The sequence below is a fragment of the Pongo abelii genome, chromosome 19 (genome assembly GCF_028885655.2).
Source record: "Pongo abelii isolate AG06213 chromosome 19, NHGRI_mPonAbe1-v2.0_pri, whole genome shotgun sequence".
Lineage (NCBI taxonomy): Eukaryota > Metazoa > Chordata > Mammalia > Primates > Hominidae > Pongo > Pongo abelii.
Window position 1 is genome coordinate 17,165,898 of NC_072004.2, and position 72,089 is coordinate 17,237,986.

The window sequence follows — 72,089 nt, forward strand, 5'->3', positions numbered from 1 at the left end:
CTCCGCTTTGCCCCGTCTCACTCCACGTGAGTACAACCCTAATGGCACCTCAGGAGAACACCTGTCTGCCTTGAAGGAGGCTCAGCCTGAATCTGAGCCTGTCTGCTCTCTGAGCCCAAACTAATGTTTAACCAGGAAGTACATTTCAGTTAGGAAGACTCTTCACTTCACTAAAGATGTGGACATCCAAGTTCAGGGAGGGCAGAGAGATTTGCCAGACTTGACTGTCCTGCCATCTAGTGGTAGGATAAGAGGATTAGCTAGCATCCCCTCCAGCTGTGGCTGCCCTGGAGAGAACAGCAATTTTTTTGGAAGATAAGAGAGGGAAGAGTGGTTTGGTAAATGCACCGTCATTACTTTAAGGCATAATCCACGGCAGTACGCTCTTAGTTGCTTGAGATATCTAACCAACTGTTGGGCAAAAAGCAGCATATATTTTGGCACCTGCGAGAACACTGTAAGTTTTCTCTAAGGGGTCACCTACAAATGCCATCAGAGGCGGGACTTTGGAAATGTTGACATTTGGAACTCATATACTCATAAGTCACTGGTTCTTGCTAACTTATGTTGACACATCACAGTAGAGGTGGATTCTAAAGATTCACTCTAGGCCAGGCAGGGTAGTTCACACCTGTAATCCTAGCAGTCTGGGAGGCCAAAGTGGGAGGATAACGTGAGCCCAGGAGTTTGAGACCAGCCTGAGCAACACAGTGAGACCTCCTCTGTACTATTAAATAAAATTAACTTGATGTGGTGGCATGCACCTGTAGTCCCAGCTACTTAGAAGCCTGGGTGCTTGAGCCCAGGAGTTCAAGGTTTCAGTGAGCAGTGATTGTGCCACTGCACTCCAGCTGGGGTGACAGTGAGAGACCCTGTCTTAAAAAAAAAAAATTAATTATAGAGATGTGCTTTCTCTGATTTGATTTATTTTGGGAAACAAGTAGCTCTGAAACTAAAAAATAGTTGCGGTGAGGACTCTAGAAATTCTGAAAATGATTACTGAAATTGTCCTACTGTTTCCATTTATTGGGAGCTGTATTCCTGAAATTGTTGCAATAATGGAGATGTAGTGGAGAAGGGAAGCTGGGAGAGGGGGAAAGAGAAAGAGCTCAGGCTCCTCCAGAAATCATCACTTCGGCAATAATAATAAAAACAGTAAGAATGACAGCTAACTGTCAGTCAGGAGAGGATAGGTTTTGTTATGACACTATCCAAGATAAACAATGCCAACTGACACTGGTCAAGATGGAGAACACAGGTTTTATTCAGCAATACTATGGCAGCAAAGAAGAGAGACCAGTGTGGATTGAACTCAACTTCTCCAAAACGAAAGGCTGGAGACTTTTAAAGGTGAGGTGTGCTCAGGGAAAGGCACTAAAGGTGTGAATGGGGTTAGGCCATGTCAGGCCACCTGGGTTTGTTGACTGCTGTCTATCTGAAGGACACACACGCTTCTCATGTCTTTGTGACTGGGGCAGTGGTGCAGGTTGGAGCAAGGTGCCCACAGTTAGGCCCTCAGCCTCCCCTAGAGACTAGCAGAGGCAGAATTATCTCCCTGAAGCCTTGCATTTTAAAGAGAAGACTCTCAGGTCCTGGAGGAAACAGTTTTGGATGGTAGTTTTACATCCCAAAGAGCAGAGAAAGGCTTTATAATTGCAAGCTTTCTAAAGTGACGGCTCTACAGGCAGTTGAGGGGTAGTGGTGCAGAGCTTTATCTGCCTATCTCTTGGTATTGGCTGGAACAAACAGTCAATTCTCCTGGCAGCCTTGAGCTTTCTCAGGAAGGCCTTTATTTTAATTTTAAAAAATTTTTTTGGACAAGATCTCACTCTGTTACCCAGCCTGAAGTGCAGTGGCATGATCATAGCTCACTGAAGCCTCGACCTCCTGGGTTCAAGTGATCCTCCCACCTCAGTCTCCCAAGTAGCTGAGACTAAAGTTGTGCTGTGCATCACCACATCCATCTAATTAATTATTATTATTATTATTTTTTGTAGAGATAGGCTCTCCCTATGTTGCCCAGGCTGGTCTTGAACTCCCGGGCTCAATGGCTCCTCCCACCTCAGCCTCACAAAGTGTTCGGATTAGAGGTGTGAGCCACCACGCCTGGCCATACGCAGGCCTTTAGCTGGGGTTAGGGTCATCCTAGAGACAGGGCCTTATGCTTCTAGAAGCCATGCTAGAGTTCAGTTGTCTATTAGTGCAGAAGTTAGGATGAGCCATTATATCCTGGGAGTTCTGCAGTTTTTGTTTGTTTCTGGGAAAACTTTAAAAAGTTGTTGAAAACATACATATCATAAGATTTATCATTTTAACAATTTTTAAATGTACAGTTCAGTGGCATTAAGTGCATTAACATTGTTGGGCAACCAACACCACCCTCCACCTTCAGAATATTTTCATCTTCTCCAGCTGAAACTCTACCCCTCAAATAATAACTCCCCATTCCTCTCTCCTGCCAGCCCGTGGTAAACAACATTTTACTTTCTGTTTTTATAAATTTGATTCCTCTACCTACCTTGTGTAAGTGGAATTATACAATATTTGTCCTTTTGCAACTGGTTTATTGAACTCAGCATTACGTCCTCAAGTTTCATTCTTGTAGCACTTTCTTCAGTAGGCTAAGATTCCACTATATGGGCTGGGCTCACACCTGTAATCCCAGCGCTTTGGGAGGCTGAGGTGGGCGAATTGGCTGTGGTCAGGAGTTTGAGGCCAGCCTGGCCAACGTGGTGAAACCCCAACTCTATTAAAAATACAAAAATTAGCCAGGTGTGGTGGCAGGCGCCTGTAGTCCCAGCTACTCAGGAGACAGAGGCAGGAGAATTGCTTGAACCCGGGAGGCAGAGGTTGTGATGAGCCGAGATTGTGCCACTGCAAGGAGATATGACAGTTTCAGATTTGACCATGTTGGGATGATTGGGCACCAAAGTGGCTGGTTGTAGAGAACCGATCTCAAGAACGCAGGGAACCCACACAGGACGATTAGATGATAAAAATGACCAACAAGGTAATGATCACAGGGACAGTGTTATAAGGAAATACAGACTAGGTAGAATAACAGAGAAGGAAAAGGTACGGAATTAGGCCAGAGAACAAGCTCTCATCACTCTAAGCTTTGATTAATGGGTCAAAACCCTAATGAGCATCTTGCCTTTCAGTTGCTTTCCCGATTGTTTTGTGCATTGCACACTGCTATAAAACCATTCTTTCTAGAGAACCAATTTCATTCCCAGGCGCAGGGGATCATGCTTGTAATCCCAGCTACTTGGGAGGCCAAGGCAGGAGTATCGTTTGAGGCCAGGGGTTAGAGACCAGTGTTGGTAACTTAGTGAGACTCTGTATCTTAAAAAAAAAAAAAAAGAAAAGAAAGTGAAAAAAAAGGTCGCCATGTCTTTAGCTAAAACTTAAAGATTTTTAGGACAAAGAGTACTATATGTTGCATAAAGAAACAGTCATGGCCGGGTGCGGTGGCTCACACCTGTAATCCCAGCATTTTGGGAGGCCAAGGCGAGTGGATCGCTTGAGGTTGGGAATTTGAGACCATCCTGGCCAACAAGGTGAAACCCCATCTCTACTAAAAAATACAAAAATTAGCCAGGCGTGGTGGCACGCGCCTAGTCCCAGCTACTTGGGAGGCTGAGGCAGGAGAATCGCTTGAACCCGAGAGGTGGGGTTGCAGTGAGCCGAGATTACACCACTGCATTCCAGCCTGGGCGACAGAGTGAGACTCTGTCTCAAAAAAAAAAAAAAAAAAGAAAAAGAAAAACAGTCATACTACTTGAATAGACATCTCTCCAAGGCATACAAATGGCCAAGAAACACATGAAAAGATGCCCAACATTATTAGTCATTAGAGAAAATGCAAATCAAAACCACAATGAGAAACCACTTCACGCCCACGAGGATGGCTATAATAATTTTTTTAAAACAGTGCAAAATAAGTGTTGGCAAGATTGTTGAGAAATTGGAACTCTCATGCATTGCTGGTGAGAATGTAAAATGGTGCAGCCACTGTGGAAAGCAGTTTGGCATTTCCCCAGTAAGTTAAGCATAGTTATATGTCCCAGCAATTCTACTTGTAGGTATGTACCCAAAAGAATTGAAAACAGGTATCTAAAATAATTTTTTTTTTTTGAGATAGAGTCTCTTCTGTCCACCAGGCTGGAGTACAGTGGCAAGATCATTGTTCACTGCAGCCTCGAACTCCTAGTCTTCTTCTTCTTTTTTTTTTTTTGAGACAGAGTTTTGTTCTTGTTGCCCAAGCTGGAGTGCAATGGCGCGATCTCAGCTCGCTACAACCTCTGCCTCCCAGGTTCAAGTGATATTCCTGCCTCAGCCCCCCAAGTAGCTTGGGATTACAGGCATGCACCACCACGCCCGGCTAATTTTGTATTTTTAGTAGAGACGAGGTTTCTCCATGTTGGTCAGGCTGGTCTCCAACTCCCAACCTCAGGCGATCCACCCACCTTGGCCTCCCAAAGTGCTGGGATTACAGGCGAAACCTCTAAGTCTTAAGCTATCCTTCCATCTCAGTCCCCCAAGTACTTGGGACTACACGCAGGTGGCACCATGCCTGGCTAATTAATTTTTTTTTTTTTTTTTTTTTGTAGATACAAGATCTTGCTATATTGCTAGGACTGGTCTCAAACTTCTGGGCTCAAGCAATCCTCCTGCCTCAGCCTCCCAAAGTACTGAGATTACAGACATGAGCCACCATGCCCGGCCTGAACAAAAATTTGAATGTGAATTTTCATAGCAACATTATTCATGATAGCCAAAAGGTGGAAAAACCCAAATGCTCATGAACTGATGAATAGATAAGTAAAACATGGTGTATTCATACAATGGAATATTATTCAGCAATAAAAAGGAATGAAGTGCTGATACATGTCACAACATGGATGAAGCTAAAAAATGTGCTAAGAGAATTAAGCTGGTCACAAAAAGCCACGTATTAGATGATTCCCTTTATATGAGATTCCCAGAATAGGTAAATCCATAGCGACAGAAAGCAGATTAATGGTTGCCAAGGTCTGGGGGAGGGGAGAGTAGGGAGTGATTCTGTAGTGTGTACGAGGCTTCTTTATGGGTAATGAAAATGCTGTGGAACTAAGTAGTGGCAATAGTTGCTCAATATTATGAATACACCAAAAACCACTTCATGGTATACCATTAAAATAGTTAAAGTGGTGCATTTTATGCTATATGTATGTAAACACACACACACACCCACACACACACAAAGAAACAGTCATAATAGGTTTTTTTGGGCAGTTGTCACCTGATAGATGATATCAGAAGAAATTAACATCACAGTATGATGGAAACTGGGACATTTTCCTATTCTGGTTGATTGATTTCTGAGCACAGTTTTGATTACAAAACATTTCAAACATACTGAAATCTATAGAAAGTAAGACACCCACAATCTGTCACATAGATGTAGCAGAGGTTAACATTTTGTCAGATTTGTTTTTGGTTAAAAAAATCAAACATTACAAATACAAGTTTAATCTGACACAGATACACACACATATAATAGACGCTAACATCAGGATTATTTATCATAGTAAACTAAACAGTTGGGGACAAGCTAAGCATCCATGGGTAGGAGACGGGAGTCTGTGTTCCAAGTTGTTAAATAGGTTTCCTTAAGTGGGGGTGACAAGAAGCTGTGATGGTGAAATCACCAAGGGACTTTTATCTCTGTTTTTTTTCTTTTTCTTTCTTTCTTTTTCTTTTTCTTTTTTTTTTTGTTTTTGAGATGGAGTCTCACTCTGTCACCCAGGCTAGAGTGCAGTGGTGCGATCTTGTCTCACTGCAACCTCCGCCTCCAGGTTTCAAGCGATTCTCCTGCCTCAGCCTCCCGAGTAGCTGGGATTACAGGTGCCTGCCACCACTCCTGGCTAATTTTTTGTATTTTTAGTAAAGACGGGGTTTCTCCATGCTGTCCAGGCTGGTCTCGAACTCCTGACCTCAGGTAATCTGCCTGCCTCAGCTTCCCAAAGTGCTGGGATTATAGTCGTGAGCCACCGTGCCCGGCCTGTCACTGTTTTGCTTTAAAAATTTCAATGATCATCCTTGACTATAAACTCCCACTTGCATTGGTTTTCTAGGGCTGCAGCAACAAAGTGCCATAAACTGGGTGACTTAAAACAATAGAAATTCTTCTCTCACTGTTTGGAAGCCGGAAGTCTGAAATCAAGGCATCAGCAGGGTTGGTTTTTCTGGAGGCTCCGAGGAAGAGGCTGCTCCATATCTCCCTTCCAGCTTCTGGGGCTGCCAGCAACCCTTGGTGTGCCCCGGGCTTGCTCCCCAGTCTTTGATCTCTGCTTCCATCCTTGCCGGGCCTTCTTCCTGCATGTCTTCATAGGGTGTTCTCATCTCTGTGTGTCTCTGTCCAAGTTCTCCTCATCTTACAAGGACACTAGCCATTGGATTAGAGCCCACCCTAATTCAGCAAGACCTCATCTTAACTGGATTACATCTCAAAGACCTGATTTCCAAGTAAGATCTGATTCACAGGTATGGGGATCAGGACTGCAACATTGTGTATCTTTTTGGGAGGACACAATTCAACCCACAACAATCAGGTACAAACAAAAACAATGAAGACACTTCCACTGATTAAATGGTAAAAAAAATTATTAGAAAATAAAGAGAAAAGAGAACGTAAGCAAAGCCAATTCAAAGGAAGAAATAAAAATGGAGAGGAGATGAAATGGGGAGATGTCGGTCACAGGGTGCAAACTGAGTTACAAAAGGAACCAGCTCTGTATCTCAGGTGCAGCAAGGGCAGTGAGGGGTGTGTTCATTAATTGGATCCTGGTAATCATGACACAATGTATACCAATCATCACGTTGTACATCTTGAATATATGCAATCTTCATTTGACAATTAAATATTTTAAAATTAAAAAATTAAAAAAAACAAGGCACATTCTGGACACTAAAATCCTGCTCCAGTGGGTACCATTCTTCCTGAATCCAGCTCCTTGATTATCCAGGAATGCCATGATTACAAGGTAGATTTTCCCGCAAATTTTTTTTGTTAAACTGATATGTGCCATTTAAAGTTTCTCAAACTAGTCCTTCCTTGCTCGAAAATCTCTTGTACTTAAAACACTGGGAGGAGAGGGGCTATGGGTAATGAGAAAGGAGAAGGGAAAATATATTAAAGGTGAGACAGTTCTTTGTACATTAGGTGGACTATCAGGTGATGTCATCCCATAGGCAGGTGGGAAAGACAGGAGTAGAGCCTAGAAGAGGCCACAAGACCAACACTGGGAGCTGCCGCAGAGAATTGAGGACTGAAGTGGCCATAAACGCCAAGCTCTGCAAGGGAGCGACCACAGAGAGAAAAGAGCAGAGGGGGGACCACGAAATCCTCGGGAGAACCTTGGAAAGGGTAACAGGGAGGAACTGATGTGAAGATGCCAGACAGGGGGTGGGGACCTGAACTGGGCAAGTCTCCAAGGTGAGTGGAGGCAGGAGTGTCAGGGGAAGGGAAGTCCACACCGCATCCTACACACGCGATGTCAACAAAGTCAGAGAACAGGTGAGGAGGAAAAGACCCTACAATGTCACTGGGTTCATCTGGGAAGTTGGTGTTGATTAGAAGAGAGTACTTTGGCGGACTGAGGGAATTAGTGTTGACAAGTAGAAAGAACTCCTATAATTTGATAAAGACTCTCTGCTTGACCAAACTTTAGTCAGGCTCCTGAACCTTGTCCTGGGCTCATCTGTGCGCTTACTTGTAAATCTAGTTTTAGCAAAGAACCCAGCCAAGTCAGTTTAGCCAGTACCGCCAGCCTCTATGCTCTGATCACCTGGGTATCTGGTCAGATTCCTCACTCTCCACCATCTCCCAGGTAATGTTGGGTCACCCTGGCCTGTCTTCAGCCAGAGTCCCGTTAGGTGCGTTTAGCCTGAATACTCCTTACCTGTAATGTTTCCTTTTAATAATTTTCCACCCACTGACTGCCACCCTGCTCCTCGGTTATAAACTCCCGCTTGCCCAGGCAGTATTCGGAGTTGAGCCCAATCTCTCTCTCTCACCCACTCCAAGACCGCGTTGAGTGGTCCCTATGCCCATCCAGATGGTCCTGAATAAAGTCTTCCTTACTGTGCTTTAACAAGTGTTGTTGAATTATTTTTTCCTTAACAAATTCAATATGAAAAAGACGACTCAATAGAAAGATGGGCAAAGTATATAAAACGACACCTACAATACACTTCTTTACAGAAGTTACAGTGAATAAACAGGAGCTATAGGAATCTACACGGATAAATCTGAAAAAGATGAGATAAGACAATGTGCAGAAAGAAATGCACAATCTGGTACATAAAGTTTTTTAATTTTCATTTTTTACTTAACAGGTGAAATTTCACATATTATTTGTATACACATACACATGTAGTAAAAGTGTAAAGACATTTAAAAAGTGGTTACACATACAGAAAAAGACAAGGGAATGAGATTCAGGCAGGAGAGGTTCACAGGGGATTTTAATTGTATCTATCATGTTTTAAAAACATTTTACATTTTATTAAGGATATTAGACATCATAAAATAAGCCAGCCTGCTATTTTTGGTATCTAATGAAAATCTCTTTCTTGGTCAGGCACTTTGGGAGGCCAAGGCGGGAGGATCACTTGAGGCCAGGAGTTTGAGACTAGCCTGGCCAACACGGCAAAACCCCATCTCTACTAAAAATGTAAAAATTAGCCGGGCAGCCAGGCATGGTGGTGCATGCCTGTAAATCCCAGCTACTTGGAAGGCTGAGGGACAAGAATTGCTTGAACCTGGGAGGTGGAGGTTGCAGTGAGCTGATATCGCACCACTGCACTTCAGCCTGGGCAGCAGAGCGAGACTCCGTCTCAAAAAGAAAAAATTCCCTTTCTTAGAGATGTAAAACGTAAAGCAGGGCTGGTGGCAGACTACCTCCCAGCTCCGCCAGGAAATCCAAATACTTGCAATCCCGTTTTTTGGTGTTTCTTAGAGTCAGTCCAAGGTCATCACATGTGCTTCACCACCCCACCCCCTGCCATATACATTGAAATTAACAAAACATGTTTTCATTTTGTTAATAAAGCCAAGATTTTGAGTTTAAAAGTGAAAATTAGGCCAGGCGCAGTGGCTCGCACCTGTAATCCTAGCACTTTGGGAGACCAAGGCAGGAGAATCACTTGAGCCCAGGAGTTCGAGACCAGTTTGGGCAACATGGTAAGACTCGGTATCTACAAAAAATACCAAAATTAACCAGGCATGGTGGTGTGTGCTTGTAGTCTCAGCTACTTGGGAGGCTGAGGTGGGAGGATCATTTGAGCCTGGGGAGTTTGAGGCTGCAGTGAGCTGTGATTGTGCCACTGAACTCCAGCCTGGGCGAAAGAGTGAGACCCTGTCTCAAAAGAAAAAAGTGAAAATTGTATTTTTTCTCTTCTTGGGCAACTTCAGCTGTAACAGAAGAGAGAAGAGGTGACTTCTGGAATTAACCAAATGTGAGAGGTCCAGGTTTAGATGCATCTGGGAAGGTGGGGGGCTGTGCAGAGGGACACTGTGTTTAAATTTGTCTTGTTACATCTGGCTGACAGCCTGGCCAAAGCTACAACATTCTTGATCACAGGGGTCCATTGTGACTGCATTATGGTCTCATTGCAATTTCCACAGCCCTGAGGGCCGGCTGGAATTGCCACCAGGGAAGTTAGAGAAACTAGAAGGTGCTTTGTTCCTGGGGCTGGACTTTTCTACTGGAGTTAATATTCACAAACTCTGGAAATGAGACTGAATCAAATTTCCAAATCCAAATCAAGTTAATTGTACTCCCTATTCTCTTTTACAATTTATCAGCAGCAAGCATTAGAGCTGTCAAATCTTTATCCACTTAATGGAAAAGACCAACAAAGCTGCTCTTTTTGAACATTGCTGATTTTTATTTGCTTTTACTTTTTCTAGCCATAACAAGACATTTTCTCCGAATGCCTTATACTTGGTAAAAAGATTTTTACAGACTTACAGATGTGCTTTTCTCTTAGATGAAGTGTGATTGGATAAACAGTGAACTATTCCATTTTATTTCAATTCTCCAGCATGAAGCCATTGAAAAATACGAAAATTGCATTTTTTTTTTTTTTTTGAGACAGACTCTTGCTCTGTTGCCCAGGCTGGAGTGGAGTGGCACGATCTCGGCTCACTGCAAACTCTGCCTCCCGGGTTCACACCATTCTCCTGCCTCAGCCTCCTGAGTAGCTGGGACTACAGGCGCCTGCCACCACGCTCAGCTAATTTTTTGTATTTTTAGTAGAGACAGGATTTCACTGTGTTAGCCAGGATGGTCTTGATCTCCTGACCTCGTGATCCGCCAGCCTTGCCTTCCCAAAGTGCCGGGATTACAGGCGTGAGCCACCGCGCCCAGCCGAAAATTTCATTTTAAACATTGCCTTAATTTTCTTACGAGTTTAAATATCTGAAACATGAAAAGCTGCAAATATCTACATTCATTGTACATCATAAATATTTTATTACTCTTTTGAGCTGCCATTTCTGTGATGTTCATAAGAGGAATTCCCAGAGGATAGAAAATTATTAGAAAGTTTAAGCCAAGTTCAACATGAAAATGATTGGCTTATTTTCCTTTAATCCTCATGGCACCCAGGATACAGCTTCATGCTCACCTTGTTATTGTTCCTCACAAACCCACCGGTCACTCTGCTTCCCGCTCATTTTCTAGAGACTTTTGTTCACAAACCCCAAGCCTTAGCTTCATGCTCCATGAAGTCAATGCCCACAGGATGATCAGTTCCACTTGCCCTGCTGTTCTTTGAACCTCTCATCTCCACCCCCAACCCCCCACCCACACACACACACTGGCATCCCCATGCCTCACCAGCACCAGGACCTCTACCTCTGGAACATTCACCCCAGACATCTCCTCTCACCACCACCAGTACATCAGCTACTTGCTCGAGAACTCAGAATGTTCAAATCCTTTTACCCCTGGGAGAGCTCTGTCCTGAGTGCACATGTTCCTGTTGCCAGAAAAGAGGGTCCCGAGCCAGACCCCAAGAGCAGGTTCTTAGATTTCATGTAGGAAAGAATTCAGAGTGAGTCACAGAGCACGGTGAAGGAAGCAAGTTTATTGGAAACTACCCTGTTACAGAGTAGGGCATCCTCAGAAAGCAGGAGGAGGAATGCATCGTCCTTTGTTAGTGCTTCTATTTGTAAGAAACTTAAAGGAAGCCAGGCGCAGTGGCTCAAGCCTATAATCCCAGCACTTTGGGAGACCAAGGCGGGTGGATCACCTGAGGTCAGGAGTTCGAGACCAGGCTGGGCAACATGGTGAAACTCTGTCTCTACTAAAAACACAACAATTTAGCCGGGTGTGGTGGTGCGAGCCTGTAGTCCCAGCTATTCCAGAGGTTGAGGCAGTTGAATCGCTTGAACCTGGGAGGTGGAGGTTGCAGTGAGCTGAGATCGTGCCACTGCATTCCAACCTGGGCAACAGAGCAAGACTGTCTCAAAAATAAAAAGAAACTACAAGGAGCTATGACGAAACTTGGGACATGCCTATGTACTCACTAAAGGTAGGGGCTATAGGCGTTATCGATTTTACAGGACTGTTATAATCCTTCAACCTAAGCCTGTTCATTGGCATTATCTCCCAGTAAAGAGTGCTGCATTCTGGCTGGGCGCGGTGGCTCACGCCTGTAATCACAGCACTTTGGGAGGCTGAGGTGGGCGGATCACGAGGTCAGGAGATCGAAACATGGTGAAACCCCGTCTCTACTAAAAATACAAAAAATAGGCGGGCGTGGTGGTGTGCACCTGTAGTCCCAGCTACTGGGGAGGCTGAGGCAGCAGAATCGCTTGAATCGGGGAGGTGGAGGTTGCAGTCAGCTGAGATTGCGCCACTGCACTCCAGCCTGGGTGACAGAGCAAGACTCCATCTCAAAAAACAAACAAAAAAGAGTGCTGCATTCTGATTACATCTGGCAAGCTTGTCCAACCCATTTGATTTTGTTGTTGTGTTGTTCTGTTTTGTTTTGTTTTAGGCTTTTAGCAGCCTGAAGCCATGGTTTTTAGTTTCTGTCTCTAGTGATAGGCGGAAAAGAATGAGGAAGGGGCTTTACTGGCCCAGCCAGAAACAGAAACTAAGAACCTATGACTGTGCCGGGAGTGGTGGCTCACGCCTATAATCCCAGTACTTTGGGAGGCCAAGGCGGGCAGATCATGAGGTCAGAAGATTGAGAACAGCCTGGCCAATATGGTGAAACCCATCTCTACTAAAAATACAAAAATTAGCTGTGTGTGGTGGTGGGCACCTGTAGTCTCAGTTACTCTGGAGGCTGAGGCAGAAGAATTGCTCAAACCCAGGAGGTGGAGGTTGCAGTGAGCCGAGATTGTGCCACTGCCTTCCAGCCTGGGCAACAGAGCAAGACCCTGTGCAAGACCCAGGCTGGAGTGCAATGGTGTGATCATGGCTCACTGCAGCCTCAAACTCCCGGCTCAAGGGATTCTCCTGCCTCAGCCTTTCAAGTAGCTAGGACTACAAGTGTAGGCCTGCATACTCAGCTAATTTTTCTTTTTCTTTTTTTTTTTTTTTTTTTGTAGATATGGGGTCTTGCTATGTTACCCAGGCTGGTCATGAACTCCTGGCCTCAAGGGATCCTCCCACCTTGGCCTCCCAAAGTGCTGGGATTACAGATGTGAGCAACCATGCCTGCCCTAATCACATTCTTTAAACTGTGTATACTTGTACTGATTTTTTAAATCCGTTTATTTTACCAGTTACTGACAGAGGTATATTATCATATTATGATTCAGGATTTACTTTTCCTTTCAATTCTGACAGTTTCTGCTTTATATATTTTGAGATGAAGTTATTAGGTACATTTTAAATGCACAGTTATGATTATCTAGTGGATTAATGCTTGTATCATTATATTATTCTTCATTTCTAGTAATGCTTCTTGCCTTAAAATGTCTTTTGCGTGATATTAATATAGCAACATTAACTTTCTTTTGATTAGGGTTTGTGTGGTATATCTTTTCTCCATGCTTTCACTTTCTACTTTTTGTGCCCTGAAATTTAAAGTGCATCTTTTATAAACAAAGTAAGTTTTAAAAAATTCAGTCTGACAGTCTTCGATCTTCACTTATTTATCCATTGATGTTTAATGTAATTACAAATGTGTTTGGGTTTAAGTCTACCTTCTTGCTATTTGATTTCTATTTGTCCCACATTATCTATGTTTCTTTCTCTCTCCTTATTTTCCACCTTTTGGAAATTCTCCAAATGTTTGTCATTAAAGGACTGCTTGGATACACTGTAGAACAACCAAATAATATAGTAATATGCAACTGTAAAAAGAAATGAGAAATATCTCTGTGGTCCTTAGGATTTATTTTTATGTGGGAAAAACAAGCTGGATGGATGCGTGAATAGTATGCTACAGTTTAAGAGAGAATGGAAGGGATAGAAATATATATGTACACATTTGTTTATGCTAAAAAATGGAAGAATAAACCATAAAATTTAAAAGTGGTTAGCTACAGGAGAGGGAGTGAACTGGGTAGAGGGCATAGGAATAGAAGTTGGGTTTCTCTAATGTACTTTGTTTTGTGGATTCTACTTTGATACCATAAAAAACTTTACCTAGTTTTAAAACCAAAATATATTAAAGAAAAAGCAATCCATAAACCTTGAAAGTACAATGAAACAAAGGAACTTGTGTGTATTCGTTTCTTGTGGCCACTGTACAAAGCACCACGAACTTGGTGTCTTGGAACACTTTCTCACAGTTTGGGAGGCAAAAAATCTGCAATCAGTTTCACTGGGCCAAAATCAAAATGTTGTCAGGGCCATGCTCCCTCCAAAGGCTCTAGGGTAAAATCCATTCCTTGCCTCTTCCGGTTTCTGATTACTGGCATTTCTTGGTTAATGACTGCATCACTCCAATATGTGCCTCTGTGGTCACATTATCATCTTCTCCCCTGTTAAATTTTCTTCTGCCTGTCTCTTATAAGGCATTTGTAATTTCATACAGAGCTCCCCAGGAAAAACAGGATAACCTCCCCATCTCAAGATCCCTAATTATTCACACCTAAAATCCATTCTGACATTATAAAGTAACATTCACAAGTTCTAAGGATTAGGACCTGGATATCTTTGGGGGCCATCATATGGTTACTACACTGTGGAGTTGATGTTATAACACCCAGAGAAAAATTATTCCAAGTTACTTTAAGATTCATTGACTTGACTGTACATCTCTAGTAGGGTATACTCTAAGGACAGAAATAATTTTTTAAAAATCTTAATCTTTTCCATAATAATGGTGGTGGTACTATTATAATTGTTCTGAAATTTTTAAAAATGTGTGTATTGTTTGATAAAGTAAATGAGTAATTATATTGGCATAACTGATAATTTGGGTTTCCAACATTGGAGAATAGAGATACAGATGTAAGACTGATGAGGTTAAGTAAAAATCCTGTTGTTTGAATGTGTATTGGAAGTATCGGTTTGAACCGTAGCTCTATTTGGGAGAGGTCTAGACACATCACTATTCAATAGTGATGAGTAGCCCTTGCACCTAGATTGTGGTTTGTAAATACCATCTCCCACCAAAAGGAACCAGGGCCTCCTGAAGAAATCATTAAACCTAGGTATGGGGCAAGAAGTGTGCCAGTTGAACCTGGTATACCTTATCATTTCAGAAAACAAAGAAGTATTGACAACTAGGGTTATGTTAAAGGCCTCAGGAATCAACCTAAAAAGGCTTCCACAGGTCAAAGACGGAACAATTTGAGTATCAATAGGAATAATAACTACAAGGATTTGAAACACATGTCACATGAATTTGTTATATAACAACACTTAAGAAGCAAGCAAATAAACAACTAAATAAACAAAACCTCATTGGTCAGTTTGAGTACCCTAGGGAACAAATTATTATTTTGAAAGATGTTAAATAAAGGAATAAAGCAAGCATTTATTACTTTCCTATATAAACTGTTACCCATCATAGACAACTAGTTGACGAGAGTAAGTTTCTCTTTGTAGAAATAATCCAGTTTATAAGTGAATAAAGAATGATAGGCTTAGAATATTGCTATTTTGCAACCCCAAATGAACTAATGGACCTAGGTAATAATCTTTAATGGCTGTTTAATCTCAGAAAGAGAAACCCGGACATTATATATTTTCTGATAAAACACAAACCTCCTATGAAATATTTTGGCCAAAAAATTAAACTTGAATCACATCAAGCCTATTATCAGTTTATTTTTATTTATTTATTTATTTATTTTTATTGTGCTATCAGTTTATAGAAAACACACGGGGCAGAGGAGCGTGTGAAATAGCACCCTGATTAATCAGTGAAGTCCAGATTCTGGGAAACTCTACAGGACAAAACCCAGTTTCTCCAAGAAATATATTGAAAGAAATAAAAGAGAAATGCCAGGAGATTGAAGAAAGTGACTTAAGTGACATATCAATTAACTTTAAACCGTAGAACTTATTTGGATCCTTATTTAAATAAACTGAAAACCCCCAAATTTCCATCAAGTAGGGAAATTCATTCACTTGATATTTGACAACATTATTTGTGATTTGAAAAGATATAATAAAGATGTCACTCTGTTCGAAGAGTCTCCATCTTTAGAAATTGGTACTGAAATGTTTACGATTCTGAGATGTGCTTCAAAATAACGGGGGCTGTGAGCAGCAGAGGTGGAAGCGTGGCGGGGAATGAGATCGGTAATTCCTCAGGCCGTCCACAGGTACATGAGGGTTCATTTAGAGACAATGAGAGCGAGAAGGCTGCTGCCATCTCCTTGAAGGGAGAAGACGGTAGCGCTGTAACTGGGGACTTAGGCGTTTACTTCAAGAAACCCCGTCGACAAGTTCCTCGGGCCCCTGAAGCAGGGCTCCTGAGGCAGCTCTGCCAGTGTGTAGGTGCGCACCCAAGGCAGCGCGCAACACATTCCGTTGCCGATCTCCCCCTTGGGGTGGGAAGATCTTACAAACTGCGTGTCTCTCCCACTTAAATTCGCAGTCAGCCTTAAATAAACCCGGCAGCCTTCACCACAACACCGCCACCGAGACTGGTAGGGCCTGCCTCAGCATCCGCCACGCCTTCTCGTACCCCGGCAGGGTGCGTGCGCGCTCTCGGGGATAGGGGTCTCCAGCCGAGAGCCCGTATGGAGCAGGGCCACGGCGCCTGCGTGGAGCGGCGCCTGGGCAGCGGAGGCTGTGGACCACATTTCCCAAGAACACTGCGTTCCTGGCCCCTCCCAGTGTCCCAGAGTCCTTTTCGAGGCGGAAGCTGGGTTCCTCTGTGCGTCTTTCTGGGCCGTGGAGCTGTCCGCTCGGAAACCTGAGGGAGTCGTAGTTCAGGGAGGGGTAGCTCTTGCACCTAGGGCCGTTAGGAACGAGTTTTAGGTGCGAATCCCATCTTACGGAAGGTGGTATTGGTCCTTTGGGTGTCCCACCCGTCTCAGCCAAACTGCGGGCCATTTCCTGGGGCAGGCAAGGGGAGTTACTCCACCAGTGGGTGGACTCGCGGCCTCTCGGAGGAGGGAGGAAGTGGAACTGGGGTGCAGGGACGAGTTTCAGTTAATAATGAATAGGCTGGCCAATGGTGGGCCAGGCACAGTGGCTCACGCCTGTAATCCCAGCACTTTGGGAGGCCGAGGCGGGCGGATCACGAGGTTAGGAGATAAGAGACCAGCCTGGCTAACAGGATGAAACCTCGTCTTTACTAAAAATAAAAAAATTAGCTGGGCATGGTGGCGCGCGCCTGTAGTCCCGCCTACTTGGGAGGCTGTGGCAGGAGAATCGCTTGAACACAGGAGGCAGAGGTTGCAGTGAGCCGAGATCGCGCCACTGCACTCCAGCATGGCGACCCAGCGAGACTCCGTCTCAAAAAAAAAAAAAAAAAAAGGAAAAGGTGGCCAATATGGTGAAACCCTCTCTCTACTAAAAATACAAAAATTAGCTGGGCGTGATGGCGCGCGCCTGTAGTCCCAGCTACTCGGGAGGCTGAGGCAGAAGAATCGCTTCAAGCAGGGAGGCAAAGGTTGCAGTGACCCGAGGTGGCGCTACTGCACTCCAGCCTGGGCAACAGAGCGAGATTCCGTCTCAAAAAAAAAAAGAAAAAAAAAGAATGAAAAGGGGACTCACTTCGGAGAAGCTGCCCTCTCTGCAAACTTATTTGAGTAAGGGACTGAAGACTGAAGTTAGGGAGAGGAAGGGGATACACGTCTGTTAGTGCAAGTTGCGTGTCTTGTTAGTGCGAACTTGAACCCAAGTTTCCTTTGGGAAGACTTTGGCGAAAGAGTACGGGAACAGCAGCCACTCCAGAAAGAGAAGACCGCTCCTCTTGAACCCGCCCATTTAACTCCTCCCACAGGCTCTACATTCGAATGCTTCCACCCTGATTTTAGAAGGTTATAGGTGCACAATCGAGGAAATGTCGACAGAGGGCGTCCTTGCTCTATGCAGCATTGTCCACCTGCTTCCTGAGCTTGGATGAATGATTATTCTCTGAACCTGGACTTCTGGCGTTGTGCCTGTATACTCCATTTCCCTGCTTCAAAGCTCTCCTAATTGACTTTATTTTCTGACACTCCCCCACTTTACCCCCTAGGAGTGTTGCTTCTTTTATTTCTTTGCCTGGATGGTTGTTTGGCTCAGTAAATAGACCTAGACCCCACCCCATGGTGTAGAAGCAGTTGGTGAACGTCTATAAAGGGCCAGATAGTACACATTTTAGGCTTTGCGATCTCCTTATGGTTGTAAGTTCTGCTGTTGTAGCACAAAAGCAGCCTTGGACAGTAAACAAATAGGTGTGGCTGTGTTCCAACAAAACTTCATTGAAATTTGAATTTCACTGTAATTTTCACGTGTCATGAAATATATCTTTTTTAACCATTTAAAAATGTAAAAAATAATGTGTGTGTGTGTGTGTTTTAGTTTGGGCTACCAGCTAGCAGTATTTTGCCAATTCTTGGTAGAGAAACAGCAGTCTCCACCTAGGTCTGGGAATTCAGGGAGAGAGGTGCTGGCCAAAATAACAGTTCATGTCCTGCTTTTCTAGATCTGGGAGTGAGTAGGACTACTACTAGACTCTCATTTGACCTCTCCTTTGGGAATCGCAGGGTATACAGTGCCCACTGATTAGTGGGAATTTTGTCAAGGTGGGTCTGATAATCTGGTTTCTTTCCCTTCCCAGCTCTTTATAGTCTTTCTTTCTTTTTTATCATTCTCGCCCTCTCTCTTTTTAGAGATGTGGTCTTGCTATGTTGCCCAGGCTGGGTGCAGTGACTATTCACAGGCCGGATCTAGTGCACTGCAGTCTTGAACTCCCAGCTTACAGTCCTGCTGGTTTCTGAGAGGCAGGGGAAGAAATGGCCACCATGCTCTGCAGCTAGGTCTCAGGTAGGTTTGGGCCATCTCTCTTTTCTGGTTTCTAGGCACATCTCAACTCAGGATGCACCTTTCCAGGCAGAGGTGCATCCTGAGTTGAGATAAGTATTCATCCTGGTTGCAAGATGAATACTTTTCATTCTTCCACTACACAATCATTTTAAAGTTAAGTTTCATCTATGATGGGTATTCTGGGTCCTAGAAGAGAGGTGGTACCTGGGTCAGTCCCTTTCCAGTCTGGAGTCTAACACATACAGATTAAATGAATGTGAAAATATAAAAATGCTTTGTAATTAGAAAGCACTCTGCAAATACACATGTTGCAGTAAAGAAAAAAAAGTATGGTTGACATCTTTCTTTATTCTAGAAAGTGCAAATCTATCTTTTTGGAATACTTAGCACTTCTCTGAACTACTGTATCTTGCCAGCACTTTGCACAGTGCATATTAGAATAATCCATTCAGTTAATATTTATTGAGTGCCTACTTGCCTATTATGCATCTCTTAGTGCCTTTCTGGTTTTTATTTATTTATTTATTTATTTATTTATTTATTATTTTTTATTTTTTTGAGACTGAGTCTCACTGTGTCACCCCAGGCTGGAGTGTGGTGCCGTGATCTCGGCTCACTGCAACCTCCTCCTCCCGGGTTCAAGTGATTCTCCTGCCTCAGCCTCCTGAGTAGCTGGGAGTACAGGTTCGTTCCACTGTGCCTGGCTAATTTTTGTATTTTTAGTAGAGACGGGTTTCGCCATTTTGGCCAGGCTGGTCTTGAACTTCTGACATCAGGTGATCCACCCGCCTCGGCCTTCAAAGTGCTGGGATTACAGGCATGAGCCACCACACCCGCCCCCTTTCTGGTTCTTAAGTGAATCTTCTCCATTACTGCTTTCTTTTGGTTCGAGAAAGGGCAGGACCAGAAATTGGCCTTCTCAGCATCCTTGATCACCTCTATTTTAGTGGTACTAGAGTCCCCTTAGCAGGTGGGACTTCCCAGGACCCTAGTGTAAGGTATTATAGAGTTGGCTCTTGTCCCTTGGTATGCAAATATTCTGCATTTCTTTCTTTTTTTTTTTGAGACGGAGTCTTGCTCTGTTGCCAGGCTGGAGTGCAGTGGCATGATCTTGGCTCACTGCAACCTCCGCCTCCTGAGTTCAAGCAATTCCCCTGCCTCAGCCTTCCGAGTAGCTAGCACTACAGGCACGTGCCATCATGTCCGGCTAATTTTTTGTATTTTAGTAGAGATGGGGTTTCACCATGTTAGCCAGGATAGTCTTGATCTCCTGACCTCGTGATCTGCCCACCTCAGCCTCCCAAAGTGCTGGGATTTCAGGCGTGAGCCACGGTGCCTGGCCATGTTCTGCATTTCACCCAACCACAGATTGGAAATATTGAGCAGAAAACCCTCAAAATAATGCAATAAAAAATTTAAAACTACTGTGTAACAACTATTTACATGGTATTTACATTGTATTAGGTATTATAAGTAATCTAGAGATGATTTAAAGTATTTGGGAGAATGTAAATCAGTTATATGCAAATACTATGCCATTTTTATATCAGCTACTTGAGCATCCAAGGCTTTTGGTATCCATGGGAGTCCTAGAACCAATCCTGGAACCAATACTGAGGGATGACTCTACTTTCATGTAAAATATAGTGCTCAGCATGAATATTAAAATCAGTTTACAGTGGAGATCATTACTTTTCAACTTCTGGATGCAGATCTTATTTTGATATGGCCCAAAATTGTTCTTCAAGAAAAAACCTCTACTCTTGTAGGCATGAAACAGCCAACTTTCTTGTAAGACCAATAGGACTAAGATGATTATTGGTGAATAAGAGAGTGGCTCCTAGCTCCCCTGTCAAAGTTATAATGAATTTAGAAAGAAGAGGTTTGGGGATGAAAACAATTTAGTTTTAGGTTAAACCACATAAGGTACTTATGAGATAGTTCTGGGTGATCACTGACTATATGGCTTTGAAACTTGGGATAGATCTGAGTGAAAAATTGGTAGGGGGAGGTGCGTCCTGAATTGAGATGTTCTCATTTAAACATTTGAATTTAAGAAACTGTATGGGAGGGGGGACCTCTTTTGGCTTTGGAGCCTCCCACCACCCCCGTCTCTGTACAAGGGAGCTGCTTATTTCTTCCTTCTCCCTTCTTTCTTTCCCCTTCTTGCCTATTAAACTCTCTGCCCCTTAAAACCACTCCACATATGTCCATGTTGTTTTATCTAAACCAGCATGAGGACCAAGAACCCTGGTGTTCCTCCACTCATCAGAGCCATATCATTTTGGTGCATTGGCCGGGAAAGGAAATTCAATCATGAAACTGGTGAGTATGGAGCGGATTTCAACTTTAAATCTGTTCTTTAGTCTCAAGGCTCTCTTCCAGCTACCCTGTCGCCAAACTTTCTTTCTCTTTCTATCTGTGGTCTCTCTCTCTGTGTGTCTAATGTGCAGGATTCTGTCTGTTAGAAAAGATCGTGAATCACGGCAGGCAGTAACTCAGTAAGTGTCTCTCTCTCTGCGTTTTCTCTGGCAAGCACATGGTATTTCTAAGCCACCTAGTAGAAATCAGGCTCTAGGCCTCTTCTAAGAATGGGAAGTTTCTGCTTTTAACAGTTAGGAGTAGGATGTCTTCGTGGCCAAATTTTAGTCTCAATATTGTCCCACTGGTAGGAAAATGGCCATTCAGTCCCTATGTTCCTTTAAGCCATCTATTCTGGCTCCTACTAAGACAGTACTTAATTAGTAAGGGGATTTTAAGTCCAGAAGTTAACCGGAACCATTCTTCTATGGGTAAATGCTTTAGCATGGGCTATAATAGCAGGATATAGAGTTCAATCTATCACACCCCCTCCCTTAAAGGGTCTCTTCCCAATTACATGGTTTTTCTTGAAATCCATTTTTTGGGAGGCACACAGGCCACACAAGTCTAGGAGGTCAAAGGAAAATAAAAGGCAGAGAACTGATTGCTTGGGAACAGCGTGACTAAGGCCCAAAACTCAGATCCTCTGGTGCCATGGCTTGGAGGGTCACACTTGCAGTCATGGGTGGAACATTTAAATGAGTGCTGGGAATCCAGGAACGAAGGAGAGAAAATAGTTGGGGGATGCCTCCTACTGCTTTCTTCTCCATCCTGGATTTCATACCAAAAGGAAGGAGACTAAAAGGACGCTTTTATTCTCACTTCTCTTTCTAGATGGGTAACAGACCGTCTTCAACATGCACTCCTCTTGGGTGTATTTTGAAGCACTGAGACTCTTTCGACCTTGAAACTTTGAAGAAAAAGTGGCTTATTTTCTTTTGCAGTCATATCAGGCAGGCCCAGGGAAAATAGTTCCCCAAAATTAAAAAAGTAACTTTCAGGGAAGTCATCTGAGGGTCCCCCTTATTTGGGGCCCCTTCAAGTTCCCTTCTCATTGCAGGACCTTTGGCAAGTAAAGGGAAACTTAGGCCAGTTTTCCGATGACCTTAATAAGTATATAGAAGCTTTCCAAAATTTAACTCAGGTATTTAACCTCTCATGAAGGGATGTTAGGTTGCTGCTAAGTCAAACCCTTACTGTAGGTAAAATAAGCAGCTCTGCAAGCAGAAGAAAATTTTGGAGATAAGCAATGTCTCCTATAGAAGGCCAAAAGGGAAAAAAAAGATAGGGAAGGCAAAGGGGAAACACCATTCCCAATAGGAAAAGAGGCAATACCTCCTGACAACCCTAACTGGAACTCCTTTCTGTGGTGTTTTTCCTTGTTTTGCAGTTTAAAATGGCTTCTCTCTCTTTTATAATGTTCTTCCAACATGGAAAAGGTTAATTTTCCAAACCTTAAAATGTTTGGCATAGAGTTGAGCTAGGGGGAAGGAAACCCAGCCCAGAAGCCTGATATGCTGGCAAAAGGGTAAAAATTTCTTACCAGTCAGGCTTTTGGCTTCTCTCTTCCTGTGGAAACCGGCGAAAGGGATAATAAAGATCATTGTTTATGTTTTCTTTAAATTTATAGTTAATGAAAAAGGATTTGTGAGGTTGGTCTTAAGCTGTAAACAATCTGCTCTTCTTTGTATGTCTTTCTGTATGGTTCTGTTAAAGAAAAGGTATCTTAGGTCAGGATACAGGCCCAGAACCCCATAAGCCTGCTGTTCAAACCAGCCCAGCAAAGTGTCCAGTGGCAAACTTGGCTACAGGCCTCCATCTTGTTTCATGTCATGGGAACATAATCTGCAACCGTGTGGCAATACTTTGTTTTTGTCTCCGCCATTTTACAATGGTGGCTGTCTTCTTGTGCTAAATCAGATAAGCCAGTTTGTCAATCTGGGCTGTGTCAGCTGATCCATCAAGGGCAGGGTTTACAAAACATCTTAAGCACTGATCATAATAGCTGTTTAGGGAGGGTCAAAATCTTGTAGCCTCCAGCTGCATGGCTTTTGGGCCATGGTATCTAATCCTGTGGCTAGTTTCTTGGTCTGGTCCCCAGGAAAGAGGAAAGTATATCTTGAGAAGCAGCTGCTATCTTCTTTGTTTTAGACTATAAACTGTAAACCAAGCTCCTCCCAAAGTTGGTTCAGCTTATGCCCGGGGATGGGCAAGGACAGTTTGGGGGCTGGAAACAAAATGGAGTTGTTTGGGTCAGATCTCTTCCACTGTCTCAGTCACAATTTCGCAGTGACAGTTTCAAAAGCTGCCTGTCCGGGTGGATCACGAGGTCAGGAGTTCAAGACCAGCCTAGTCAACATGATGAAACCCTATCTCTACTAAAAAAACAAAAATTAGCCAGGCGTGGTGGCATGCACCTGTAGTCCTAGCTACTCAGGAAGCTGAGGCAGAAGAATTGCTTGAACCCAGGAGGCAGAGGTTGCAGTGAGCCGAGATCATGCCACTGCACTCCAGCCTGGGTGACAGAGCGAGACTCTGTCTCAAAAAAAAAAAAAAGAAAAAAGCTGTCTGTTGCTCCTTTAAAAATACATTTTACACTCCTGGTTAAGTCATAACCTAATGAAATGTCTTTAGTTTTACCTGTGAGGTTACTTGTTGTAAAGTTCAAAAGCCAAAAATCTTAACTGCTTGGCGTGGCTAAAGTCAAGTAACAAAGGATTTAAAAGAATTTTCTTAAAGAGTGCTCAGCTTAATTAAAAGTGGAAAATCAAGTTATAGGTATATTAAAAGGCCTTTATGTTTTTTCTTTTCTTGAATCTTGTTTTTCTGGAAAAAGGCTCATCTCAGTCAACTGAATTATTTTTCTCCGTTTTTTGTCTTACTACTCTTAATGCATGCATAAAAGTCCCTAAGATAACTTCTGGTAGCATGGGACTCCTCAGGAAACACAGAGGAGGCGCCACAGACCCCGTCCCCAAAAAACCCTCTGTTTTCCTCATGAAACCCCAGGAATTAAAAGCAAATAGTTCCCTCTCAAAATCAAAGGCTCTGTTCTGTTTTGCATTGTGTTATCTGATGGTTTTGAGTTTTGGGGGTATCAGAAATTACTTCACATTTTTTACAAGAAAGCTTTGATGTGTAATAATTAAGTAGAAAATGCACTGTAAGGGATGGCTAATAGTAGTTATAAATCAGGGCCGCTCTTGGCCACCTGGAAGATAAGGAAACATCCTCGCCCTGCACTGGGAGATGAGACTCCCATCAGGGATGGGCTAATTACAAAATAAGCCAATTGGCTTTGGGCTGCCTTGCAATGCAATGCATGGTAGAAGCACTACACCATCTTCTCCCATAGTATCTATATAGTCGTTTCATAAATTAAGCATTACAATAAAAGCATAGCAAGGAGGTCTTAAGACACTAATCTGCCTCTTAGTAAAAGGGTTATAAAAGGTTTGTAAAGATTTCACCTTGGCCGGTTGCGGTGGCTCACACCTGTAACCCCAGCACTTTGGGAGGCTGAGGCAGGCAGATCACCTGAGGTCGGGAGTTCGAGACCAGGCTGACAAATATGGAGAAGCCCCGTTTCTACTACAAATACAGAATTAGCCAGGGGTGGTGGCACATGCCTGTAATCCCAGCTACTTGGGAGGCTGAGGCAGGAGAATCGCTTGAACCTGGGAGGCGGAGGTTGCGGTGACCTGAGATCATGCCCTTGCACTCTAGCCTGTGCAACAAGAGTGAAACTCCATCTCAAAAAAAAAAAAAAAAAGATTTCACCTCATGGTCAAATTGGTTAGGATTTGATGGAATGATCTATAAGGTTTCATGTAAACGAATTGGGGTTAACATTAATAAACTAATGCAAGGGTAAAATTTTGCTTTGAACAAGATTTTCATTTCATAATAAAGGCTAATGAAAGGATTTTGCCTTTTGAGTCATCATTTTGGCAAAATAATTTATGGCAATCTGGAAATTGTCCTTCCTGATACCTAGCTTTTTGAATGGTTCAGAGGGCCCCTGAAACGTTCAGAAAAGAGGTAAACAGGATTATTTGACATGTTTAGTCACATGAGATTGCCAAAATGATGTCCAATCTTATTTAAGTTATAGTTTGGTGAATAATACTAATATATGTTTCAGAATTGTATGGGATTTCTAAGATTCTAATGTCTAAGTATATGCTATCAATCATAATTAAGGGTAAAGTTATTGTAAACCACGAAGATAAACTTGTCAGTCATGTTTTTAACTATCCTGAAAATTTTGTCATTCGCAGACAATTGTCCTGCTTTGTTCCTTTTCAAAAAATGGTTTATAATCAAGCTCTATTAAGGAGTTTAACAGGTGTTCTCAAATGCAGGTTTTTAATAGCTTTAAAGATTGTAACATTGGAATAGAGAAACAATGTATGGGACTCATAAAGAACTAACATGTTCATAAGTATCAAGCAAAACAAGAGTTAAGTAAATGGACTGCACTCAGAAAGTTAAAGCAGACTTTTTAACTTTGCTTGGAATATTGCTGATCCTTGTTTTGTTTTTCAGAGTCAAGAAAAGTTTTAAACTATGGCCTTTAATAATTGAGTAAGGTATACTCCTGTGAACAAAATTTGGAGCATATTTATTTGTCTCTGCCTGGTTCCTCTAGAATTTGGAGACTAGCTGTACTCTTAACTTATGGCAGTATAGGTCTTTGCATCAGTGCAATAAGAATCTGTTTTTCTTTGTCAACAGGACACATTGGAAAAACTGGTTATTTTAACCAAGGCTTGAGGGTGTGTTTCCTTTTAAGGAATCAAGCTTGACATGCAGAGCCAATAAAAGCCCCTTGGGGAGAACTGGCCTCATACCTTGTCTGCACAGTCCCCGCACAAGATTCCTAACCTGTGGTCAGTAAAGAGGGTCACTTTCTAACAGGTCTGGGAGCTCTGAGTTTATCTTGGGACTTCAAGAGGAGAGGATCACCCAACTCACAGGTATTTGAGGATACAAACCCATGTCTGGGCTTGGCTTTAAAAGGTCTTATCTGAGATTCCTTGTAGAACAGTTTCATCGAAGCCAATCCAAAAGGCCTGTGTAGAAATAACCTTTCTTCCTGAACTTTATGCAAACAATCAGGCCATGTATAGGACTAAAGTTTATTCTATGGACAACATACACGGGCCTGTCATAATTTGTTTTTATCAAAAATGAGGACTGGAGAGAAAAACTGTGCTCCAAAGCTTATCATACATTTCTCCAAAACTTAACATACATTTCTTATTAAATCCTAGTCTCAATTGTTTTTAAGCTTTTTGCCTACATATTATACTAACCCTGCTTATTCCTGTGAATCAAGTGGCAATCCCCTACAGTTTGGAAGAAATAAAAAGGGATGGGTAATGTAAAAATCTGAATCAATATGCTAGTTCTGGGCAATTATCCTGCAAATTCTGCCAGGTAATGAAAGTGAGTATGATGCCCATTAACTCAGAGGGTTTTTTTTTGTTTGGGAAAATAAAACCAAGGCTTCATAGACCACCAAAGGAAAATTATGTATCTTGGCAAGTAAAATTTTACATGGAAATTATCTACTACATCACACTTGTGGAAGTTGCTATACTCTGTTATTTGCAGGAGGGTTATACATGATAGGACCTTCTAACTGAAATATTGGACAGAGTTTCCATTGCTGTTGTATTTTGCTTAATTATTATCCTTATAGCACGGATAATAGTTACTGACAAAAAGGAAGCATGAAAGTTTTGCTATCACTGAGTCTGCTGGCACTTTTTATTGGGTTTAGTAATGATTAACACCTCTAGTTGAGGAAAATCTACAGGTACTTAAGAATTAAATCAAAATTATTAACAGGCTCAGGGAAAATGCCGGCTTCAGCCCTGGGTGGCTACAGTCCCTCTTTAATGAATTCCAATCTTCTTTATGGAATTGGTTAGCCCCTTTATCAAGCCCTCTCTTGCTTATATGTCTTGTATTGACATTTGGACCCTGTATACTCAGTACTACAACTCGAACTGTTTCTTCTCACCTTGAAGCAGTCAAACTCCAAATGGTGCTGCAAACTGAACCACATATGGACACACCATTCTCCCGAGGACCCTTAAGTTCACCCCAGGAGGAGCCCTCGCTGCTGTTCCCCATTTGACGCCCCTTTTCAGCAGGAAGTAGCCAGAAAGAGTCGTCACCCAAAACCCCCTAACAGCAGTTAGTGTGATATCACCACAGGGAGGAATGTGGTGGGAGTTATTAAGAAATTATTTTAGGCAGAGAGGCAAAGAGGTCCTTGGGAAGTTTTAGTTTTTTAAAGCATCTCCAGAAAAGTTTCTTGTAAAGCCCCGACTCTTATAGTCAAGCCATCAACCTTTGATATGCAAATGAAGGCCATTAGAAACTGGGTCCACCCAACATGTCAATTCCCACAGTCTTCTTGCCCTTGCCCCACATGTTCCTGGCAACATGGCCACCCCCACCTATCCCCACGTGTGTAGAAAATCATGGCTCCCCATATTTGCATATTAAAAGGCTAGGGTATTTAGCTGGGAGGGCCAGCTCTTTCTCTGGCTATTTGAAGACATGCCTATTTAATCCAATCCCCTGAGCCCTATGCAAATCAAACACTGCCTTCTCCAGCCTCTGTGTATATACCTAGCTGGTATCCGTGGCAGGTGGGGACCTTCTCTTTCAGCTTTGGAGCCCCCTCTCCTTCTGTCTCTGTACAGGTGAGCTGCTTCTTTCTTCCTTCTCCCTTCCTTCTAGCCCCTTCTTGCCTATTAAACTCTTTGCTCCTTAAAACAAAAAACAAAACAAACAACAAAAAAACTCTATGGGAAAGAAGACAAAAACAGATTTTAAAAACTTTCAGTGCTCTAATCTCATAAAAATACATAATTCTATAAAATTGTAGGTACATACTCTTTGTACTCAGAATTTCCATTTAACATTATTTTACAAGAAGAACTCAACTAAGTGCTGGAGCTATGCGGTTCCAATCCTTATTCTGTCATTATATGACATATGACCTCAAGCAAGACATTTCAGCATCATGGACTTCACTTTCCCCATTCATACACAGTGCAGGGCTCGATGCTGTTTACACACTTACACATTTGTACATATCACTGTAGTGCACATGCTTGCCATTTTTAATGGTTATAGTGTTCTAAGGGGCTAATAATTATGAAAGATAGAGCCATGGGGAGAACCGAAACAGAGGAGTAAGAATACATTTACAGGCACATGCAAGTGAACTGACACCAGAAAACAAAGAATGAAACATAACAGCCTTAAAGTTTTAGAGACCAAATAAAGGTTTAGTAAGAAAAACTAGTACTTAGATTTGCATGAAACAGATCCTTAGGATTAATATTTAGATCTTACCAGAAATCTGCCTTAAGAGATGTGATGGGAAAGGAGGGCTATTAGCTTATAAATACCATAAGTTATCAAGACATATAATAGTTAAAACACAACGTATTAGGTATACATCTAGTTGCTTTCTTAATTGCCCTCTACTTAACCCACTTGGCAGATTAACTGACAAGTTCTATTCCCTTGTAAATTTCCTGATGGCCTTGTCACAGGCCTTTTGCAGCTAATTTGCTGCTTTTTAGCATACATAACATGGAAGTGTTCTCTCCAATTTAGGTGCATGCTTAACAAGATTTAGTTGTTTGCACCCGAAAGTTGATCCCAGTTATGTAATTATATCCCTCATTACACAGATATTACATAACTGATGGCATGAGTGAAGAGTTGTCTTTATGAAAACCAACTTGAATGGTTGGAAAGAATTGCCAGTGACACTCCAGGAGCAGTGAGAATCCCTAGTGCCCACATCTTGGTTTCTAAATAGCTACCTATTAACAGGAGCCAGGGATTCTTGGAAAAAGATTTCATTCCATGCCTGGGGCATTGAAAATGCAAGGTCAACTTGAGATATCTTGTGTTAGAAGGCAATCAAGTGTGCAAAGACTAGAGAGTGAATGTCAAAAGGACATAAGAGATACTTGAAGGGCTCCACCTGGCCAAATTTGGGACAATCTGAACATCAGAAACAATGATCATAAATGACTGTTAACACATTGAATCATTTGTTATCACTGCAGATGAAAGCATCAAACTCTTTACTGGTAATTAAACTCCTACACTGGTAATTAAGGGAAAATAATTGCTGACTGTGCCTCTAGTGCATTCCTGGTTGATGAGGGAAGGTTATACAAGAATGCCACTCAACAAATGTAGAGTGATAGAATTAGAAAATTGTCATTTTGCAAACATTGATGAGACAATGGATTCAGGCAACGATCACCGTTGGTTACTTTTTACCAGGTAAAAAGTTGTTGGCAATCAAAATATCCATGTGCTGCCAGTGTCAGTCCACAGACTAATTGCAATAGGAAAAACTACCTTTATATTGAGAAGATCTGGTGACCTCAAATGAGTGATCCATTGATAGTCAACCTGATATTAATGAGACTTTTGATATGATGCACTATGAAATACATCTGTGAGGTGTTATCATTAAAAATGTTTAAACAACCCAATCAAGCCTTTTGTCCTAACTTCTAATTTATGGAAACTACAGAGGGTACCGGAACAACCCACATGTAAATAATCAGTTGAATCCTGAATGTGAGCCATTTTTCAAGACAACTGACCTGCTCTCTTAAAGAGGAAAAACCGTCTGGGCATGGTGGTTCACGCCTGTAATCCCAGTACTTTGGGAGGCCGAGGCGGGTGGATCACGAGGTCAGGAGATGGAGACAAGCCTGGCTAACACAGTGAAACCCCATCTCCACTAAAAAAATACAAAGAAATTAGCTGGGCGTGGTGGCAGGTGCCTGCAGTCCCAGCTACTGGGGAGGCTGAGGCAGGAGAATCGTGAACCTAGGAGGCGGAGCTTGCAGTGAGCCGAGATTGCGCCACTGCACTCTGGCCTGGGTGACACAGTGAGACTCCGTCTCAAAAAAAAAAAAAAAAAAAAAGAAAGAAAAACCAAAGTGGGGACTGTTCTAGATAGATGAAACAGATAATCAAATACTATGTGTGAAAACTGACTGGATCAACAGAGGAAATTTAAACATAGACTAGGTCTTCAGATATTAGGAAATTACTGTTCTTTTTTTTCAAAGGTATGTAAATGTATTGTGGTTATGTAAAAGACCATCCTTATTTTTGTAAGATGCATGCTTAAGTATTTAGAAATGAAATGTCATGTCTGTAAGTTACTTTCCAATGTTTGGTTTAAAAAAATATGGCAAAATGTTAGTTTTTAAATTTAGGTGGGTATACAGTTAATTTTATGATTTTTAAAACTTTCTGTATATTTGAAAACTCATAATAAAAAGTTCTGGAAAATAAGGCTATTTGCTAAAAACTGTTGAATAATTTGTGGGTCAGACAACTGTAAAAGTGGGAAAAATTCACAAAGATCTAGGGTTCTCCACTATTACTAGTCTGTTATTTTATAAGGGCATCAATTGCCTCTGTTTATCAGTGGAAGACTTTATAAATGCATTATTTACATAAAACATACAAAGGCAGGAAATACAGAGTAATGCAAAGGAAGGCGCTATGGACTGTCACACGCCACATCCTCAATCAAGGGAAATAAGTGCTGTGAGGGATGAAGCAGCATCAAAAAAATAAGATTTTCAAACAATTGTTATTTTAAAAAACATGGCTATATAAGCACAGTTTGAGTATTCTGCAACCTGTACTTTGTGCAAGATGATACTATGAAATCAAGGTTAACTAATGTAAGGGAAATGGAGATCAAGTTTTTTAAAGAAAACACTCAATAATATAGACTTTAGGATGCTAGCATCCTGGGTCTTTCCTTCAGTACCTGTTTGTAGGATGGTTTTATAAACAGTAATGTCCAAAGGAAGTTGCATGGTTAATACATGCTTAAATTGATATTTATAGTACCAGAATTGATACCAATTTCCCCTCCTTTAGCTCAGGAAAACTTCCTGTACAAAGATGTCCCATGAAATCTGATTCACGATTTTTAAGCAGTTCCCAAGTAAATGTTATTTGTTGAACATTTATTTGATATATGCACAAAAGTATTTTTAGTTATACCAATTTTCACTCCAGGCCAGTCAATTCTACTTTATTACTGAAATCTAATTTATATAATTTATTCATTAATTCAACCATATATTGACCATGCACTATTATGCAAGGGAATGGAGAAACAAACATGAGCACAATGGAATCTCAGTTCTCAGAATATGGCCTTATATTCTGGTAGTGGAATGCTGTAAATATGAAATACAATAGTATTTTTATCTATTTCTATTTGCATTTCTGCCAGTTTTCCTTTTATGTTTGAGACCCACAAACCCAGTTATCATTGTTTAATGATTACTGCATCAATGCTTTTTCCAATTAAATTTTTTCCTGACATGTTAAGAGTAATCTCTATTTTACTTGTATGTATGAAGGAGTGTCAGGCTTCCAATTATTCTTTAAAAATCAGTCATTTTGTTTTTAGTTTCTTCTAATAGCCAGGCTTAATTCTTTTTAATTTAGCCACTCTCATTTCATAGGCAAAGCAAGTCCAATTACATTTCATGTTGTAGCAATTATCTATGTATGTTTTCCTCACTCCATTAAAATTTCACCTTTTCCCCGGACCCACATTCTGCAGTGAACTCAAATCTATTTTCCGTTATTTACTTTTTTCTCACATCATTTATATAGCTACACTATTACTTCCACTTCCTTCTCTTGGGATACAGGTAGCATTTGGCAACCCATTTTAGCAGGTTGCTTACACTCAACCCATGACAAAATATCACATCCTCACTTTCTCATCACTCTAGAAATCTTTCTGTTGTGTAAACCACCTGTGATTTTCAGCACTGTAACAAGCCTTGAGAGGATCCAATTAGGAAGTTTGGGACCTGAGCATAGTAGACACTCAAGAAACATATTTCAGTGGAAGAAATGAACTTTCCATACTAAAACAGTCACAGAGAAACCTAAAGTATAAATTTAGGAGTCAGGTGAAAAAAATGGGAACTGTATACTTTATACCTACTTTTTTCCTTCCGGATGACCTTAAATGTCAAAACCTAGTGAAATCAAGGCTGATGTGTATTGAAAATTCATTTAAGCTTGGGGAATTTAATTTTTGCCCATTTAACTAAATCTCTACACATCTAATGTTATATACACATTAGTTTCTTTCATATCTTTCATTAAGCTTCTCTTTAATATTTCCGTATCTGAGGGAAGGTGTAACCAAACAGTGGTCACATAGAAATCTTTAAGATACTTCCAACTGTTTTTTTTTTCAAACCTACTGGCTCCATATGGCAGTTATGGCATAACAGGAGAAGGGAAAGTAAAACAGGGAAGGGAGTCCTTTACATATTTTAAGGCTTCAAAGCTGGGAATAAAAGGCCTGAAAGCAGCTTTCTTTTTTCTGTAATTTTAAGATCACTCTCTAGTGTGAAATCTCCACTTGATGGACACCTTCCTAAGTTACACTCATAAGGCCTCATTAGGATGTACAGTTGACCCTTGAACAACACGTTTGAACTGTACAGATCCACTTATACTGGAATTTTTTTTTCAACTGAACAGAGTTTGAAAGCACATTATTCAGGGATGGGAAACCTGCGTAGATGTAGGGCTTTTCATATACACAGGTTCCGCCAGGCTGACTGTGCAACTTAAGTATGGGTAGATTTTGGTATACATGGGTGGTCCTGGAACCAATCCCCCGAGTGTACCAAGGGATAACTATACTTGAAATAAAGAGTTGATGAGTTACGTTTTTGAATACCCTTCACAGGGTTTCTTTCTGTAATGAATTAAACTCATATCAAATTAAGGTTAAGAAGTCAAGTTTCCTTCTTAAATTTCACATTAAATCTAAATAGGTTATATCCATACCACTACTTCTGATACTTCTGCTGAGTATCTAACATATTGCACTTCTTCAGACTTCTTCTGAATGTTCTGACACACAGAATGCACAAAATAAAATTGAAACGAAGTTGTAAAACCAAATTGAAGTTTCCCTTATTCATTAATTACGATGTTTGGCACCTGTATGAACACGTTGATGCTGAATAAGGTTTGTACTCTGGGTGAAGGTTTTACCACATATACGACATGCATAGGGTTTCTCTCCTGTGTGAATTCTCTGGTGTTGAATAAGGCATGTTCTCTGGCTAAAATCCTTATCACATTCATTACATTTATAGGGTCTCTCTCCAGTATGAGTTCTCTGATGTTGATTAAGTGATGAGGAATAAATGAAAGCTTTCCCACATTCATTACATTTATAAGGTTTTTCTCCAGTATGAATCCTTTGATGCTGAGTAAGATTTGCGCCTTGTCTATATGCTTTCCCACATATATTGCATTTAAAGGGTTTTTCTCCATTATGAATCCTCTGATGTTGAGTAAGGTGCACACTCTGGCTGAATGCTTTCCCACACACACTGCATTTATATGGTTTCTCTCCAGTATGTGTTCTATGATGTTGAGTAAGATTTGCACTCTGGCTGAAGGCTTTCCCACATATATTACATATATAGGATTTCTCTCCAGTGTGAGTGGTTTGATGTTGAATAAGGGTTGAGGAATGAGCAAAGGCTTTTCCACATTCATTACATTTATAACACTTCTCTCCAGAATGAATTCTCTGATGTCGAATAAGGTAAGTACTCTGACTAAACACTTTCCAACATTCATTGCATTTATATGGTTTCTTCCCAGTATGTATTTTTTGATGCTGAAGAAGGTGTGTACTCTGACTGAAAGTCTTCCCACATTCATTGCATATATAAGGTTTTTCTCCAGTATGAACTCTCTGATGATTAATCAGTGATGAACTATGACTGAAGGTTTTACCACATTCCAAGCATTTATATGGTTTCTCTCCAGTATGTGTCCTTTGATGGATGGTAAGGTGTGCACGCTGACTAAAGTCTTTCCCACAGTCATCACACTTATAGGGTTTCTCTCCAGTATGAATTCTCTGATGTATAGTAAGGTGTGCACGCTGGCTGAAGGCTTTACCACACTGGTGGCATTCATATGGTTTTTCTCCAGTGTGCATTCTCTGATGTGCAATGAGGGATGAGATATGCCTAAACTCTTTCCCACATTCTTCACATTCATATGATTTCTCTTTGGCATGGGTACTTTGGTGTTTCAGGAGGGATGGGTATTTCCTAAATTTTTTCCCACACACATTACACTTGTAAGGCTTCTCTCCAGGAAGTATTTTCCTATGTACAATACCATATGAGACATGATTGAAGGTTGCCCTGCCTTCATTATACACAGAAGTTTTATTATCTAATTGGGTATCAAACTGTACAATTAGGTTTGAATGCTTTTCAAAATTATTTCTATATATATCATATTTACTAAGACATTCTTCTGTAGGATCATATTCTTGTGAAAGGGCTGACTTCAAACTGAAACCTCTTTCATTAGTGTGAATTTTCCAGAAGCCACCTGTTGCTCGCCTCTCTAGTCTATCATCATAGTCATATGAGTCTTCTAATTTGATGGTCTGGGTTTCTTCCTTTGTGAGTTTAGACATATCCTCCACTGGAGTACATGCTTGGGCTTTAGTTTCCCATTCTGAAATAAAAAATATATTTAAAAAATCTTTCATTTATTTGGAGAAAGGAAACTGCCAAAATAGAAACAAAAGAATAAACATAGATAAAATGCCCAAAGAGAACAGCTCTGAAAACCTCATCATCGTGGTCTTTAAAACTTGGGAAAGGAGACAAAAAGGGCAAAAAAAGGGAAACTAAGTTGTTGAAAACAGACAGGTTCTTCATATTCAACATGGACACAGAGGGAATAAAACAGATTAAGTCAGGTAACAGAGCTAAGAAAAGTCAAAACAGTGACAACACTGTGTGGGATAACTTGGGACGGCCTCATGGATTAATTTATGTAATGTGTTCATAAAGTAGACATGCTGACTCTCATCACTCTCTCTTCCAATCTGCTCCACACAATCCCACATAATATTCCTAAAGCAATTTCACCGAGTGCTTTCTATGCTCAAATATCCCTAGTAAATCTCCCATAGCCTAAAACAATGGTTCTCAAGGCAGTCCTCCCACTAGCAGCATAAGCATCACTATCATCTAGAAATGTGTTAACATTATTGGGTCTCACCCGGACATACTGAATCAGAAACTCTGGCAGTAGAGCTGAGTAATCTGTTTTATTAAACCCAGCAGTTTTGCTACATACCAAAGTTTAAGGACCAGTGGCTTAAAGTATAAAAGTTAAAAAGTTTAAAATACCTCCACTTGGCGTTCAGTCACAAAATAATTCAGCTCTTTCTATTCTATTCTGTCTCCTACTACAACTCATGTTCAGCTTAATTTAAAGTTATCCACTACTTTTTTTTTTTTTTTTTTGAGACAGACTCTGTGCCATCTTGGCTCACTGCAACCTCTGCCTCCCAGGTTCAAGTGATTCTTGTGCCTCAGACTCCCAAGTAGCTGGGATTACAGGCAGGAACCACCATGCCCAGCTAATATTTCTATTTTTAATAGAGACATGGTTTCACCATGTTGGCCAGGCTTGCCTCAAACTCCTGGCCTCAGGTGGTCCGCCTGCCTCAGCCTCTCAAAGTACTAGGGTTACAGGTATGAGCCGCCACACCTAGCCTAAAGTTATCTACTACTTCTTCATAATCTTCTCTAGATGCTATGCTAATCCTAGACTCTAGGCCTTCTTTTACGATGCCTTCTCCACCTATTAAAAAAGATGTTTATAGTCCAGCTCATATTTCTCTCTACAATGCTTCTTTGAATTTAAAATACAGATTAGAAGCCAAGCTCTGTGGCTTACTCCTATAATCCCAGCACTTTGGGAGGCCAAGGCGGGTGGATCACTTGAGGTCAGGAGTTCCAGAGCAGCCTGGCCATCATGGCAAAACTCTGTCTCTACTAAAAATATAAAAATTTAGACAGATGTGGTGGTGTGCACCTGTAGTCCCAGCTACCTGGGAGGCTGAGGCATGAGAATTGATTGAACCCAGTAGGCGGAGGTTGCAGTGAACCATGATCGCCCCACTGCACTCTAGCCTGGATGACAGAGCAAGATCCTGTCTCCAAAAAAATAAAATAAAATACAGATTAGGTTGAATCATGTAGGAAATTGCCTTTTTTAATAGGTCAAAATGGCTGAATGTCAGCAACCTTATATGGTTCAACCCAATACAGTATTGGGCTCATGACAGAACTTGGCTTTATATGAGTACAGTCATGGATTTCTTAACAATGAGGATATGTTCTGAGAAATGTGGTGTTGGTCGATTTCACCATAGTGTGAGCATCACAGAGTATACTTATATGAACCTAGATGATATATATGTATATATATATATTTCCTTCTTTAAATATGGAAAGCTAAATGTACCAGCACTATTACTGAATAACAATCATTTCCCCTACTTGCTCTGCAATACAAATATTAAGTGCTTATGTATCAGGCTTCTATATATGCTCCATTGTTGTCTTATGGGACCACTGTCATACATGCAGTTTGTTGTTGACCAAAACATCATTATGCAGCACATGACTGTAATTCACAATTCTGTACATTTCTTATATTTCCAACCTAGATGCAAATTCTGGAAATAGCTTATCCTTCTTTCACATTTCCTTTAGAAAATGGCCCAAGACTCTGGATATGGTGGCGACTCAACTGAAATGGTAAAATAAATGACATTAACATGTAAAAAGGAGAACTCAAATGAAAGCACACAGATGTGCATGCATACTCATAACCAAACACACACACACACACACACACACACACCAAACCAAACCAAACCAAAAAGGTTGACCCTCAATCTAACCTGGCTGTAATAAGGCAGCCAAATATGTATTTGTTGGTGCCTATTACGTTTCTCGTATAATTATTTAACACAAAATTTAAGTTACAACCTCTTTCTCCTTTGAAACCAGGTGGGAAACATATAACTTGCAAATATCAAGAATTACATAATGTAATTTAATCAAATATGGAATTTATAATATAGCAAAAATGGTACTAAATAGTTCAGAAACTTTCTAAGAGGCAGATCACAGTATAATACCTTTACAAATATATCTATTCAATTGAGGAATATGCAGTAATTGAAAATGACGCTACATCATCAGTAAGAGACTAGTTATTAATAGAATAAGGGATAACAGAATCCTGATAACTGATAGATAGGTCTAGTTTAAGGACTAGTGGCAGGACACATTAAGTGAAAAAAAAAAGCAGGTATATAAAAAAATGTAGAGCAAGATCCTAGCTGTGTAAAGATATGCTATTTGTGTTACAGACAGACACAGACACACACACACACACACACACACACACACACACACACAAATAATCTAAGGGGAGAAGGTCCTGGTCATGACTGAGGGGAGAGGGACACTTAATATTTGCTTCCTTGTACTACTTGAATTTACAAATTACTTTTTTTACTTTTATTCAAATACAAAATCATAGTTTACGTAAGAAAATGTTTAGGAGTAATGTCAAATGAAAAAAGTATTATAACAAGCATGAAAACACATCAGAAGTGGAAAAAGATTACCAAAATGCTAATAATGATATTATAAGCTTTCTACTTTCTAATTTTTAATAAATTTGCTATATTACTTTTGTTGCTATTTAGTACTAGTAAGTAGTTATATTCCACTCCAGTAGGTGTAGCAAAATAAAAAGTAATAAAAAAAGAAAAATAGAAAATAGTTATATTACTTTTATGAAAGAAAAAAATTTATAAACCAGCTTTCTCAAGCTAGGATTTGTTATTCCCCTCCCCAGAAGAAAATGAGAATGTGGATGGACTATACAAGTAGGTGTGTATATACACAAAAAAGAGATGAGATAATACCGGAAGCTGAGTTCAGCTTCTATGCAATCAGTATCACTCTATGACAGATTGTACATACAACTGAAAAGTACTAAAGTTATAATTAACAGACTTAAAGTGACAAGGCTGAATAATGACCATGAATAAATTGCTACTATAAATGCACTTTTTTTTTTTTGAGATGGAGTTTCGCTTTTGTTGCCCAGGCTGGAGTGCAATGGCGTGCTCTCGGCTCACCACAACCTCTGCCTCCCAAGTTCAAGCGATTCTCTTGCCTCAGCCTCCCGAGTAGCTGAGATTACAGGCATGTGCCACCACGCCCGGCTAATTTTGTATTTTTAGTAGAGACGGGGTTTCTCCATGTTGGTCAGGCTGGTCTTGAACTCCTGACCTCAGGTGATCGCCCGCCTCAGCCTCCCAAAGTGCTGAGATTACAGGCATGAGCTACTGCGCCCGGCCGATAAACGCACATTTTAAACAAATTAGTTTACTAAAACTTCTGAAACAGATCATTAAGCAGGGTTTAAATATGTGTTTATCACTAAAACCAGAAAGGATTGGTTAGAAGTGTTATCTGTTGGTTAATAAGGACAAACAGTGGTATAATATTTCTAAACAGAGGAGATTAATGTTGACTAAGGTAATCAAGGAAAGCTTCAGTGGGGGAAGTGTGATTTGAATTGAACCTCAAAGAATGGCAAAGTACTGTATAAAGAACAATAAACCATAAAATATAATAAAGAACTATAAAAGATCTGAGACAGTAATGGCCATCAAACCAATACTACTATTCTGTTTGTTAATTACCAAAGTTTCCATTTCCTGAAGTGTGACTTACCTACTTCCTGAAGTACCCTAACCAAAGGTAGATTCAACTTACTATATCTCTGAGCTGGCAAGAAAGCAAAATCCTCACAGGCCAAAAATTAAGTAAAAGCAGGAAGGCAAGAAGTCAGTAATAGTTGAAGTTGACTGCCTGAGACAGCTCCTCAATCATGTTTGATGACCTTAAGCTTCCATTTTGAGGGTACAAGGGACTCTGGGGCTAGAAGACAAAGGCTGGGGCCCAGCCAAGGAGAGGAGGCTGACAGGAGTCCCTTGAACAGAGGACTACGCACTATGTAAGAACAGGCTAGGCTGGAAAAACAAAACCCCAAAACCTCACCTCTACAGAAGGAAAAAAGGAACTGTCTTTCTCAGTCTTGGTGCTCTCTGGAGGGAGAAAAATCCCCCCTCTCCAAATGCATAACCATACATTGCCCTTTCTTGAGTATTCAGAGCCCAAATTTGTGCTCTCTGATGATCTAAAAAACTCCTCATGTTGGGAAGTTTAAGTGACTTCAGACTGCAAGTATCTCCCAGAAGACTATCCTGACTCTAATCCAGGCTTATTTCTATTACACTATGTATGTTTTTTCAGTGCCTAGAGTGTGCAGAATTTGTTCCCCAGAGAATTTAGTGTGCTGTAGGCGTATTTTATATTTTGCCAACTAAGGCATATAAGGACATAAATTATAGAGAAGAATTAGCTTTTAAAGTTTATGACCCTTAAAATACCTAATGACCAAAGTTAGTTTTTTAAAAAAGTGAAACAATTCACTCTAAGGTAGCATATCTTTTTTTTTTTTTTTTTTTTTGAGACAGTCTTACTCTGTCACCCAGTGGGAGTGCAGTGGTGTGATCTTGGCTCACTGCAGCCTTGATCTCCCGGGCTCAAGTTATCCTCTCACTTCAGCCTCTCTGGTAGCTGGGACTATAGTCATGCATCACCACGACCAGTTAATTAAAAAACATTTTTTTAGTAGAGACAGGTCTCACTATGTTGCCCAGAGTGGTCTCAAATTCCTGAGTTCAAGCGATCTGCCTGCCTTAGCCTCCCAAAGTGCTGGGGTTACAAGTGTGAGCCACTGTGCCTGGCCATATCATACTTGTCATTATTGTTTAATTCATTGTTGTATACTAGCATCCATATTGGCGGACATACAAGAAGTCAGTGCCTTAGATTTAAAAAATGGAATGTCTGGGTGCTATGGCTCACACCTGTAGTCTCAGCACCAGAGGCCAAGGCAGGCAGATCGCTTGAGCCCGGAAATTGAGACCAGTCTGGGAAACATGGCAAGACTCTGCCTCTGCAAAAAATACAAAAATTATCTGGGTGTGGTGGCGCGCACCTGTAGTCCCAGCTACTCAGGAGGCTGAGGTGGGAGGATCGCTTGAATGCAGGAGACGCAGGTTGCAGTGAGCCATGATCACACCATTGCACTCCAGCTTGGGCGACAGAGTGAGACTCTGTTTCAACAACAGCAACAAAATAAAATAAAATAAAATAATAAAATAAAAAATGGAATAAAAGCAAGATGCAAGAATATACATAGTATACTTCTTTCATATACAAAAGAAGATAATATATTAATAATTTATTTTTGCAAAGAGAAACATGGGAAGGATACACCAGAAACCGATGATCATGGTTACCTATAGGGAGTAGATGGGAAGAGAGCAGAAGGAAAGGAAATGTATACCTTTCTATATAGTTTTTGAGTTCTCAGCCATGTTACTGTTTTTGCATACTCAAAAATGTAAATTAAAAATAATTTTAAAAAGCAAAAAAACACTATCCTTAGTGGTATATATTCTAAGGACAAAAAGGATTTCAAAGAAATCTTGAACTTTCTAGACTGTTTGTTATACTAATGTGAATTTGAAACTATTTTTGTGTGTAACATATGATATAGCAAATAAGTAAATATACTGATGTTGTTGGAAACCAGGTTATTCACTGTATAACAAAGGAGATACAAAATGGAATATGGGAATATATAAAATGGAATATCCTTGTGGTGTTAGATTTGAATTGGAGTTTAAGTATGAACTCCTGACTTAAAAGAACTAACGTACACACACATACACACACACACACACACACACACACACACACACACATACACACATACTTCCTAGCTCTATCCACTGAACAGAAGCAATGATACCATAAACAGTGAATATGCTTATGGCCCAGATCTTGGTTTCTAAGAACCATTCCCTACTAAAATGAATCAGGGTTCCTTAGAGAAATCCCAAGTCTAAGGTGAGCATAAGGTTGAGCCTAAAGAACACCTGGCTGTGCCAGAAAGCAAGGAAATGGTTGAAGACAAATTGGGACACGTCAAAAAGATGCTGGACTTTGTTTGATGCTAGAGTGCCCAAATTTGGGACAATTGAGCATCAAAAACACAAAACAAAATGTAAAAACTGGAATTAATGGACTGATAATAAATATACATCCATATATATATATTTTTTTCTTTTTTCTTTTTTTTGAGATGGAGTCTTGCTCTGTTGCCCAGGCTGGAGTGCAGTGGCACAATCTTGGCTCACTGCAATCTCCACTCCCCACCCCGAGTTCAAGCGATTCTTCTGCCTCAGCCTCCCAAGTAGCTGGGACTACAGGCACGTGCCACCACGCCCAGCTAATTTTTGTATTATTATTATTTTTAGTAGAGACAGGGTTTTACTATGTTGGCCAGGCTGGTCTCAAACTCCTGACCTCAAGTGATCCACCTACCTTGGCCTCCTAAAATGCTGGGATTACAGGAGTAAGCCACCATGCCTGGCCAACTAATAATATATTGAATTTTTAAAATTTCCATTAGTCAACAGTGGTATATATATATATATATATATATAAAAATGGGGTGGGGGAGGGAGAGCTATTCTTTTTTTTTTTTTTTTTTTTTGAGATGGAGTCTAGCTCTGTTGCCCAGGCTGGAGTGCAGTGGCACAATCTTGGCTCACTGCAACCCCCGCCTCCCGGGTTCAAGTGATTCTCCTGCCTCAGCCTCCTGAGTAGCTAGGGATTACAGGTGCCCACCACCACGCCCAGCTAATTTTTGTACTTTCAGTAGAGACAGAGTTTCACTGTGTTGGCCAGGCTGGTCTCGAACTCCTGACTTCGTGATCCGCCCACCTTGGCCTCCCAAAGTGCTGGGATTACAAGCATGAGCCACCGTACCCGGCTGAAAGGGCTATTCTTTAATGAAGAATGGTATTAATCATTTAGAAAAGATGACTGAATTAGAAAATCACCATTTTGGCCGGGCGTGGTGGCTCACACCTGTAATCCCAACACTTTGGGAGGCCGAGGCGGGTGGATCACAAGGTCAGGAGATTGAGACCATCTTGGTTAACATGGTGAAACCCCTTCTCTACTAAAAATACAAAAAATTATCCAGGCGTAGTGGCGGGTGCCTGTGGTCCCAGCTACTTGGGAGGCTGAGGCAGGAGAATGGCATGAACATGGGAGGCGGAGCTTGCAGTGAGCCACTGCACTCCACTGAGTCCCGCCACTGCACTCCAACCTGAGCAACAGAGTGAGACTCTGTCTCAAAAAAAAAAAAAGAAAGAAAATCACCATTTTGCAGCTGGGCACGGTGGCTCATGCCTGTAATCTCAGCACTTTGGGAGGCCAAGGCGGGGGGATCACCTGAGGTCAGGAGTTTGAGACCAGCCTGGCCAACATGGTGACACCCTGTCTCTACTAAAAATACAAAAACTAGCTGGGTGTGGTGGCACATGCCTCTAATCCCAGCTACTGCGGAAGCTGAGGCAGGAGAATTGCTTGAACTCAGGAGGCAGAGGTTGCAGTGAAAGGAGATCACGCCACTGCACTCCAGCCTGGGCGACAAGAGTGAAACTCCATCTCAAAAACAACAACAAAAAAGAAAATCACCATTTTGAAACCAGCAATATAATAATGCAAAGATCACCAAATGGATGCTAAAAATTTTAAGTAAAAGATTATCAAGGAATAGTCATGTGACCTCAAAGTATCACTCCACAGATTACTTATTAATCACAAAGAATGCACCTTTAAAAACGAGAGATCCTGTACACACCACCTTAACCAAACTGAGCATCACCAATGATGAGATGAATTACCATTATGTACCTCCTGAAGAAGTGCAATGGAAGATACACATCACCTTTCAAATATTCTTGGCAAAATGTTTAAACTGACTGATCTTTAGGAAACAATGAGGCAAATCTAAACTGTAGGTCATTAAAAAAAAAAAAAAACTGGCTTGGAACCTTTAAAAAATGTCAATATCATGAAAGACTTTTTTTAAAAAAGAAAAAAGGCTGGGGAACGTTTCTCTATTAAAAGGGACTAAAGATAGGAGATATGCAAGTAGAACACATGATTCCTGACTGGATTCTGTACTGGGGAGAAAAATATCTATAAAGGATGTTTTTAGGACAGTTGGGAAAATCTGAATATTTGACTATACATTTGATGACACTATTATATAAATGTTAATTATCTAGAGTGAGAGAATGGTATCATGCTTATGTAGAAGAATGTTCATGTTCTTAGGAGGTATTTAGGGGTTGTCATGATGTCTATAACTAACTGTAAAACGGCTCAGTGCAAAAACCTTTGTATAGAGATACAGCAAAAGTGGCTAAATGATGATAATTAGTGATTCTAAGTAGACAGTACGTAAGTGATGAATGTAACGTGCCTGTGTAGGTTTGAAATCTTTTAAAATCAAGTTATTGTGGAGGGAATAAGCAAGAAATGAGAATGAAAAAGTCCATGACTAAGGAACAAGTTCAATAATAAAAATATGACGCAGATATAAAAAAAGAAATGAGGAAGCTCTTTACATACTCATTTGGAAGGCTTTTCAAGAAATACTTTTAAGTTAAAAAAGCAAGTTACAAAACAGTATGTATAGTATGCTACCATTCACATTAAAAATGGAGAAAAACTATTTTTATATTGACTTTATATGCAAAAAACCCAAAGCAAAATAAACATCTCAAATAACTGTTTATTGCCATGCTTTTATCCTGGAGACAACAGTTGTTCAAACTTTATTACCTGACTTCTACTTATGTGGAACTTTATTACAGACTTCTACAGGAAAACAGTGGTTCACGGACATGCTCTTATGACAGCGGTCACATGCTGGCGAGATGTAGGAACTGGGTGAATGTGGTATTCAGGTGGGACATTTATATATATTTATATATATATTTTTGCTTTATATACTTTTAAACATTTTGAATCTTGTGAATATATTATCTTTTTAAATAATTAGAAAATAAAAAAGAAAGGGATGATTTAGAAAAGTGAAGGCAGGGGGATGTAGGGGTTTGTCAGTGAACAGAATAAAAGAAACTCAAAAAGAAGAAGGTTTAACATTTAAATTTTTAGGGGGCATTCATACATGTTTAAATCTAGAGGAAGGGGAAAGTGGCATAATGAAAGCCCTAGACAGAGCTCTTAAGAGATGGGACCTAGAGGTCATGTAGAAGGATAAAATGAGAAGAGACACGGGAAAAGTGTGTTAATAGTGATGTTAGGAAGCTCTTCCTGAAGAGGCCTCTGTAAGGAAGCAATGCCAAACAGCTCACTGTTCTTCACAGGCTAGAATGCCTTTGCAAAAAGTGACCTGGTCATATTTAAAATGCATTTCTCACTACATTTAGGATATAGATTCTTAAATGCAAAGAAGCTCATGTACTTTTTGTTTCTCACCTGGACTAGGGCCTTCTAAAATTTCTTTTATCACCATCCATGGTTCTTCCAATATGGGAATCACAGTTGGTCTGTACACTGTAAGTCCTGTTCAGGAGGAATATAATGAATTTTATCCTGGAGATAAATGGTTACTCGAAGTTTTATTACCAGACTTCTACCTATCTGGGAGAACAGACCTCTGCAGGAAAACAATAGTTCATGGACATGATCTAACAAGATAATTAGGCCGTTGATTGTTATCCTTTCAGAGACAGGATAACAATTTCCTGCCACTGAAGAGGATATGTGAAGGAAGAAACCTTCCCTTAGAGTAGCAAAGGCTGGGCAAGGCAGCATCAGGTGGCAGCACTATGAAGCTGTGCATCAGTTGCCAATGGTCTCTCAATTAAGAACCTTTCATTTGGAAAACGGGAGTAAAACAGTCACTTTCGTGCTTGAATGAGATAAGAACATTTAATTCTAGACCCCATTTTTAGCCAAGCATGTCTGAGGACCAACCCATTTTTAATTGGGACAGGCTGGGAGGAGGAGGGATGCAGATGATCCTTACCCAGAGAAACCATGTTCCAATAGTTCTGTAACGTCACAGTCTTGTATAATTCCTTCTGCACAGGACGCATTAACTCCCAGTCCTCCTGGGTGATGTCTACAGCCACATCTTTGAATGTCATCGATTCCTAAAATATCAAATGTAACTTAACTCAGTTCAAGAACTAATGGCAAAGGGGACACTGATAACACTGGGTATATGTATGGTGGGGGACTGTCACAGAATTTTACACTTTAGTAGGATCCTAGAAGTTGTCTAGTCAAAACCCTCCCCTGACATATGGACAGCCCCACAGCATCTCTCCATGACCCTAAACGGAAGTTTGAAAATAGATCAGAATTTATTTTCACTTAGCACTCATGCATGCATTGGTGGCAGCTCCATTTTAAACAGAAAAGGTTTATTATTACTATTTTTAAAAGAGACAGAGTCTCACTCTGTTGCCTGTGCTGGACTAGTGCATGCACTGGTGGCAGCTCCATTTTTAAAAGGAAAAGGTTTATTATTATTTTTAAAAGAGACAGGGTCTTGCCTGGTCACCTGGACTGGAGTGCGATGGTATAATCATTGTTCACTGCAGCCTCAAACTCCTGGGCAGAAGTGATCCTCTCACCTCACCCTCCTGAGTAGCTAGGACTACAGGCACACACCACCACATCTGGCTAATTTTTAATTTTTTTTGTAGAGATGGGGTTTTGCTATGCCGCCCAGGCTGGTCTCAAACTCCTGAACTCAAGCGATCCTTCACCTCAGCTCCCCAAAGTGTTGGGATTACAGGAGTGATCCACCATGCCTGACTTGAGTTTTAAATTTTAAACACAGATGACACAGAGTTGAATGGTTTTGCTTTTCAAGCTATGCTTTAAGAATAAATCCAACATGTTATAATTAAAATGTTAAGATATTTTTATGTGTTCTATGGTTAAATTCAGTCTTTCTTTTTAAAAATATAACAGATACCAATAGTCACAGTGTTGAACTGCTGCACTGTTAAATACATTTCACAATCTGGTAAGGTTAGTGCCTTTCTTGTTTACTCTTCTTTTGTTAAAAATATAGTATTATCTTACATGTTTCTTTTTTCTTTTTTTTTTGTTTGAGAAAGAGTCTTGCTCTGTCGCCCAGGCTGGAGTGCAGTGGCCTCCTGAGTAGCTGGGATTACAGGCGCACGCCACCATGCCCAGCTAATTTTTGTATTTTTAGTAGAGACAGGGTTTTGCCATGTTGGCCAGGCTGGTCTCCAAACTCCTGACCTCAGGTGATCCAGCTGCCTTGGCCTCCCAAAGTGATGGGATGACAGGTGTGAGCCACTGCGCCTGGCCACGTGTTTATTTTTTCATATAATTGTCAGTATCTTTAAAAAAGTCATATTGGAGGCCAGGCGCAGTGGCTCATACCTGTAATCCCAGCACTTTGGGAAGCCAAGGCAGGAGGATCACTTTGAGGCCAGAAGTTTAAGATCAGCCTGGGTGACATAGTGAGATCCCATCTCTTAAAAAATTTTTTCTTTTAAATCATACTGGGATTTAAAAATTGTATAAAGTTTATAACTTAGGGAGAACTGATGACTTTATAATATTCAAGGTTTCTTTCATGTTCTACAAAATATTAGACATGAAAGTACTGCAATATTTATATTATGCTTAGTTTTAGATATTTTAAATTTTTTCGGGGGTGTGATACTGGAGGCATTTTTTTCACTTTATCATTTATCTCATTTTTATATATATATGTAGATATATATGTAAGTATATATATGTAAGTGATTGATTTTTGCATGTCATTTTCTGTAGTCATTTTATCCAATTTTTCTATTAGTGTTTCTAACAGTTTTTCCCTTGATTTTGTTAGGCTTTCCAGGTAAATGTTCACATTAGCAATGAATAATCATTTTAACTTGGTTACCAAAGGCTTTCCAATTTCAGAAAAACTAGTTATATTTTTACAGTAAATCTTTCTCTTAAGGTATCTTGAGTTACTATTCTTTAAAATAATATAGACTCATGGCCGGGCGCGGTGGCTCACACCTGTAATCCCAGCACTTTGGGAGGCCAACATGGGTGGATCACCTGAGGTCAGGAGTTCAAGACCAGCATGACCAACATGGTGAAACCCTGTCTCTACTAAAAATACAAAAATTAGCCAGGCATGGTGGCATGCACCTGTAACCCCAGCTACTCCAGAGGCTGTGGCATGAGAATCACTTGAACCCAGGAGGTGGAGGCTGCAGTGGACCAAGATCGCACCACTGCACTGCAGCCTGGGTAACAGAGTGCGACTCTGTCTCAAAAAATATATATAAATTCATGACCAACAGTAATATGACAGAATGCATGGCCTTTAACTACTTGTTAATGAGGAAAAATAATAGTAACAATCATCTATTAATTGCTTAACTGTAATCCAGGCTAACTACAAGTCTCATAATATTTAATACTCACAACCTAAGAGGCAAATTCTATTTATGAGAGTAGAATAACTCAGGCTAAGAGAGGTTAAGTATCTTGTCCCAAATTGCAGTTCCAATGGTAGAGTCGGGAAACAAAACCTAAATCCATCTGGCTGTGGAGGTCAATCTTGTATTCTCTATGTGATATTGCTGACAAAGTCAAAGTAAGGAAAGACATATCAAGGGAAGGCAATGGAAGCACCTTTTCTTTATAGTACCTTCACCTACCTTAACAGACCAAGATAACATAGGAGAGAAACTGGGGCTTAAGTCTTTGATAGAGCTTCTGGGGGCACAGTTGTTATAGGGCCAGGTCAGAAAATGTCCTCACACACTAAGAAGGCATTTTAAAATCAGAAAAGACAGTCACACTCACTTTGGTCACCAAGTCATTTAGCCATCCTGTCTGGAAAGCATGTTTTCCTCTGGGGTCTTCCTCTGGGGTATCTTGGGAAAGGGTAGAGTTTTGAGGAGCTAGAGAAGAGAAAGAGGTCATGAGGGAGATTAGTCCTTTCTGAATAGCCTAGGAAACCCCTCACCAAATAGATGCCTACACTTTCTTAAATTGAGAAGTAAGAAGGAAATCAAAAACAGCACTCCTACTTCAAAGCATCAGAGGAAAGGGCCAATGACTTGTCCTAAGACATCAAAACAGACTTCAAAAACAAGCTTGCTCTAAAAATCTTAAAGAGTATGAACAAAATTCACATTTTAACTAAATCCTTATGTGATATTAATTTTGTGAGTCATCTCTTAATAAGGGAATGTTCTCTAGACCCTTTCTTCCTTTTTTGGAAGTATTTTATTGTAAAATTCAATTCACAAAGCAAATGATTTATTAGTAGAATAGTGCAAACCTCTGAAGGTACTTTCTGAGGGCTCACACAGTGGTAATTTGGTTGTGTCTGGTCATTCTTTCAAGACATTTTTCTTGGGGGTTTAGATAATGTGTGTTTGCTCCCAAGCAATCTGGAAGGAGAACACCATGCAGGATGGAGCTCATGTTAAAGGCTTGTTCTCACTCACTAACCTTTGTTCTCCCCAGTTTCTTTCTTTTTAAAAAATGCATCCTGAACCTCTCAGTGTTCTCCCTAATTTCTTTAAAGGAGCTGCTCAGATATGCCAGTTGTCTTCTTTAACCACCCAGGGATTCCTCCCCTCTCTGCTCTATGATTCTCACCTTCCTCTTCTAGAATCTGAGTCAAATCCTCCACCAGAGTCACTGCTTCCTCGCTGCTCTCTGGATACTGGGACTTTACCCAAGTCCTAACCTCACCAGGCAGGATGGTCAGGAATTGCTCCAGCACCAGCAGCTCCAAAATTTGTTCCTTTGAGTGAATCTCAGGTCTCAGCCACTTAAGGCAGAGCTCTCGGAGTTGACTCAATGCCTTTCGAGGACCAGCCAGGTCTGGGTATGGAAAATTCCTAAAATTCTGTCGACAGGTCTCAGTGTCACGCAAGAATCTCGAAGTAAGGATTTCCTTCTCAACATTGTAGGGTCCACTCTGAGCCTTGTCTGACTTCCACCTTAGAAGGATTTGAGAACGTGAAGAACTGTTCATCCTCTTGCTTGAGGCTAACATTGCTACAGACAGGAGAGTCAATCTGGCAATATCCTTTATTTCTCCAGTAGTGAGCCAACTGCTTGAAGTCTCATGCTAGAGTCACAAGGACACTATATCAAAGGCTGCTGCAGCCGAGGGCAGAACAGAATCAAGGTAGAGTTAGCAGCCTTAGTGACAAATTCTGAGCCCAGAACTTGCAGGGATGGATAAGAGACCCTGAAACACAAGCATGGACCACAAGGTCAAGAATCCCTGGTGTACTCTACTATACATATACACACACAGAAACAGACTCGCAGTGTGCATAGATGAACACACATAAGCTTTACCTTGTCTTCCTCCCCTATATCCTTAGACTTGTAAGGGAACTGCCATCTGCTTGGGGTTGGTGGGGGATGGAGCTGCTATTAAAAAGGTAGTGTCAGAGGCAATGACTCAAAGAATCTAAGCAAAACAACAGATTAAACCTCTAACCTGTTGAAACAAAAATTAAACATTTTTATAGAGAAAATAGTTTCATTATTTTAGTCACTGATGTTACAGAAGCTGTAATGACTGAACTGACTCTCAACAATAACAGAGCGAATCTGTTACTTGGAAGAAATTAGGAGAATTTCTTCTTAATACAGTGCTCAAGGTTCCCAAGGGAACTGTCAGGGGAAAGGGCGAGCCATTTATCTGCGTTGCATGTTAATGCCAGCCGATCTAGCCTTTCACTATCAGAGGGCTGGGAAGACCAGCGGGTTGGACTGGAAAAGAGTGAAGAGGTTGGTGTGACTTGAAGTCCTTTAAGTGCTTCTATAGGAGACAGTTCCTTAGGGACATATTCGAAACCAGGATTCTCGAAGGAAACCTTAGAACCGGCCTGACCTGGAGGAGAACCGACACCACCTGTCCCCAGGCTCCAGCTCCGAGCCCTGCTCCGGCACAGTCGTGCCACCAAAGACAACTGTTTACAAGGCCCTGCGGAGAAGATGCGACAGCCTTGCCTTGCCTCCTGTCGCCTCCCCTTCCCGGCCAAGTTCCTCTGCCTCTTACTCCTCTTCAGCCGCAGGGTCGAGGGCGAGGGCAGCGGGGGAGTCGGGGACCGTGCGACGCGCAACGCTGGGACTGGGCCCACAGCAGCCTCCACCCCGTCTTTGCCCTCCCCAGGCCACGAGCACGGGAGCCCGCGCGTGGACGGGCTCGGGCTGTCACTGATCGCGCGGACACTCGCGCGCTGCGCCCGGACATCAATACCTGTCGCTGGGACCCGGCCGACGGGCAGCCGGAGCGGCCCTAAGGCCACAGGCAACAATGGCGACGCTGGCACAGGCGCCTGCGTGGCGGGCTCAGTCCCGAGCGGCAGCGGGTCATCGGGCTCCGCCACGTCCCTTCCCCGCAAAGCCCAGAGTGTCCCGGACAGGAGCTGCACGTTCCAGCCCGGTCCTGAGAAGCCCGGCCCAGAAACCCCGGCGCCTCTGCTTCGCCGCGACCTCGCCTCGGCGTCACTGCGCATGCGCGCCAGAAGAACGCTGCGCGCCCGCAGAGCCAATGGGAGCCCAAGCTGCGGCCTCCCCCTCCGGCGCCTCTGGCCCTGGACCTGTCTCCATGGCAACCTCCTCCACCCATCGCTCTGACTTGCTTGTCAGCCTGCGAGGTTCCGAAGGGAACTTCAAAGTTTCCCCGGGCAGACGCAGGTCTGGTAGACGTCTTGGAGGCCAGGAAGGTGCCAGTAGCTGGAGGAGCGCCGGGAGTTGAAGCCCCGCGCCAACTACCCAGAGAAAACCGGGTGCCAGATTTCCTAGAGGAAGAATGGGCAGGGAAGATGTGGGTCTAAAGGCAGAAAGACTTAATGTGCGGTTTCGGGCTTTACTGTGCATACATACTAACTGTTAAAGGTTTTCACTTCCTCCTCAGGAATTTGATTCTGAGACTCTCCGATTGGGGAAAAAAACCCATGTTCTTTCTTTCTTTCTTTTCTTTTTTCTTTTGAGACGGAGTCTCGCTCTGTCGCCCAGGCTGGAGTGCAATGGTGCGAGCTCGGCTCACTGCAACCTCCGCCTCCTGGGTTCAAGTGATTCTCCTGTGTTCAAGTGATTCTCACTTGAACCTCCTGGGTTCAGCCTCCCGAGTAGCTGTTATTTCTAAGAGACACAAAACAAAAATACATAAAACACTGGAAAAATAAACGCATAGAAAAACATACTCAAGGTGTTCCCGTTATCTACTGTTCTATTAACAAACTACCCCAAAACTTAGTGGTTTTGAAGAACAATCACCTTATTATGCTCATAAATTTCATGGTGAGGAATTTGAAAGGGGAACCGAGTGGGTGGGCCTTTGCCTCATTACGTCTGTAGCCTCTGTTGGGATGATTTGATGGCTGGGAGGGCCCGCTTCCAAGATGGCTTTTCCACTCACATATCTACTACTTGGGAGGAGATGGGCTAAAAGATGAACTCGGCTTGTATTTGACCAGAGTGCCTCAATGTGGTCTCTCCAGCATAAAGGACTGAAGGCAGCTGGACTTATTACATGGTGGCTCTGGGCTCCAGGAGTGAGCATTCCAGTGAACAAGAGAGAAGCGCCACGGCCAAATATAACAAGGCCTTGGAAGTCACCTAGCACCAATTCTGTCAGACCCTTGGTCAAAGCAATCACAAGCCTACAGAGAATCAAATGGAGGCAGAATCCTGTGGGGGCGGAGGAGGACTGTCAAAGAGTCTTAATATCACCACGCAAGGAAAATTTTAACAAAAAGAAAGTTGGGCCAGGCATGGTGGCTCACGCTTGTAATCCCAGCACTTTGGGAGGCCGAGGCGGGTGGATCACCTGAGGTCAGGAGTTTGAGACCAGCCTGGTCAACATGGTGAAACTCCGTCTCTACTAAAAGCACAAAAATTAGCCTGGTATGGTGGCGCATGCCTGTAATCCCAGCTACTCAGGAGGCTGAGGCAGAAGAATCACTTGAACCCGGGAAGTGGAGGATGCAAGGAGCTGAGATCGTGCCACTGCACTTCATGTACTCCAGCCTGGGCGACACGAACAAGACTCCATCTCAAAAAAAAAGAAACTTGGGGAGTGTGATGGTCTTTTGATGTGTCAACTTGGCTAGGCTACAGTCTCTTGCTATTCAAGTAAACACGAACCTAGGTGTTGCTGTAAAGGCATTTTGTAGATGAGATTGAAGCCCACAAACCCAGTTGGACTAAGTAGTTTGGGAGATTATCCTAGATAATTTGGGTGGGCCTGATTCAATCAGTTAAAAGCTTTCAAAAAAGAACCGACATTTCCCTGATGGAGAAGAAACTCCCATCAGCGTACCACAGCTTCCAGCCTGCCCTTCCTGATGGGGTGCTCTTATGGACTTTGGACTCACCTAGTCGCCCCCTCAATCGAGTAAACCAACTCCTTGCCACAAGTATCTTAAATATCTACTGGTTCCGCTTTTTTGGTTGAACCCTGACTGATACAAGTAATAATTCTAATATCTGATAAGCTAGAATTTGAGAAGATTACAAGGGAATAAATAAGAGTGCCTGATGGAAAAGATATATTTATCATAAATATACAGTATGTCCCTAAAAATAAGGCCTCAAAATATACAAAGCAATAGCTGACATACCTGTAGGGAGGAAAACATAAACCAACAACCGAAGCTGGAAGTTTAATACACCCTGTAGTACACACTGTGGTGCTGCCAGGATCCTCCTCCAGGGTTGAGGCATCCATCCCAGCAGCTGCCGGGTGAGTGGCTGCTGACGGCTCACAGCAAAATACTTCCTTGGGAGTTGTCCTAACTGCAGGGGGCTGCCTCTCAGAAGTCACATCTTCTCCCCGGGGGAAGTCCATATCCAAAGACTGCTCAGTGCAGGCCTCAAAGACCTGGCCCCCTGTCTTCAACTTGCAGCCTCTATAAAGGTCCATCTTGGCTTAAGAGTTCCCTGTGAGACCAACTGAGGCCTCTGTTGCAGTCATACAGCATTTAAACCTATTACTCTGTCCAGTTATCCTTATATCACTCCTGTACAGGAATTTTTTCTAGAGAACACTACCCAGTAATTACCTTGTATGCAATTCTCCATCTCAGAATCTATTTATAGGGAATCTGCCCTACACCAGTTGGTACCAGGAGTTGTTCCAAGAACGCAAACTCTAAAATGGAATGTTTTTCTTTTTGAGGTGGGGTCTTGCTCTGTCGCACAGGCTGGAGTGTAGTGGTGCAATCTCAGCTTACTGAAACCTTTGCCTCCCGGGTTCAGGCAATTCTCTCTGCCTCAGCCTCCCGAGTAGCTGGGATTACAGGCACCCACCACCACACCTGGCTAATTTTTGTATTTTTTAGTAGACACTGGGTTTTGCCATGTTGTCCAGGCTGGTCTTGGACTCCTGACCTCAGGTGATCTGCCCTCCTTGGCCTCCCAAAGTGCTGGGATTACAGGCATTAGCCATAAAATGGAATTTTGAAACTGTGTTACCTGCCACCTAGCTGACAATGAGGGAGGGCCCTATGACTTGTGATTGGCAGAGTAATGATAATGATAGCATATGTCAGGTTGTAGCAATGTAATTGTTAAAACTGTCAGTGGTGTTGAACTGGGGTGGAATGTTGACAGAAGGGAATGCACTGGTGGGTGCTATATATCTCAGATCTTTATAATGTTGGGGGAAGTGGTAATTCTAGAGATGATGGAACTGAATGGCTATCACTGGGAGCTATTGACAATGATGGTGATTAGTGACAAATTTAAGGGAAAATGTAAACATCAGAAGACTTCTTGAAGCCTGACAGCAAAACAGCTGAAAATCAGGCCCTAACTTCAGCTAACTTTGAATTCTAAATCCCAGCAAGTTTGCTATGCCAAGGTCAGGATCCTGCTGGGAAGGAGTAGAACTCTGAGATTTGGGATGGGGACATTTTGATTTATGCATGCAAACACCTTCAAACACCAATCACTCTGAATTTCTTGGGCTTGCTAAAGTGGCCCACTCCTCCAAGTCTAAAGCTAGGGCTCTGCCTTGCTTGAAGATGATGCAGACTGAGGCCTCTACATTGCAATACAACCCGTGCCCCCTCAGGATCTACCTACCCTTTCTTCTCCCTACCCCATCCACTAGACCAATAACTAGAATTAAGTCACCAAAAAACCCAACAGGGGAAATTCTTGGCATGATAAGAGAGGAAAAGAACCATCCTCTGAAGTTACTACAGGCCCTAGTTTATATGTATCTGTAGGAACCAGGACAGTATGTATGAGACTGGAGCCTGAGGATGCTGGATCAAGAAGGTAAAACATATATTTGAGTACCAGAGAGTTTATCGAAAAGGAGCACATTCCTGGCCAGGCACAGTGGCTCACGCCTATAATCCAAGCACTTTGGGAGGCTGAGGCAGGCGGCTCACGTGAGGTCAGGAGTTCGAGACCAGCCTGGCCAGCATGGTGAAACCCTGTCTCTACTAGAAATACAAAAAATTAGCCAGGCGTGGTGGCGGGTGCCTGTAATCTCAGCGACTCAGGAGGCTGAGGCAGGAGAATCGCTTGAACCCAGGAGGTGCAGGTTGCAGTGAGCCGAGATCGCATTGTTGCACTCCAGCCTGGGCAACAAGAGCGAGGTTCCGTCTCAAAAAAAAAAAAAAAAAAAAAAAAAGAAAAAGAAAAGAAAAAAGAAAGAAAGAAAGCACACTCCTGTGATACAGGATTTAAACACTCTGGCAAGGATGCTAGGAGATGGGGATTAGAGAAATTTAGAGAAATACATGGCTCATGTTAAGCAGAAAATGTCAGAATTGCTTGACAAAAGGTAAAATAAGTTAAAAGGCTCAGGGAACTGGGCATACTAGAATAGGTAGAGTATGTAAGGCTGAAATACCAGCTGTTTATGTTTCATTGGAAAGTCTGGAAGATCATCTGCTGCGATAAAGAATGTGCTAGAGAGAGGCACCAACATCACTGAGAAACTCTGTGGTAGCTGTCCTCTGTAGGCTGAGGCTGACAGTAGGGGATTTGTTACAAGACTGGGGCTCCCTGAGGATGGCTCCAGAAATAAGGTGAGCTCAATTCACATAATGAGCAATAAGATTAAAGTGGAAGATGGGGAGAGGGAAAGGGGAAGAGGGGCTTTATTTTCAGAGAACTTTCGAGGAGATTAATAGAACATAGTGTCTCTAAAGACAAGAAATATGGGCAAACAACAGGGGAAGTAATCAGTTTATATGGTCAAGTGAAATAAAGGATGGATAATCAAGAAACTGAGGCGAATAAAATGTAATGATCACTGCCATTTTCAGACCCAGAACCCATGACTGAAGAAACCAACTCTTCAGAAGTCAGGACCCTATCTCACCACCGTGAATATATGTGGTAATGATTTTCCCAAGCCCCTCCCACCCAAAGGGACCTATGGCCATTTACTCAGGTATACAGGAAAAACGGAGTCCCCAGAAGTTTCAAGGCTGCTGGATAAAGTTTCTGAGTTGGCCAGGCGCGGTGGCTCATGCCTGTAATCCCAGCACTTTGAGATGCTGAGGCAGGCAGATCACGAGGTCAGGAGATCGAGACCATCCTGGCTAACATGGTGAAACCCCGTCTCTATTAAAAAAACAAAAAAATTAACCAGGTGTGGTGGCGGGCGCCTGTAGTCCCAGCTACTTGGGAGGCTGAGGCAGGAGAGTGGCGTGAACCCGGGAGGAAGAGCTTGCAGTGAGCCGAGACTGGGCCACTGCACTCCAGCCTGGGCGACAGAGCGAGACTCTGTCTCAAAAAAAAAAAAAAAGAAAAAGGTTCTGAGTTGACATTGATACTTAGGGACCTTAGTCAACATGATGGCCTCTATGTTAGAATGGAGAAGTGTGGGAGCCGGGTAGTCCATGAAAGTCTGTCTCATGGCAGGCCCACAGGATTCATTGCCCCATTCAGTGGTAATTTCCAAAGACCTTGAATGTATAACTGGAATGGATGTACTTATTGTTGACAAACCAAATTAGTTCCTTGGCCTGTAGGGTAAGAGCTACCAAAAAGGCCAAGTGGAATACTCTGAAACTACTTCTCTACCCCTTCCTTGGCCAAGACATAAGTCAAAAAGCGTCACTTCCAGAGGGAATGGCAGAGATTCATGCCTCTCTTAGTGACCTAAAAGGTACAGGGTGGCAGTCCTCATTGTATCCCCACTTGATTCAACAGTCAGGCCCTTCCCAAACCCATATGGATTATGAGGATGACAGTGGATTATTATAAAAGACCGAACAAGAATTTGCTCCAATTGTTTTGCTAGAACAGACTGAGACATCCTCAATTACATGGCATCCAGGCTTTGCTCTGGCAAGTGTGTTCATCTGCCAGGTGAGCAAGACATGGCAGGTAAGTTGGAGGCCTTGGTAAAAGACAAGCACTACAGAGGGTGGAGATGGATCCTATACAATTTCAGGGGCCTACTACAGCAGTAACATTTTAGGGGCATGACAGCAATGCTCTCCAATACAGAGCGTGGATTATTGTGTTTCACATTCCTACTTCTTTTTTTTGAGACTGAGTCTCACTCTGTCACCCAGGCTGGAGTGCAATGGCATGATCTCAGCTCACTGCAACCTGTGCCTCCCGGGTTCAAGCGATTCTCCTGTCTCAGCCTCCCGAGTAGCTGGGACTACAGGTGTGTGCCATCATGCCCAGCTAATTTTTTTGTATTTTTGGTAGAGACGGGGTTTCACTGTGTTAGCCAGGGTGGTCTCGAACTCCTGACCTCATGATCCACCCACCTCGGCCTCCCAAAGTCCTGGGACTACAGGCATGAGCCACCATGCCTTGCCTACATGCCTACCTCTTAACAAGGAAGCACAATCCTTGATAAGACCTTTTGGGTTTCAAAGGCAGAACATTCTAACTTGAGCAAGAATCATGACATGGAATGCTGTCAGCTCTGAGTGGGGCACAGAGCAGGAAAAGGCTAGGCAGCAGGTCCAGGCTGTAGTTCCAGCAGCACTTCCACCTGAGCCATATGACCCAGCAGCTGTTATAGTAGTAGAGGTATCTGGGCTGCAAAAGACACCATGTGGAGTTTATGGCAAGCCCCACCATGTGAATTGCAATATAGACCCCTTGGATTATAGAACAGGTCTTGTCATCTTCAGCAGAGAATTATATGCCATTGAAAGATCAGCTCCTAGCAAGACACTGGGTAAAGAACTTGACCATGGAACATCATGTGACCTTGAACAGACCTGTTTATCATGAGCTAGGTTCCATCAGATGCTTTAAGTCCTGAGGTCAAGCAAGTCTAGCAGTAATTCATAAGTAAAATGGAAGTGGTGTATGTGAGTTTGGGCATGTTTTAATATAGGTGTTATTATTATTTAAGTATAGTAAGTCCAATAGATCAGAAGATGACTGGCATTGAAAAGATAGTTTGTAATACAGATCCCAACAGAAGGGGGTATTCCACGCCATGGGGATCTCCATGAAGAAGCACTCGGTTGGTCAGGAGGCAGAGGGTGGGGAACTGTGGCCAAGAGCATTTATTGTGGTTTCCATGGGAAGGAATGATGAGGCACGGTAAGTGGATTCAGAATTGGCTAGTTTGAATAACTTTTTTTTTTTTTTTGAGACTGAGTCTTGCTCTGTCACCCAGGCTGGAGTGCAGTGGCACAATCTCGGCTCACTGCAACCTCTGCCTCCTTGGTTTAAGACATTCTCCTGCCTCAGCCTCCCCAGTAGCTGGGATTACAGGCACGCACCACGACGCCCAGCTAATTTTTGTATTTTTAGTAGAGACAGAGTTTCACCATGTTGGCCGGGCTGGTCTCGAACTCCTGACCTTGTGATCTGCCTGCCTTGGCCTCCCAAAGTATTGGGATTACAGGTGTGAGCCACCGTGCCTGGCCAGTTTGAATAATTTTAGTGTGCCCTGGGGCATAAGTCTGTGCACAGTTGTCTGTTACTTAGGTACAATGTGGGTGGAGGGAAGAAAAAGTGGGAGAGAGGAGTAATTCTTTTTATTTTTTTGGTGCTGGAGTGATTAGAATAGGGGGATAGTGGCCCAGAGATAAAGAAGGTGCCTGGGGTGTGGGCTCTGGACTGGTTGGTTTGCATTTGAAAAGTGCACTCACAGGCAAATTGTTAATGATCTCTAGGAACTGGCTAACCCTGATAAGGGCAGTCCCTCAGCAAGGCTTCTGATGTCAAAACATCAGAATACATAAAATAAAAGACATAGTTAACACAAGGCACAAGCAAGACCAAAGTGGATAAGTAAGCTGCACAGGCAGATGGCTCAGCCTTTTATGGCATGATGACATGACACCTTCCCTCAGTGCACACCTATGATTGTGGGGGAACCAGCTAATGGCGGAAGAAAAAGTCCAACCTTGCTTCATGGATGAGTTTGCTCAATATGTGGGTACCAGCTGAAAATGGACTGCTCCTACATCATAGCCCTATTTAGGAGTGGCCTTGAAAGAAACTGATGAGAGAATGTCCTTGCAATGGACAGAGCTTCTGGTGAACACCTGGGCATTTATTTTATGTAGAAAGAGAAGTGGACAGAAGTAAGGATACACATGAACAAAGATGGCTGGCTTGGATGGTTGGTCAAGGGACTTAGAAAATGGAAAGACTGGAGGCAAGGAGGTCTGGGGGAAAATGCAAGTGGATAGAGCCACACTAGGGGGCATGAAGTGTGTCTTAGTCTGTTTTGTGTGGCTATAACAGAAAATCACAGAGGGCCTAATTTATAATGAACAGAATTTTACTGACTCATGGTTCTAGAGGCTTGGAAGTCCAATATCAAGAAGCCAGTATCTTGTGAGGGCCTTCTTGTTGCATGATTCTATGTCAGAAGCACAAAGAGGGCGAGAAAGGGAGTAAAAGGGGCTGAACTTCCCCTTTGATAACAAACTCACATTCATGATAACAGCATTAATCCATTCACTCTGCTCTCAAGCCTAATCACTTCTCATTAGGCCCCACCTCCCAACACTGTTGATACTGGGGATTAATTTTCCAACATCATGCTTTTTGGGGGACACATTCAAACCATGGCAGGGTGTGACAGTCTTTGTGTCATATGTTAATGTTCACCAGAGAGGATCCACCACAGAAGAAGCATGAAACTACCAAGTAGATGAAAGACTTGTCCAGTTGTCATCAGCCATTCTCTGCCATTAGCTATTCCAGTGCTGGCACAGTGCATGATAGAGTACCCGTGGAAGCAGGCATGGAGGCTGTGCGTTGGTGGATGTCCATATGCTCCCATTCTCCAAGGCTGATCTAACTACTGATGCTTTGAACACCCAACCTACTAGCAAGAGAACAATGCCAAATGCCTGGTGCAGTATAATCACTGGAGGAGCCCATCAAGCTCGGTAGCAAGTTAATTACATAGGCCACTTTCCACTCTGGAAGGATCAGAGATGGATCTTGACTGGAAAAGACACATGTTTGGGATTCGAGTTTATCTGTCCCATCTGCAAAATCTTGGAGAGCAGAACTCTCTAAGAGTTCCAACCCAGGGTTCCAGGTAGCATTCCTGTTATCTGGAGGGTTTCAAGAGTCCAGGAATGGAGATTCCTAAACAAGAGAAAGACCATGATTTGAGTTCCAGTTCTGCTACATGCTCCTCATATGTTCTCAAATGAATCATTTAACCACTGCCCCACCTCTGTTTTCTTCCCTTTTTTAATTTAAAATTTTTATTTTTAATTTGACAAATCATAATTGTATATATTTTATGGAGTACAATATGATGCTTTGATATATGTATACATTGTGAAATGATTATATCAAGCTCATTAACATATACCTTATCTCACATATTTATCATTTTTTGTGTGTGGTGGAAATATTTAAAATATATTATTTTAACAACTTGAAATACATAAGATGTTATTATTGTCTATGGTCACTGTGTTGCACAACAGATCTTGAAAACTTATTTCTCCTGTCTAACTGAAACTTTGTACCCTTTAGTCAACATCTCCCCATTCTCCACACACCCCCACCGCCAGCAACTGGAAGCCACCATTCTACTCTCTACTTCTATATGTTTGGCTTTTTTATATTCCACAAATAAGCGAATTCATGCAGTATTTGTCTTTCTGTGCCTGCCTTATTTCACTTAATGTAATGTCCTCCAGGGTCATCCATGTCATTGAAAAGGACATAATTTCCTTCTTTCAAATGGATGAATAGTATTCCATTGTGTATATATACTACTTTTTTTTTTTTTTTTTTTTTTTTTTGATGGCGTCTCACTCTGTCGCCAGGCTGGAGTGCAGTGGCATGATCTCAGCTCACTGCAACCTCCACTGCCAGGTTCAAGCGATTTTTCTGTCTCAGCCTCCCAAGTAGCCAGGACTACAGGCGCACGCCATCACGCCCAGCTAATTTTTGTATTTTTAGTACAGATGGGGTTTCACCATGTTGGCCAGTATGGTCTCAATCTCTTCACCTCCTGATTCACCCACCTTGGCCTCCCAAAGTGCAGGGATTACAGGTGTGAGTGACTGCGCCTGGCCACCCCATTTTCTTTATCCATTTATTTGTTGATGAACACTAAGGTTGATTCCCTATCTTGGCTATAATGAATAATGCTTCAGTGACCATGGGAATGCAGGTATCTCTTCAACGTGCTAATTTCAATTCTTTTGTATGTATACCCAGAAATGAAATTGCTGGATCATATGCTAATTCTAGTTTTGGTTTTCTGAGGAAACTCCATACTGTTTTCTATAATGGCTGTACTAATTTACATTCCCACCAACAGTGTACAAGGGTTTCCTTTTCTTCACATCATCACCAACATTTGCTATCTTTTGTCTTTTTGATCATCACCATTCTAGCAGGTATAAGATGATATCTCATTGTGAATTTAATTTGCATTTTCTTGATGATTAATGATGTTGAGTATATTTTTCTAAATCTGTTGGTCATTGGTCATTTCTTCTTTGAGAAATGTCTGTTCAGGTCCTTTGCCCATTTTTAAGTTTTTTTTTTTTTATTGCTATTGAGTTGTTTGAGTTACTTATACATTTTGGATACTAACCCCTTATCAGATGTATCGTTTGCAAATACTTTCTCCCACTCGGTGGGTTGGCTCTTCACTCTGTTAATTTTTTCCTTTGCTGTGCCGAGCCTTTTAGTTTGATGTAATCCAATTTGTCTATTTTTGCTTTTGTTGTCCATACTTTCTGGGTCATAGCCAAAAAATCATTGCCAGCCAATGTCATGGAACTTTTCTTCTATGTTTTCTTCTAGTAGCTTTACAGCTTTAGGTCTTACATTTAACTCTTTAATCCACTTTGAGTTGATTTTTGATTATGGTATAAGATAAGGAGACCCCCATTTTCTAAACTGTAAATGAAGAGAGAAATATTGTCCATGCTGCCTAATCTCACAGGTGTCTTAGGAAGATCAAATGGGATTCTGAAATCAAGCAGTTATGTTTCAGAGAGTAACAGAGTTGTAAAACCATCATTTTGCCACCATTATAGTAAAGAGAGATCAGGCAATAAACATCCATGGATGTGAAACATTAGTGAGGTAGGAGGAAATTCTGTTGCAGAGCAGAATGTTTTCATGGGCTTAAAAGTGTTTCTCCACAGACAGCTTATTAGTTACAGGGAGGGAAACAGTGATTAAATAACCTAGAAATCAGAGAAAACCTTGGTTGGTTGATCAAAATTGATATTACCAGTATGAGACTGTCTTTGTATTGTTATAAAGTAATTTATAAAGAAAAGAGATTTATTTGGCTCACAGTTCTGCAGGCTGTACAATAAGCATGGTGCCAACATCTGCTTCTGGTGAGGACCTCAGGCTGATTTCACAAATGGCAGAGGGGAAAGGAAGCTAACATGTGCAGAGATCATATGGCCAGAGAGGAAGTGAGAGAGAGAGAGGAGGAGGCGTCAGGCTCTCTTAAAAACCAGCTGTCGGCCAGGTGTGGTGGCTCACGCCTGTAATCCCAGCACTTTGGGAGGCCAAGGCGGGCGGATCACAAGGTCAGGAGATCAAGACCATCCTGGCTAAAATGGTGAAACCCCATCTCTACTAAAAAATACAAAAAACTAGCCAGGCATGGTGGCGGGTGCCTGTGGTCCCAGCTACTCGGGAGGCTGAGGCAGGAGAATGGCGTGAACCCGGGAGGCAGAGCTTGCAGTGAGCCAAGATCGCGCCACTGCACTCCAGCCTGGGCGACAGAGCGAGACTCTGTCTCAAAACAAAAAACAAAACAAAAAAACCCAGCTGTCATGAAAACTAATAAAGCCAGAACTCACTCCTCATCCCATACTCAGGGAAGGGACTGATCGATACTTAAGGGCTCCACCTCCCACTACTCCCCACCTCCAACACCGGGGATCAAATTTCAACATGACATTCGAAGGCATCAAATATCCACATCATAGCAGCTACAGATAGAAATTCTGTGCCTCCAAGTGTGAAACCCTGAACAGGAAACAAGATTACCTGGTATTAAACCAAGAGAGAATAACCTGAATCCAACCTTGACAAAACATTAGATAACTGTAGAATGTGCTTTTAAAATATGGGGAGAAAAAGCGAGACTCCGTCTCAAAAAAAAAAAAAAAAGGGGAAAATGAGGAAACTGTATACTAACAAAATGCAAGTATCAGACAGTAAATGGAAAAACTGAAAATATTCCAGACAAAAGCAGGTAAAGATACTTTGTAGTTAAATGTCATAACTGCCTATAGGCTAGATCCTATAATTGAGGGGGTTAAAAAGGACATTTTGAGTCATTTGGAAAATTACAAAAGGGCAGTAGAATAGTTGAAAGTATCATATCAAGATTAAAGTTATGGATGTTGATAACAGTACTGTGGTTATGGGAGGAGGAGCCAAGATGGCCAAATAGGAACAGCTCCGGTCTACAGCTCCCAGCGTGAGCGACGCAGAAGACGGGTGATTTCTGCATTTCCATCTGAGGTACCGGGTTCATCTCACTAGGGAGTGCCAGACAGTGGGTGCAGGACAGTGGGTGCAGCGCACCGTGCGCCAGCCGAAGCAGGGCGAGGCATTGCCTCACTCGGGAAGCGCGAGGGGTCAGGGAGTTCCCTTTCCTGGTCAAGGAAAGGGGTGACAGATGGCACCTGGAAAATCGGGCCACTTCCACCCAAATACTGCGCTTTTCCTATGGGCTTAGGAAATGGCGCACCAGGAGATTATATCCCGCACCTGGCTCGGAGGGTCCTACGCCCACGGAGTCTTGCTGATTGCTAGCACAGCAGTCTGAGATCAAACTGCAAGGTGGCAGCGAGGCTGGGGGAGGGGCGCCTGCCATTGCCCAGGCTCGCTTAGGTAAACAAAGCAGCCAGGAAGCTCGAACTGGGTGGAGCCCACCACAGCTCAAGGAGGCCTGCCTGCCTCTGTAGGCTGCACCTCTGGGGGCAGGGCACAGACAAACAAAAAGACAGCAGTAACCTCTGCAGACTTAAATGTCCCTGTCTGACAGCTTTGAGGAGAGCAGTGGTTCTCCCAGCACACAGCTGGAGATCTGAGAACGGGCAGACTGCCTCCTCAAGTGGGTCCCTGACCCCTGACCCCCGAGCAGCCTAACTGGGAGGCACCCCCCAGTAGGGGAAGACTGACACCTCACACAGCCGGGTACTCCTCTGAGACAAAACTTCCAGAGGAACGATCAGACAGCAACATTCGCAGATCACGAAAATCCATGGTTCTGCAGACACTGCTGCTGATACCCAAGCAAACAGGGTCTGGAGTGGACCTCTAGCAAACTCCAACAGACCTGCAGCTGAGGGTCCTGTCTGTTAGAAGGAAAACTAACAAACAGAAAGGACAACCACACCAAAAACCCATCTGTACAACACCATCATCAAAGACCAAAAGTAGTTAAAACCACAAAGATGGGGAAAAAACAGAGCAGAAAAACTGGAAACTCTAAAAAGCAGAGCACCTCTCCTCCTCCAAAGGAACGCAGTTCCTCACCAGCAACGGAACAAAGCTGGACGGAGAATGACTTTGACGAGTTGAGAGAAAAAGGCTTCAGATGATCAAACTACTCCGAGCTACAGGAGGAAATTCAAACCAAAGGCAAAGAAGTTGAACACTTTGAAAAAACTTTAGATGAATGTATAACTAGAATAACCAATACAGAGAAGTGCTTAAAGGAGCTGATGGAGCTGAAAGCCAAGGCTCGAGAACTATGTGAAGAATGCAGAAGCCTCAGGAGCCGATGCGACCAACTGGAAGAAAGGGTATCAGTGATGGAAGATGAAATGAATGAAATGAAGTGAGAAGGGAAGTTTAGAGAAAAAAGAATAAAAAGAAATGAACAAAGCCTCCAAGAAATATGGGACTATGTGAAAAGACCAAATCTGCGTCTGATTGGTGTACCTGAAAGTGATGGGGAGAATGGAACCAAGTTGGAAAACACTCTGCAGTGTATTATCCAGGAGAACTTCCCCAATCTAACAAGGCAGGCCAACATTCAGATTCAGGAAATACAGAGAACACCACAAAGATATTCCTCAAGAAGAGCAACCCCAAGACACATAATTGTCAGATTCACCAAAGTTGAAATGAAGGAAAAAATGTTAAGGGCAGCCAGAGAGAAAGGTCGGGTTACCCACAAAGGGAAGCCCATCAGACTAACAGTGGATCTCTCAGCAGAAACTCTACAAGCCAGAAGAGAGTGGGGGCCAATATTCAACATTCTTAAAGAAAAGAATTTTCAACCCAGAATTTCATATCCAGCCAAACTAAGCTTCATAACTGAAGGAGAAATAAAATACTTTACAGACAAGCAAATGCTGGGAGATTTTGTCACCACCAGGCCTGCCCTAAAAGAGCTCCTGAAGGAAGCGCTAAACATGGAAAGGCACAACCGGTACCAGCCGCTGCAAAATCATGCCAAACTGTAAAGACCATCGAGACTAGGAAGAAACTGCATCAACTAACGAGCAAAATAACCAGCTAACATCATAATGACAGGATCAAATTCACACATAACAATATTAACTTTAAATGTAAATGGACTAAATGCTCCAATTAGAAGACACAGACTGGCAAACTGGATAAAGAGTCAAGACCCATCAGTGTGCTGTATTCAGGAAACCCATCTCACGTGCAGAGACACACATAGGCTCAAAATAAAAGGATGGAGGAAGATCTACCAAGCAAATGGAAAACAAAAAAAGGCAGGGGTTGGAATCCTAGTCTCTGATAAAACAGACTTTAAGCCAACAAAGATCAAAAGAGACAAAGAAGGCCATTACATAATGGTAAAGGGATCAATTCAACAAGAAGAGCTAACTATCCTAAATAGATATGCACCCAATACAGGAGCACCCAGATTCATAAAGCAAGTCCTGAGTGACCTACAAAGAGACTTAGACTCCCACACAATAATAATGGGAGACTTTAACACCCCACTGTCAACATTAGACAGATCAACGAGACAGAAAGTTAACAAGGATACCCAGGAATTGAACTCAGCTCTGCACCAAGCAGACCTAATAGACATCTACAGAACTCTCCACCCCAAATCAACAGAATATACATTTTTTTCAGCACCACACCACACCTATTCCAAAATTGACCACATAGTTGGAAGTAAAGCTCTCCTCAGTGAATGTAAAAGAACAGAAATTATAACAAACTATCTCTCAGACCACAGTGCAATCAAACTAGAATTCAGGATTAAGAAACTCACTCAAAACCGCTCAACTACATGGAAACTGAACAACCTGCTCCTGAATGACTACTGGGTACGTAATGAAATGAAGGCAGAAATAAAGATGTTCTTTGAAACCAACGAGAACAAAGACACAACGTACCAGAATCTCTGGGACACATTCAAAGCAGTTTGTAGAGGGAAATTTATAGCACTAAATGCCCACAAGAGAAAGCAGGAAAGATCCAAAATTGACACCCTAACATCACAATTAAAAGAACTAGAAAAGCAAGAGCAAACACATTCAAAAGCTAGCAGAAGGCAAGAAATAACTAAAATCAGAGCAGAACTGAAGGAAATAGAGACACAAAAAACCCTTCAAAAAATTAATGAATCCAGGAGCTGGTTTTTTGAAAGGATCAACAAAATTGATAGACTGCCAGCAAGACTAATAAACAAAAAAAGAGAGAAGAATCAAATAGATGCAATAAAAAATGATAAAGGGGATATCACCACCAATCCCGCAGAAATACAAACTACCATCAGAGAATACTACACACACCTCTACGCAAATAAACTAGAAAATCTAGAAGAAATGGATAAATTCCTCGACACATACACTCTCCCAAGACTAAAGCAGGAAGAAGTTGAATCTCTGAATAGACCAATAACAGGATCTGAAATTGTGGCAATAATCAATAGCTTACCAACCAAAAGGAGTCCAGGACCAGATGGATTCACAGCCGAATTCTACCAGAGGTACAAAGAGGAACTGGTACCATTCCTTCTGAAACTATTCCAATCAATAGAAAAAGAGGGAATCCTCCCTAACTCATTTTATGAGGCCAGCATCATCCTGATACCAAAGCCAGGCAGAGACACAACCAAAAAAGAGAAATTTAGACCAATATCCTTGATGAACATTGATGCAAAAATCCTCAATAAAATACTGGTAAACCGAATCCAGCAGCACATCAAAAAGCTTATCCACCATGATCAAGTGGGCTTCATCCCTGGGATGCAAGGCTGGTTCAATATATGCAAATCAATAAGTGTAATCCAGCATATAAACAGAACCAAAGACAAAAACCACATGATTATCTCAATAGATGCAGAAAAGGCCTTTGACAAAATTCAACAACCCTTCATGCTAAAAACTCTCAATAAATTAGGTATTGATGGGATGTATCTCAAAATAATAAGAGCTATCTATGACAAACCCATAGCCAATATCATACTGAATGGGGAAAAACTGGAAGCATTCCCTTTGAAAACTGGCACAAGACAGGGATGCCCTCTCTCACCACTCCTATTCAACATAGTGTTGGAAGTTCTGGCCAGGGCAATTAGGCAGGAGAAGGAAATAAAGGGTATTCAATTAGGAAAAAGGGAAGTCAAATTGTCCCTGTTTGCAGATGACATGATTGTATATCTAGAAAACCCCATTGTCTCAGCCCAAAATCTCCTTAAGCTGATAAGCAACTTCAGCAAAGTCTCAGGATACAAAATCCATGTACAAAAATCACAAGCATTCTTATACGCCAATAACAGACAAACAGAGAGCCAAATCATGAGTGAACTCCCATTCACAATTGCTTCAAAGAAAATAAAATACTTAGGAATCCAACTCACAAGGGACGTGAAGGACCTCTTCAAGGAGAACTATAAACCACTGCTCAATGAAATTAAAGAGGATACAAACAAATGGAAGAACATTCCATGCTCATGGGTAGGAAGAGTCAATATCGTGAAAATGGCCATACTGCCCAAGGTAATTTATAGATTCAATGCCATCCCCATCAAGCTACCAATGACTTTCTTCACAGAATTGGAAAAAACTACTTTAAAGTTCATATGGAACCAAAAAAGAGCCCGCATCGCCAAGTCAATCCCAAGCCAAAAGAACAAAGCTGGAGGCATCATGCTACCTGACTTCAAATTATACTACAAGGCTACAGTAACCAAAACAGCATGGTACTGGTACCAAAACAGAGATATAGATCAATGGAACAGAACAGAGCCCTCAGAAATAACGCCACATATCTACAACTATCTGATCTTTGACAAACCTGAGAAAAACAAGCAATGGGGGAAAGGATTCCCTATTTAATAAATGGTGCTGGGAAAACTGGCTAGCAATATGTAGAAAGCTGAAACTGGATCCCTTCCTTACACCTTATACAAAAATTAATTCAAGATGGATTAAAGACTTAAACGTTAGACCTAAAACCATAAAAACCCTAGAAGAAAACCTAGGCATTACCATTCAGGACATAGGAATGGGCAAGGACTTCATGTCTAAAACACCAAAAGCAATGGCAACAAAAGCCAAAATTGACAAATGAGATCTAATTAAACTAAAGAGCTTCTGCACAGAAAAAGAAACTACCATCAGAGTGACCAGGCAACCTACAAAATGGGAGAAAATTTTTGCAACCTACTCATCTGACAAAGGGCTAATATCCAGAATCCACAATGAACTCAAACAAATTTACAGGAAAAAAACAACCCCATCAAAAAGTGGGCGAAGGATATGAACAGACACTTCTCAAAAGAAGACATTTATGCAGTCAAAAGACATGTGAAAAAATGCTCATCATCACTGGCCATCAGAGAAATGCAAATCAAAACCACAATGAGATACCATCTCACACCAGTTAGAATGGCGATCATTAAAAATTCAGGAAACAACAGGTGCTGGAGAGGATGTGGAGAAATAGGAACACTTTTACACTGTTAGTGGGACTGTAAACTAGTTCAACCATTGTGGAAGTCAGTGTGGCAATTCCTCAGGGATCTAGAACTAGAAATACCATTTGACCCAGCCATCCCATTACTGGTATATACCCAAAGGACTATAAATCATGCTGCTATAAAGACACATGCACACGTATGTTTATTGCAGCACTATTCACAATAGCAAAGACTTGGAACCAACCCAAATGTCCAACAATGATTGACTGGATAAAGAAAATGTGGCACATATACACCGTGGAATACTATGCAGCCATAAAAAATGATGAGTTCATGTCCTTTGTAGGGACATGGATGAAATTGGAAATCATCATTCTCAGTAAACTATCACAAGGACAAAAAACCAAACACCGCATGTTCTCACTCATAGATGGGAAATGAACAATGAGAACACATGGACACAGGAAGGGGAACATCACACTCTGGGGACTGTTGTGGGGTGGGGGGGAGGGAGGGGGGAGTGATAGCATTAGGAGATATACCTAATGCTAAATGACGAGTTAATGGGTGCAGCACACTAGCATGGCACATGTATACATATGTAACTAACCTACACATTGTGCACATGTACCCTAAAACTTAAAGTATAATAGTAATAAAAAAAAAGAACACAAGCGAGTGACAGTGCACAAGCTATTAAGTGGCCACAAAAATGGAGAAAATATTAAAAATATGTGAATCTAGGTAAGGAGTATATTGATGTTCTTTGTATTATTCTGATTCTTGCAAAGTCTACAGTGCATAATGTCTTCATAATGCATTCTTAGATGCCTTAATTTTTTCGCTCTTTAAATTTTCCTGGGAAATAATTTCAATCTTATATTCAAAAAGGAAAAGTTAAGGAATGAAAACAGATCAGGCGTGGTGGCTCACGCCTGTAATCCTAACACTTTGGGAGGCTGAGATGGGCAGATCACAACGTCAGGAGATCAAGACCATCCTGGCCAACATGGTGAAACCCCATCTCTACTAAAAATACAAAAATTAGCTGAGCGTGGTGGCACATGCCTGTAGTCCCAGCTACTTGGATGCTGAGGCAGGACAATCCCTTGAACCTGGGAGGTGGAGGTTGCATGAGCAGAGATCGCGCCACTGCACTCCAGCCTAGCGAGAGAGTGAGACTCTGTCTCAAAAAAAAAAAAGAATGAAAATAAAAATAAACACCTAAAGATACATTAACAAGATACTGTATATGCAAATATTTTATTAAGGAAATTAGACAATTTTGAAAAACATTAAACATTCCTTAAGTAATGGACAGCAGAGCCTATATGGGAAAAATTTTGATGAGACCCTTAGTTCATAAAAACAATACAAAGGTGTGATAATGAAAATCATCTCATGCTCACACAAAGGCTGTGAATAGGTTTTAGGGTAGGACAGGGCAATGTTTCTCCAGTAAGAAGGATGTCATTCAGTCCCTTCACTCTGTAGTTCTTGTCTTCAGGGACTAGGTATGCTGTGAACTGAATACGTGTGTCCCTCTAAATTCATATGTTGAAATCCTAAACCCCAATGTGATGATGTTAGAGAGGTGATTAGGTCTTGGGGAGGTGACAACCTTATGAATGGGATTAATGCTCTTACAGGAAGGGACAGGGGAGCCTCCTCTTTCTTTTTCCCTCCCTTCCTCCCTGCCATTGAAGATACAAGGAGAAAATGGCTGCCTGCAAATCAGGAAGAATATACTTACCTGACACCTGATCTGCTGGCACTTTGATCTTGGACTTCTCAGCCTCCAGATTGTGAGAAGTAAATGTTTGTTGTCTAAGCTAGCCAGTCTTTGGTAATTTCCTAAAGCAGCCGGAGCTGGCTAGGACAATGTGCATGTACTCCAGGGGGGACTTCATATGATAAAATTGGATGGAGGCCCAAGAAGGCCTTAGCCTAGCTCTTGAGAGCACCAGGGTTCAAGGCTACCTTCCAGAAGAAAAGTGAGAGAACTGAGAGGTGAGGATACATGGGCTCAAAATATTCTCCAGCCTATGCTGAGGTGTGAGGTCCCCAAAGTCATGAGACTGATTCAATCAATGCATTTTCTTCTATGTTATAGGTTGAGGGCATTAGTCTTGTTTATAGATGAGGAAATGGAGGCTCAGAGAGATGTCGTGACTTAGCCAAAGTCAGTGAGTAGAGGCAGAGTCAGGACCTGAACTCTGGGGATCTACCGCCAAGGTAACCCTGTTTTTATGTTTTAGTTACTCATACTTAAAGCAAACATAGTGGTCTTGGAACCTGTTTCTCAGCTGGCAATAATTTCTTCAGTTGGAAAGGGAGGTAAATTAATAGGACTAATTAAAAGAAGGGTCCTGCCAGGCGCAGTGGCTCACGCCTGTAATCCCAGCACTTTGGGAGGCCAAGGAAGGTGGATCACCTGAGGTCAGCAGTTCGAGACCAGCCTGGCCAACATGGTGAAACCCTATTTCTACTAAAAATACAAAAATAAGCCGGGCGTGGCGGCGGGCGCCTGTAATCCCAGCTACTCGGGAGGATGAGGCAGGAGAATCGCTGGAACCCGGGAAGCGGAGGTTGCGGTGAGCCGTGATCGCACCCATTGTACTCCAGCTGGGCAACAAGAGAGAAACTCTGTCTAAAAAAAAAAAAAGTTCAGCGGAAATGCTAGATGCTTAGCAGATTTTAAAAATCAAAGGGGCTTCTGGAAAATTCCCGCTGTAACGGTGAAAAATGTAAAGAATGCAACCGGAAGCTGGTGTAGAAGCTGGGGTTCTCCAGTCCCCAGCAGAGGCAGGGCCTCACTTGTCCCATCTGAAGTCCTGTTCCTTCCCTGTGGCCTCCTAGGCTTCGCCTCCTGCCCTCCACTGTGGGAGTTAGAAGAAGGAAAGAAAGAGTAAAGATTAAAGTGTAGATAAACGAAACAGACAATTGAAAAACAGTAGACAGATTTCATGAAATCAAAAGTTCTTTTTTTGAAAAGATAAAATTGACAAACATTTACCTAGACTGACCAAGAAAAGAGGGAAGAGTTTCAAAATAACGAAATTAGAGTTGAGGTGGAAACATTACTATAGGTGTTACAGAAAGAAAAGAGATCATAATAGAATACTGCGAACAATGTACGCCAGCAAATCAGCCCACATGAAAGGTACAGCGTCAATTTCAGAGAATTGGCGCCGGGAGGGGCACCGGGTCACCGTGCACAGTGAGTGCTGTACAAAGTGCCTGTCCTACTCCCCGACGCCGCAGGAGGGTGCCCGACTCCGCCTTTTCTGCCCTGCGTGAGGCGCATGCGTGTTCCTTCTGCAGCCGCAGACGCCCATCCTGCGAGCGGACACCAGCTTCGTTTCCTCTGAGCTCACTCGGGAAGCGCCACACGGCTTCGGCTTCGGACGATCCAGGACCGCGTCCTCCGTGAGGAAACAGCCGTGACGGCTGAGGAGGGAGGGGCCAGCTCTAACCGATTGCTTAAGTTGTTACAGATGGTACAGAGCCACTGGCTGAGTTTTGTAAATCAGGTGTGTTCATTGAGCGAACTTTCCCCTTCGGAATATTCAGCATCTGAGGAGGTTCAGTTTGATTTTGTCTATCGCTGGCGGGGCGCGGGCTGACGCCTGGGACCCCAGCACCTGGGGAAGCAGAGGAAGATCGCTTGAGCCCAGGAGTTCCAGACAAGCCTGGGCAACACAGCGAGACCCCATCTCTACAAAAAAGAAAGAAAAATGTGTCTATCTCCATTCCAATGGTGAAATTAGGATGTCTGTAATCTCCTCGTAACATCCCGGATTATACATTATTACTTTCTTTACATTTCTTTTTTGTTCATTTTCAAAATTGGAAAATACATTCACTTGTCTTGTAAAAGTTTGTCTTTAAACATACTTGCAAATTATGTTTTGCAGGAGAAAAAAACTTTTGTTTTTCTTTGTTGTAAGCAAGGGCAATGCA

The 72,089-nt window shown here is 42.0% G+C and overlaps 1 protein-coding gene and 1 long non-coding RNA gene across 11 annotated transcripts; one reads left to right on the top strand and one right to left on the bottom strand.

Moving 5' to 3' along the window:
- Nucleotides 1–16,318: 16,318 nt before the first annotated feature.
- LOC134760515 (uncharacterized) lies at nucleotides 16,319–28,464 on the top strand. 2 transcript variants are annotated; one of them, XR_010138070.1, is made up of 4 exons: nucleotides 16,319–16,451; nucleotides 18,109–18,208; nucleotides 18,296–18,449; nucleotides 20,683–28,464. It is a non-coding gene; the product is annotated as an uncharacterized LOC134760515 (long non-coding RNA). The 2 variants fall into 2 exon arrangements; XR_010138071.1 differs by having other exon boundaries at nucleotides 18,109–18,449.
- A 2,369-nt stretch (nucleotides 28,465–30,833) lies between these two features.
- ZNF287 (zinc finger protein 287) lies at nucleotides 30,834–50,305 on the bottom strand. Of its 9 annotated transcripts, none has more exons than XM_063718400.1 (7): nucleotides 49,677–50,287; nucleotides 49,136–49,207; nucleotides 48,422–49,022; nucleotides 47,618–47,715; nucleotides 44,793–44,919; nucleotides 44,240–44,326; nucleotides 30,834–34,430 (listed from the first exon to the last, which is right to left on the bottom strand). In XM_063718400.1, the coding sequence occupies exons 3-7, from the start codon at nucleotides 48,822–48,824 to the stop codon at nucleotides 32,860–32,862; spliced, it is 2,286 nt and encodes a 761-aa protein (XP_063574470.1). In that variant the 5' UTR covers nucleotides 48,825–49,022; nucleotides 49,136–49,207; nucleotides 49,677–50,287; the 3' UTR covers nucleotides 30,834–32,859. The 9 variants fall into 9 exon arrangements, with proteins under 9 accessions (XP_063574470.1, XP_063574472.1, XP_009249612.1 ...); XM_063718402.1 differs by having other exon boundaries at nucleotides 49,136–49,280; nucleotides 49,677–50,284; XM_009251337.4 differs by having other exon boundaries at nucleotides 49,136–49,210; nucleotides 50,046–50,182.
- Nucleotides 50,306–72,089: the final 21,784 nt, after the last annotated feature.

Excerpts from the sequence above, each read along its gene's own strand:
- ZNF287 (XM_024235649.3), bottom strand. The coding sequence starts at position 48,824 with ATGTTAGCCTCAAGCAAGAGGATGAACAGTTCTTCACGTTCTCAAATC. Across the intron at positions 47,716-48,421 it reads TCAGATTCTAGAAGAGGAAG|CTCCTCAAAACTCTACCCTT; the intron begins GTGAGAATCATA and ends TCTCTTCTCTAG. Across the intron at positions 34,431-44,239 it reads TTTAGAAGGCCCTAGTCCAG|AATGGGAAACTAAAGCCCAA; the intron begins GTGAGAAACAAA and ends TTTTTATTTCAG.